We start from the raw sequence: 71,730 nt of genomic DNA, 5'->3' as shown, positions 1-71,730 counted from the left end.
GTCCCACCACATTGGATTATTGACCTCTGCCTACCCTGAGACTGCCTGCCGTTCTGTACCTTTGGACACTGATCTGGATTACTGACTTCTGCCTGCCCTTGATCTGTCATTTTGCCTTCCCCCTGTTCTAGTAATGAAATGTGTTACTTCGACACTGTCTGCATCTGGCTCTTCCCTAAAACATGACAGTATGAACTGGCCACAACCGACCCAACAGACTCAGACCAGCTCCACAATGCCGGCTCCCTGCAAGGAGCCACCATTGGACGACACGAGGAGTTACTGCAATGTCTTATGGAGGGACTCCATACCCTGGCAGAACACCATGACCAGGCGTTCAAGACTTTGCTGGAGCAATTCCGCCGATTCCACACTGGGCAGCAGGTCACACCCGTAATGTCCCAGCCTACCACAGTGTCCCAAGAACCTCGCTTACCTCCTACAGAGCGCTATGCTGGAGATTCCAAGACCTGCCAGGCTTTTCTCTCCCAGTGCTCCCTCATTTTTGAGCTGCAGCCTTCTTCGATCACCTCCGACCGCTCGAGGATAGTGTACATCATAACGCTGATGTCCGGGAGGACACTCGCCTGCGCTATGGCGGTGTGGGAGCAACAGTCCGCCGTCTGCCTCAGTCTAGAGGAGTTTGTGGCGGAAGTTCAAAAGGTGTTTGATTCTCCGTTGTCCGAGAGAGAAGCTGCTCCAGCTACGTCAAGACTCTTGTTGTGTGACAGACAACGCAGTGAATTTTCGCATGTTGGCGGATGAGAGTGCCTGGAACTCGGAAGCATTGTTCGACATGTTCCTTCACAGATTATCAGAGGTGGTCAAATATGAGTTTGCAGCCTGGAAGCTGCCCCATGGACATTGATTCCCTCAAGGCCTTGACCATCCAGATCGATGTACGGCTTCGAGAACGTAGGAGGGAGAGGGAATCTGTGCCCTGTCACCCTCGTTTGTGCTCGATTCCCACCTCTTCTCCGAAGAATCCCAGAGACCCCCAAATTCTACATATCTGAGTGAACCCGACGTCACCCGAATTCTCTCGGGAATCACCGAGGGCTGCTGGCTCGCCTCCTTTGGAGTCCGGGCACCTGGACAGGGCTAGATTGACTCCGGCTGAGTGCTTGTGCCGACTCCTCACCCAGAGCTGTCTATATTGTGGAGCTACGAGACATTTTGTAGCCACCTGACCATTGAAAAACCAGGCTAATCAAGAAGGGTCGAGTACTCTGGTGGGCCTTAGGGAGAACTTTTCCTCTCACCTTACTCGCACACCTTTCCTTGCCATCCTGCTGTGGGGGAACCAGGCGAAATCTCTCTGGGTACTCATCGACTCTGGGGCCAATGAGAGATTTTTGGACGCTACCCTGGCATCCGAGTTTGGCATCCCCACTCAGCCCCTCTCCATTGCTATAGACGTTAGAGCGCTGGACGGGCGGTCTATAGGCCGGGTCACTCACAATACCACTCCCATCAACCTACGAGTATCTGGTCATGCCACTTGGCCTTATCAATGCCCCAGCTGTGTTCCAGGCTCTGGTTAATGATGTCCTCCGCGACTAGTTGATCCGGTTCGTCTTCTTCTACCTTGACAACTTCCTCATCTTCTCCCGCTCCACCCAAGAACACGTGCGCCACATCCGACAGGTTCTCCAACGCCTCCTGGAAAACCAGCTTTTTGTGAAAGCGGAGAAGTGTGAATTCCATCGCTCCACTATCTCCTTCCTGGGTTACATCATCACTGCAGGGAGAGTGGTGGTGGATTGGCCCCAGCCTACGTCCAGGGTGCAGCTGTAACATTTACTGAGATTCGCAAAATGTCATAGCCACTTTATCCGGGGTTACAGCACCCTGGCTTCCCCCCTGTCTGCACTTGCCTCTCCCAAGGTTCCATTCACGTGGTCCCCAGCTGCTGACCGGGCGTTACGGGATCTCACCAAAGCTCCCATCTTGATTCATCCTGACCCGTCCCCCCAGTTCATGGTGGAGGCCGAGGCTTCGGATGTCAGAGTGGGGGCTGTCCTGTCCCAGCTTTCTGCCCTGGACCTCAAGTTACATCCCTGTGCCTTCTACCATCACCTCAATGCCATGGAGAGGACCTACAATGTGGGGAATAGTGAGTTTCTTGCAGTGAAGATGGCGTTGGAGGAGTGGAGGTACTGGCTGGAGGGGGCGGATAATCCATTCATTGTGTGGACCGACCACAAGAACCTAGAATATCTCCGCACCACCAAGCATCTCAATTCCAGGCAAGCTAGGTCGGCCCTGCTCTTCAACCGGTTTAACTTCTCCCTCTCCTACCGACCAGGATCCAAGAACATCAAGCCGGATTTGCTGTCATGCCCAGATAACCGGATGTTTGTGCCTGACGCTGTCCACTCCTCGGTCCTGGAGTGGGCCCACTCCTCCAGGCTTGCCTGCCACCCAGGCTCGCGTTGGACCCTGGCATTTGTGAGACAACGCTTTTGGTGGCATACCATGGTCCCTGACGTCTCCACGTTCATCGCCGCCTGCACGGTCTGTGCGCAGAACAAGATTCCTCTGCAAGCTCTGGCTGATCTTCTTCAACCACTGCCTGTCCCTCACCATCCCTGGTCTCACATATTCCTGGACTTCGTCATGGGTCTCCCCCGTCTGATGGCAACATCGCCATCCTGACAGTAGTGGACCAGTTTTCAAAAGCCGCCCACTTCATTCCTTTCCCCTAGCTACCCTCTGCCAAAGAGATGGCCCAGCTCATGGGGCAGCACGTCTTCCGGATCCATAGACTCCCGGTGAACGCAACAAAATGTGGAAAAGGTGAAGTGGTCTGAATACTTTCCGAATGCACTGTATGCGTGGTTGGTTGAAGGGCTCCATCTCTATCACAGGGCAGGGAGAAAGGTGTTATCGGGATGGAAACGTTCACAATGACACAAGGAGGTTGTTGTCAATGGATGGATGGATGTACATTTTACATTTTAGCAGAGCGATTTAATTAGTTACCCACTGTCCCTATAAGTGGCAATTACTGTAGCCATATTTAAATGCAGTCTAAACCCAACACACTATTCTAAAGCTATGTAACTAAAACAGTTTTGAAAATATCTCCCCTGGGAGGGGAAATAGGGAATGGTTTAATTTGTATGGCTACATAGAAGTCATTAAAGGACCATCTAGAGTAGAACATGCTGCCTCTGCCTTATGCTACTCACAAATTCAGAGTGAGGGAGAAAGAGAGAGGGAGAGGGAGAGAAACAGGGAGAGAGAGAGAGCTGCTGCTGATGCATTGCAGATAAACTGCAGATCCTGGATAACCCCTCCCATCTCATTTTCCTTGCACCCTTCCTCCCCAAATGCTCGATATGACATCACTGCCTCCTCACCCTCACCCCATGCAGCTCGGCTCCCCAGAGCCTCTGACTCGTCAACCCTCCCCGCACACACACCCCATCCCAGAACAGTTTGGTGCTGCTTCACTCACGCGATATCCCAGGTTACATCCCTCTCCCCACACTAGCGAGCACTATCCAGCCACGCCCATCTATGTTATTCACTATGACATTCAACTCACAGCTCTGCTCATAGATTTGATCAAAATACTTTCCTCGGGGATATACTACATATGTATATTGATATACCAGACAGTTACCACACTGATTAATAAAACAAAATACTCTACCTCACAATGATGCCAATATCGGCATCAGCATACTGTAGTCACAAAACTGGTTGATTGGGATATTAGAATTGGGATGATATTTGAGGTTTATTTCAGAACATGACCTTCCAGTCCTGAAGTGCAACAGGACATACCAACCTACTGGGGTAATATTGAGGGAGTTTATGTAGCAAATCCAATAAAGGACACCTCTGTGGCAACAACACTGCTTACTAAGGGTAAATATGGCCAGGCTAACAGGTGTCTGAGTAGACAGACAAACAACTACTGTATGTTATCATTGTGAACAACAGAGGACAAAAGATGGCGACTGAAAGTGGCAAGCGTGACATGGATAGAAGGAGATAAAGATGGGTCCGGGGAAGAAGGAGATGGGGAGATAAATTGGAGAGAGAGAGAAAGGGCAAAGGGGGCGACGCTCCAGCTGGTATTTCTGGCTGGTGGCGGCTGTGACTGTCTGGCCACGTATCAGACCATGTCTGTCCTCTAACTCAGCCCACCCATGCAGCGCACACAGACACACACACATATATACACCACAGGAGGTCGGTGACACCTTAATTGGGGAGGACAGACTCGTGGTAATGGTTGGAACAGAATTAGTGGAATGGTATCAAATACATCAAACCCATGGGTTCCATGTGTTTGATGCCATTCCATTAGTTCCTTTCCAGACATAATTATGAGCCGCCCTCCCCAGCAGCCTCCACTGACACACACACACACACACACACACACACACACACACACACACACACACACACACACACACACACACACACACACACACACACACACACACACACACACACATCCTCAATATCGTTTCCAATTACACATAGTCTCACTTCACTATTCACCCATAAACATTCCTTACACCATGCCAACACACAAACATTCATTTATCGCTAAATCCCTATCCATAAAACATCTGTGACTATATGGGAGCACTATAAAAAATAAGTATTTTTTTCTCTTTATGATAATGCTTTGTTTAATTTATCAAATTGACAAGCTTTTAGAAAAAGAAAAAGTCTGAAATGGATACTCCTATACAGTAGCATAGGTTAATTTGGATACAGACAGCTACGTTAGAAGCTAAGGCTAAATAAACTGACTTAACCTTTTCCACTTTTAAACCCATCGATTGTGTGTGCATTCCGTGTAGGACTGGAGATGGGTGTGATTAAAACCTGTACAGACTCAGTGAGCATAGCCTTGCTATTGAGAAAGGCCGCTGAAGGCAGACCCTGTCCACATAGAAATCAAAGATTTCCTTAACTTTGGGTCAGTCACAGTGGCCAGGTGTTCTGCCACTGTGTACTCTCTATTTAGGGCCAAATGGCATTCTAGTTTGCTCTGTTTATTTGTTAATTTTTTCCAATGTGTCAAGTAATTCGATTTTTGTTTTCTCATGAATTGTTTGGATCTAATTGTGTTTCTGTCCTGGGGCTCTGTGGGGTCTGTTTGTGTTTGTGAACAGAGCCCCAGGACCAGCTTGCTTAGGGGGCTCTTCTCCAGGTTCATTTCTCTGTAGGTGATGGCTTTGTTGTGGAAGGTTTGTGAACTGCTTAGAATTGAATGGCTCTTTTCTGTATTGAGATAAACTTTTGTTATTGACCAAATACTTATTTTCCACCATCATTTGCAAATAAATTAATAAAAAATCCTACAATGTGATTTTCTGGATTTTTTTTTCTCATTTTGTCTGTCATAGTTGAAGTGTACCTATGATGAAAATTACAGGCCTCTCTCATCTTTTTAACTGGGAGAACTTGCACAATTGGTGGATGACTAAATACTTTTTTGCCCCAGTGTATATGTTATCTGTTTGTTACAATGAGCTGAGTTCCTTCTTTTTCCATAGTGTATTTCTGTATTGTATTAGTGATTCACCATAGTGAAGGCGTAGGCTCAGGTTTTCTGGGTATTTATGTTTTTGTTTGGAAAGGTTTCTCAATTTCTTTCTTAGGTTTTTCCATTCTTCATCAAACTATTTGTCATTGTTGTTAATTTTCTTAGGTTGTCTGCTTGACATTTTTAGATTTGATAGGGATACTGAGAGGTCAAATATGTTTAGGTTTTCTACTGCCAAGTTTACACCTTCACTATTACAGTGAAAACTTTTTCCAGGAAATTGTCTAGAAGGGATTGAATTTGTTGTTGCGTAATAGTTTTTTTGGTAGATTTCCACACTATTTTCCTTCCATCTATAGCATTTCTTAATATTATTCAGTTCCTTAGCCTTTGAGGCCTCATGATTGAGCAAGCTCTGTTGAGTGTGATTTTGCTGTGATCTGATAGGGGTATCAGTGGAATGACTGTGAACACTCTAAGAGACTCTGGGCTGAGGTCAGTGATAAAGTCGTCTACAGTACTACTGCAAGAGATGAGCTATAATTGTACCTACCATAGGAGTCCCCTCGAAGCCTACCATTGACTATGTACATACACAGCATGGCGCCGACAGAGATGGTAGATTTGTGTGTATTAGGTAGTTGTTGGGGAATTGTTAAAATACTTGTTAGATATTACTGGACTGTCGGAACTAGAAGCAGAAGCATTTCACTACACTTGCATTAACATCTGCTAACCATGTGTATGTGACAAATAAAATGTGATTTGATTAGATTTACTCTGCGTCTGATAGAGCTGCAGGAGTTGTGACCCGTGTTTGTTGGTTATGTTGTCATAGTTGTGTCTAGGGAGGCATATGGGGAGGGAATGCTGTCACCTCAAGGTGTTTGTCCTCCTGTGTGCTGAGGGGGTCGGTTTCTTGTCCATTTCTGGCATTTAGGTCGCCACAGACTAGTATATGTCACTGAGCCTGGAATTTGTTGATCTCCCGCTCTAGGATGGAGAAACTGTCATCGTTAAAGTATGGGGATTCTATTGGGGGGATATAGGTAGCACACATGAGGGAATTTTTCTCTGTTGAGATAATTTCCTTATTAATTTCGAGCCATAAAATGTTCCTGTTATGACTAATTGAATAGAGTGGGTTAGGTCTGCTCTATACCAAATTAGCATACCCACTGAATCTCTTACCTGTTTCACACCTGGTAGTTTGGTGTATGGGACTACAAGCTCTCTGTAATCTAGAGGGGTCCGTCTTCTTTATACCATGTTTCTTGTAGGATGACAATGTCTGTATTTCTAATTTCTTTGATGAAGTCTGGGTTTCTGCTATTTAGACCAAAGGCAGATGACCTCAGATCTTGTATATCCAGGATGAGGTAGTAAAAGCTTTGTGTTCCATAGTATCTAGTGTTGTTTTTGTGTGCCTGGCTGTGCAGTCGTGAGTGAACAGGGAGTGCAGGAGGGGACTGAGCACGCACCCCTGAGGGGTCCCTGTGTTGAGGATCAGCGTGGCGGATGTGTTGCTACCTACCCTCACCACCTGGGGGCGGCCCGTCAGGAAGTCCAGGATCCAGTTGCAGAGGGAGGTGTTTAGACCCAGGGTCCTTAGCTTAGTGATGAGCTTTGAGGGAACTATGGTGTTGAACGCTGAGCTGTAGTCAATGTAGTCCAATTTATTTTCCAGCAATTGAAAGTTTGCTAACAGTACGGATGGCAAATTCAGATTAGCCACTTGTCGCCTGATCCTCACAATGCACCCCGATATCCTTCCACTGAATATGTTTCTTTCTCTTGCGAATGACGGGGACGAGGGCCTGTTCGGGTGCTTGGAGTATATCCTTCCCGTCCGACTCATTAAAGAAAAATGATTTGTCCAATTCAAGGTGAATAATCGCTGTTCTGATGCCCAGAAGCTATTTTCGGTCACAAGAGACGGTAGCAGCAACATTATGTACAAAATAAGTTACAAACAATGCGAAAAAACAAACAAAATAGCATGATTGGTTAAGAGTCGTCCTCTCTGGCGCTCAGAACTGTTTTTTTTCATTAACAATTAATTTGCTCTCGCTTTTAAGGGACCCCTTCAATGGAAGTTAACGTCACTATTTCAACTTAATTACTGTCCTAGTGTGGAAATGCTGGTTTCGTTCCAACCTCTGAACACTGGCGCATGGCTCCTTATCAGCGGAGGATGCTGAGAGGAGGACGGCTCATGGAGCAAATGGAATGGCATCGATGTATTTAATACCATTCCACTATTCCGCTCCAGCCTTTACCAGGAGCTTGTCCTCTCCAATTAAGGTGCCACCAACCTCCTGTGCTCCTTGTAAATATTGATTAATCGGGCGTGCACATCTCCACCATAGAGAATAATAGATGCCTCTAGTGGCCAAAAGGCCGTATTAGCATGGGCAGCGCCATTGAGGCCTTCCACCATTTTAATGTAGTCAACTGGGTGAGACTTCCAAGTTCATTGGCTGATCCCTCCTTGTGATCCTGTTGAAGTCATGTCCAACCGGGTCATCAGGAGGGATCAGCCAATCGAGAGAAAGAGAAAAATGGAGATAGCCTCAATGGCGCTGCCCATGCTGTCACAGATGCTATAATTGCAGATACAAAGATGAGTCCTCTATCTATCTCTATGAGCTCCACCTTTGTCCGTGTGCACAGCCCATATACGGTCTCTGGCACAGCCCACGCTCTGCGGATAGCGAAGGTGCATAAAGATGGTGACCTCCATGCACTTATCACAAATGCCTTGTTTACCAAGTTCGCCGTATTGTACATTGCTCACTCTTACCCTTTTCTTGTATTGTCGTTATTAGCACAGTATACATGATCCCAATTTAAGCTCCAAGACGCATGCAATTTGAAAAAAACTATTTATTGGCAAATATGAAATATGTTGTGCCGTAGATAAAAACATCCATGGATAGTGGTAAAACCATGACATCATATCTGAATTCCGACATCTTTATGTACCTTCATCATTGTAAACACACCAAATATTACCATTCTCCTAGCAGCAGGATATTATGCAGGCAGCACGATCACAGATTCCTTTTGTTTCTTTTTTATAAGAGTCCCCTTGTAAAGAAATGCTAAACATTGGGAGTATCAGTTTTTTTGCACTCTAGTGCTGAACCACTGTTTTCACAACCTTTGAAAAAATAAATGTATAATTTATATATTTTTTATATTGTATTATTTTTTACCAGCATTTCCTTAGAAAGTTTACATACATACTGGTATGTTGAAACCTATTATGTAGGCTATAGTTAAATAAATCAAATATAGCTCCATTCATGGCAATGCAATACAGTGTATCTGAATTACCCATTGGTTTATAGAGAAATGATATTCCATGTGCAGAGGTAAAAGTGGGTTTATGATTACTCAGTAGAGTCTGTAGAATCTATATATGGTGTTATTTTTTGGCGGACTGAGGTCTAAATACCCGGCAGAACTTTTTACTCCACCCACTCCATTGGTCCCAATGCAACACACTGTAGGCCATATATTACATATTGGCTTAGAGAGAAAACACTACTCTATATGCCCGAGGTAAAAGGGGTGATGGGTGTGGTCTAAATACCCAGCAGCACTTTCTACTCCATCCATGCCATTGGCCACACTCCCGTGCCGGATTTCCCTGTTCAAGCCCAAATGTATCATACTTTGACTAAAACGAAGACTTGTTTGATTTAAATCGTTGTACAACATCAAAAGTAAATACAACATCAAAGGGCATTGTCTTTCAGCTGAAAAAGGGGATTTTTGCTGGTATTGACACGCAATATTTTATTTTACTATCAATACTTTTGGGTTTATGTTTGGATTTCAATATCATTATGTTTGTTTGTTAAACCAACAACTTTGTTCTCAACTTCAAAAGTTTTGCTCGATATTAAACCCCCGGAGGTCGATGTTCGCGCCCCCAAGGAAATCTAATTAACATAATACAATCATCCCCATAATAATCAGTCAATTTAAGCTAGAGATACTGTATCTGTTTTTTTGCATTCGATGGTTCTCAATCCACCGCATCCACCTATGTAACGCTTCCGCTTTTGAGGTGAAAGGTGACAGAGCTAGAGAGGTGTTTGTCAGACCATGAGACATCCCGAAAATCAGTCTTCTCACAAAATTGTCTGAACGGTTTGGCCTACGACCCCCACAAGCGTCTTAGCGTCCGAACAGCGTCCGAACAATTTGGGCTGCACACTGTGTAAAGGTGAGACTCTCACAAACACGTACAGTGCATTCAAAAAGTATTCAGACCCCTTGATTTTTTTACACATTTTGTTACATTACAGCCTTATTATAAAATGTATGAAATTGTTTTTTCTTCTCATCAATCCCTACACACAATACCTCATGACAAAGCAAAAACAGGTTTTTAGAAATTGTTGAGGTCCTGTGTGCTCTGGAGCAGGTTTTCATCAAGGATCTCTCTGTACTTTGCTCCGTCCATCATTCCCTCAATCCTGACTAGTTTCTCAGTCCCTGTCGCTGAAAAACTGGATGGTTCCAGGTTTCCTCCAGGTGTGACGCTTGGCATTCAGGCCAAAGAATTCAATCTTGTTTTCATCAGACCAGAGAATCTTGTTTCTCATGGTCTGAGAGTCCTTTAAGTGCCTTTTGGCAAACTCCAAGTGCTTTGTCATGTGCCTTTTACTGAGGAGTGGCTTCCGTCTGGCCACTCTACCATAAAGGCCTGATTGGTGGAGTGCTGCAGAGATGGTTGTCCTTCTGGAAGGTTCTCCCATCTCCACAGAGGAACTGGATATCTGTCAGAGTGACCATCGGGTTCTTGGTCACCTCCTTGACCATGTCCGCTCTCCCACGATTGCTCAGAAGATGTCTTGGTGGTTCCAAACGTCACTGAAGCCACTGTGTTCTTGGGGATCCTCAATGCTGAATACATTTTTTGGTACACTTCCCCAGATCTGTGTCTCAACACAATCCTGTCTCGGAGCTCAATGGACAATTTCCTCGACCTCATGACTTGAATTTTTTTCTCTGACATGCACTGTCAACTGTGGGACCTTAAATAGACAGGTGTGTGCCTTTACAAATCATGTTCATACAATTGAATTTACCACAGGTGGACTCCAATCAAGTTATAGAAACATCTGAAGGATGATTCATGGAAACAGGATGCACCTGAGCTCAATTTCGAGTCTCATAGCAAAGGGTCTTAATACTTATGTAAATGTGATATTAATTTTTTAAATGTTTAATACATTTGAAAAATTGTCTAAAAACCTGTTATTGCTTCGTCATTATGGGCTATTTAGAATAAGGCTGTAACGTCACAAAATGTGGAAAAAGTCAAAGGTTTTGAATACTTTGCGAATGCACTGTACATGTCGATTGATTAGCTCTTAAAATTCTAAATCAAATAGCAAAATGATCCTTGTTATGACCCTCTTCATTTAAACAATTCAATATAGGTTACAGGAGCAATTAGGGTTTAATGCCTTACTCAAGAGCACATCGACAGATTTTTCACCTAGTCGGCTCAGGGATTCAAACCAGCAACCTTTCGGGTACAGTCTCAACATTCTTAAATGCTAGGATACCTGCTGCCCATGAACTGTTGCTTGCTGTAGTGGTTACCCTCAACAAATCAGGAAACCTGGGCACCTGGAACAGGCTAATACTAACGTCAACCCTTGCTACAGTGATCCCTAACAGTAAGCCAGGCTTGGAGTGACACCCCAGTATCCGTGCCCCCCTCCCTCAGCAGGCAGAGGCCAGCCTGCCTGTCTGAAGGGCTGGGTGGGTCTGCCTTGGGGTTTGAAGCCATAGTGAGGAGGACATGGAGGGCCATTATATCCTTTACCGCCCCCAAGACAGGTTAATGGCACAAAAGTAATTCACTCACTAGAGGATTGTACGATATAATAGCACTTTTACCGTATTGAAGGTGTTTAAAGCGGCAATTCTTAATTTAAACATTAACAAGGTGCTCATTCTGCCACAGTTTTAGTAAAAAGCTGAGGGATGGGGCTGGAGAAATGCAACCACTCTCAATGACCATCCATGATATAAAAATTATAGTTTTAACCATGTTTTTTAGGTTAAACAGTGTTTGTCTTAATTTAATGAGTTTTCTTACATTAACATGTGAAACTGCAAATTCGATTTTCACTTTCACATGTGGAATTGCAAGTTCACATGTGAAGAACAATCAGATGTGTAAGTTTTTCCAATATGAAACTGCAAATTCGATTTTTACATTTGATTGTTTTTCACATGTGAAAATGCAATTCCACATGTGAAAGTACATTTTTTACATGTGGACTCTTCTTACATGTGAACCTGCTAATTAGATTTTTCAAATATGAACCTTTTCAGACGTGATATTTTCACATGGAGTTGATTTTAACATGTGAATTCTAAATGTACATGTGAAATACATGTGAAAATATGGCTTCAAATCAGAAATTTTAACTCAACATGTGAATTGATTTAACATGTGAAAATGCAATTTTCAAATGTGAAACTGCAAATTTTATGTGCTTTTTTGTAAGAAGTAACTTCCATCGCGAGCATGGCCAGCAGTCTGGCAGTGGTGGAAATAATAATAATAATAATAATAATAATAAATATTACCCAATTGTCATACTTCAGTAAAAGTAAAGATACCTTAAAAGAAAATGTAAAACTGAAAGTCACCCAGTAAAATAATACTTGAGTAAAAGTATTTCGTTTTAAACATACGTAAGTATCAAAAGTAAAAGTAGAAGTGTAAATCATTTCAAATTCCTTATATTAAGCAAACCAGACAGCACCATTTTCTTGTTTTTTAAATTTACGGTCAGCCAGAGGCACACTTCAACACTCAGATATAATTTACAAACAAAGCATTTGTGTTTAGTGAATCCGCCAGATCAGATGGAGTGGGGATGACCAGAGATATTCTATTGATAAGTGAGTGAATTGGGCTGTTTTCCTGTCCTGCTAAGCATTCAAAATGTAACGAGTACTTTTGGGTGGCAGGGAAAATACGGAGTAGAAAGAACATTATTTTATTGACAAATGTAGTGGAGTAAAAGTAGAAGTTGTCAAAAATATAAATAGTAAAGTACAGATACTTCAAAACACAACTTAAGTAGTACTTTCAATTATTTTTACTTCAGTACTTCACACCACTGCAGTCTGGCACGGGCCAGGTTCATGAGTCCTCACATGAACTCGAAGGGAAGTTCAAATCAAATCAAGCTTTATTTTTCACATGTGCCGAATACAACATGTGTAGACCTTACTGTGAAATGCTTACTTACAAGCCCTTAACCAACAGTGCAGTTCAAGAAAGAGTTAAGAAAATATTTACCAAATAAACTAAAGTAAAAAATGATATAAAGTAACACAATAAAATAAGTTGTATGTTATGGTAGAACACAGGGCGGCAGGTAGCCTAGTGGTGAGAGCGTTGGGCCAGTAACCAAAAGTTGCTAGATCAAATCCCTGAGCTGACAAAATAAAAAGCTGTCATTCTGCCCCTGAACAAGGCAGTTAACCAACTGTTCCTATGCTGTCATTGAAAACAAAAATGTGTTCTTAACTGACTTTCCTAGTTAAATAAAGGTCAAACATAACAGCCTATAGATCATACATTGGATTCATTTGCATCTAGCTGATGATGCAGTGTGCTAGCCAGAGACTTGTATTTCAGTGCATGGTGGTGTGATTTGCCAAACTGTGTTTTCTGGATCTACTTATTTACATCTCTGTTCCTCTGCCACGCCCTATTAGCTCCAATAAGTATCAGATTAATCACCCCAGTACTTGTATTGATTACCTATATATATCCAATGACCTCTCTTCTGCCTACCTTTCCCTTCTTTGGCCAGAGGGATCTCTTGTGGCGCTCTCTACTGTCTTTGAATTAATGTAGTCGCTCATGCATTAAATAATGTGTAGAGACATACATAATAGAACATGAGGGGGGAACTGAGTTTGTAAGATCCTGTTGGGTGTCAAGAAGATGCTCCTGAACATAACTTTATTGATACACTTATTTTATTTAATAAGATTTAATAAGATAAGTTATAAGAACAGATGAGACTTTAATCTAAGTGAACCTCTATCAGGTCTGGGGCGGGTCTCCTTGTCACGCCCTGACCTTAGAGTTCCTTTTTATGTCTCTATTTTGGTTTGGTCAGGGTGTGAGTTGGGGTGGGCATTCTATGTTTTGTGTTTCTATGATTTTCTATTTCTATGTTTTGGCCGGGTATGGTTCTCAATCAGGGACAGCTGTCTATCGTTGTCTCTGATTGGGAACCATACTTAGGTAGCCTTTTTTCCCACCTGTCTTTGTGGGAAGTTGACTTTCTTTAGGGCACATAGTCTTTGAGCTTCACGGTTTGGTTTTGTAGTGTTTATTGTTTTGTTCTGCGTCATTTTAATTTAATAAAGAAAATGTACGCTCACCACTCTGCACCATGGTCCTCATCTTTCAACAGCCGTGACATTCCTCCCTGTTTGAAGCTGAGTCTGCATTGATGGTGGCCAGGGTGTTACAGGGGGATGCAGGACGTCATTGGGAGTAAGCAGGGAGAGCTCTACTCTGTAGCCTGGGCTGGGCTTGGCTGCTTGCTCTCTGTTCACAGCCTGCTTCTGCTGCAGTGCCAAAGCACTCCAAGCCTTCTGCAGTGCGTTGGAGCCCGAGCCCCAGACTGAATTTAAACAACACCCCTTTCTCTACCCCATCCATGCATCACACCACCCCTAGCTGTGCCAGCCAAAAGCACCTTGAAGGCTGAGTGGCTGGCCTATTGTACTTGTGTGGTGATTTACATGTTTAAAAGGCTGAGGCCAGCAGGAAAGCAGAGAGAGAGAGAGGCAATGAACAGAGGCCAGTGGTCTAGGACACTGAAGGATCAGCACGGAGAAAGTGAGTTAGTGCTTTATACAAGTATAATCACCCAAGTAACCTCTAGTACACACATTCTGCTCGGAGATTCACAGTAACTACCTCTGTTTTTTCTCTCCTTGTCCCTCTCTCTCTCTCTCTCTCTTTCTCTCTCTCTCTCTGTCCCCTTCTCTCTCTCTCTCTCTGGTACAAACACAATCTAAAATTGGCTGAGCTCTCAAACGCATTAGGGTTCGCTCTGCAGAGCTAGCTGTTGCGATGGAAAAACAATGAGTGAGATAACAGAATACAGACGGGTGATTAATGAGAAGAGTCTAATTCAATCTCAGAAATAGGAATAACTTTTTCTCCCCTCTTATTCCTTTGGTATAAAACAAATTATGTTAAAGGTGACTGGAGCATCTGAATCAATCCTGAATAACACAATTCAAATCTTATTGATTTTCATTTTGTGTGTAATAATGTTCTGGGGGGGCAAAAATAGCCTTGTCATTTGTCAAAAATAGCCTCGCCAGTTTTCATTTGATGAAATATGGCCATCTAAGGCAACCTATTGGCCAAACCCTGAGACAGCCATTTTGTTGCATTAGGTGCAGCAGTTGCAGCTACAGGGTTTGCAGTGACCTCTGTTACCTCTGAAAGGATTAGAGCAGGATTGATGGGGGATCAATAAGAATGACAGCAGACTGCAGCCAATCAGATCTGGCAACCAACACTGCGGCTTCACTCCTTAGAGAAAACATCTCAATGTAGGGAGGAGATAGCAGCCTCTCCGTCCCATGGCGTCTCAGCCACAACCCAAAGACTAACTTATGCATCATATTCTGTATCTCTTAGCGAAAGCATATTAATCAAAGTGAAATATTGTCCTGAAGAGAAACTGCTAGATGATATGGTATACTGATTGTACTCATATTCAGGACACTAAGAGCAGTCCAATTACTTCTGATTTTGCTCAGATTCAATGTAAAATCCAATGGAGGGGGTCTAACGTTAACATGCTGAAAATTCAAACGTGTAATGACTCTATTCACAAAAGTACTTTTCTTCCAATTAGTTAAGCTCTCAGAGAAAAATAATAATATCATATGCTAGGAAGAGATAAGCCCTCTTTAAATTGTGATTACTGAGCAGTTGGTGTTTCCCATCAGTGTTAGAGTTAGACAGATAGAGTTACAGTCCTTTTGAGGCTGCAGAAGTGATATAAAACCACAGCTCATGGGTGGGCTAAATTACAGAACTTTGGTGGATTAACAAAATGAGTGAGTTAAAATACACCAGCTATCTTGCATGACTATTCAAAGATCATAAAGAATCGTTTATGGATTGTACAGTATTATGCATCTGTGAAAATACAGTTAGCGGTCTGCTCCAGAATCCACCAGACATCTTATCTCCCAAAGGAAACTAGCTCTGTCTGAAACCTTGCAGATGATTGAAAATTATCTCAAAAACCACCAGATATAGGCAGTAGTCATCAATCTGTCAGGCTGAGCCATCCATACTCATGAGTGTTACTGTGCAGGGAGCACCCATTCAGATGGCCAGATAAGATTCTGAACCACGAGGGAGACATTATATTATAGAAACAATGTTACACTGTTAAAATGAAGTGTTTTGTAACAACACTCAAACTAGTGGCAAATGAGCTGCCAACAACTTGAAGGAGTCGAAACCTTAACTTTGCTGGAGTAGTGAAACACATCATCCTGAAATGTTTTGAACATTACATGGTGTGTTTTAACACCACTTTATCAAGTGTTGTGTAACACCTTGCTAGGGATCGGGAGCACTAACTGAAAAGGTTTGGTATTTGGTATTTTATTAGGATCCCCATTAGCTGTTGCAAAAGCAGCAGCTACTCTTCCTTGGGTCCACACAAAAGATGAAACATAATACAGAATGACATAATACAGAACATCACTAGACAAGAACAGCTCAAGGACATACATTTTTTTTAAAGGCACACGTAGCCTACATATCAATGCATACACACGTAGCCTGCATACACACGTAGCCTACATATCAATGCATACACACGTAGCCTACATATCAATGCATACACACGTAGCCTACATATCAATGCATACACAAATACACTCTCTAGGTCAAATAGGGGAGAGGTGTCGCTTTATCTGTTTGTTTTTTTGAACCAGGTTTGCTGTTTATTTGAGAAATATGAAATGGAGGTTCCATGGAATAAGGGCTCTATATAATAGTCTATGCTTTCTTGAATTTGTTCTGTATTTTGGGACTGCTAAAAGTCCCCACTATTTCTGTGTTTCGAGTCCTGTTTAGCCTAGTTAAATAAAGGTTAAATAAATAAATAAATAGTGCAGAATGAGATCCCTTCTCTTTTGGTACCGTTTCATCTCTCTAAAGCTTCTAAACTGTTATGCTGGTGAATGAGGACCCAAAAGCGACTTAACAAAAACAGAGTCTTTATTCCAGTCTTAAACAAAAACGGTACTCCAGGATATATCTTAGATGACACCTGCTCACACGCAGCATCTGATGAAGGCAAAAACACGACAGGGTGGAACCAGGACACAGAACAGCAAACATCAAACAAGAATCCGACAAAGACAGAAGCAGAAAACAGAGGGAGAAATAGGGACTCAAATCAGAGGGCAAAATAGGGGACAGGTGTGAAAGAGTAAATGAGGTCGTTAGGAGAAAGAGAAACAGCTGGAAGCAGGAACGGAACGATAGAGAGAGAGAGCGGGGGAGGGAGAGAGGGAGGAGGAGAGAGAGGAATAGAAAGAGGGAAAGAACCTAATAAGACCAGCAGAGGGAAGCACAGGGACAAGACATGAAGATCAAAGACAAAACATGACAGTACCCCCCCACTCACCAAGCGCCTCCTGGCGCACTCGAGGAGGAACCCTGGCGGCGACAAAGGAAATCATCAATCAACGAACGGTCCAGCACGTCCCGAGATGGAACCCAACTCCTCTCCTCAGGACCGAAACCCTCCCCATCCACTAAGTACTGTTGACCACGTCCCTGAGAACGCATGTCCATGATCCTCCGTTCCTTGTAAATAGGTGCGCCCTCGACAAGGACGGGAGGGGGGGAGGGAAAACGAACGGGGGCGCGAAGAAAAGGCTTGATACAAGAGACATGGAAGACAGGGTGGACGCGACGAAGATGTCGCGGAAGAAGCAGTCGCACAGCGACAGGATTAACGACCTGAGAGACACGAAACGGACCAATGAACCGCGGAATCAACTTGCGAGAAGCTGTCGTAAGGGAAAGGTTACGAGTGGAAAGCCACACTCTCTGACCGCGACAATACCTAGGACTCTTAATCCTACGTTTATTGGCAGCTCTCACAGTCCTCCCCGCAGACGAAGGCAGACCGGTACTAAAGTCTAAGGCGATCTGAGACCATGGTCGAGAAGGAATGGGAAGCGGTCTAAGACGACCGGCATGAGGAGAGTTACCTGACTTAGTCTGCGCGCAATCCGAACAAGCAGCCACGAAACGGCGCGTGTCCCGCTCCTGAGTAGGCCACCAAAACCGCTGGCGAATAGAAGCAAGCGTACCCCGAACACCGGGGTGACCAGCTAACTTGGCAGAATGAGCCCACTGAAGAACAGCCAGACGAGTAGAGACAGGAACGAACAGAAGGTTACTAGGACAAGCGCGCGGCGACGCAGTGTGAGTGAGTGCTTGCTCTACCTGTCTCTCAATTCCCCAGACAGTCAACCCGACAACACGCCCTTCAGGGAGAATCCCCTCGGGTTCGGTAGAAACCACAGGAGAACTAAAGAGACGGGATAAAGCATCAGGCTTGGTGTTCTTATTTCCCGGACGATAGGAAATCTCGAACTCGAAACGAGCGAAAAACAATGCCCAACGAGCTTGACGTGCATTAAGTCGTTTGGCAGAACGAATGTACTCAAGGTTCTTATGGTCAGTCCAAACGACAAAAGGAACGGTCGCCCCCTCCAACCACTGTCGCCATTCGCCTAAGGCTAAGCGGATGGCGAGCAGTTCACGGTTACCCACATCATAGTTGCGTTCCGATGGCGACAAGCGATGAGAAAAGTAAGCGCAAGGATGGACCTTATCGTCAGACTGGAAGCGCTGGGACAGAATGGCTCCCACGCCCACCTCTGAAGCGTCAACCTCGACAATGAATTGTCTTGTGACGTCAGGAGTAACAAGGATAGGGGCGGATGTAAAACGCTTCTTGAGGAGATCAAAAGCTCCCTGGGCGGAACCGGACCACTTAAAGCAAGACTTGACAGAAGTCAAAGCTGTGAGAGGGGCAGCCACTTGACCGAAATTACGAATGAAACGCCGATAGAAATTAGCGAAACCGAGAAAGCGCAGTAACTCGACACGTGACTTAGGAACGGGCCAATCGCTGACATCCTGGACCTTAGCGGGATCCATCTGAATGCCTTCAGCAGACAGATAATCATCGAGAGCCTTACGTTCGGGAGCCGACAGAGAGAATAATCTACCCCGAGGAGAAGTGGTCCCCGGAAGGAGATCAATACAACAATCATACGACCGGTGAGGAGGAAGAGAGTTGGCTCTGGACCGACTGAAGACCGTGCGTAGATCATGATGTTCCTCCGGCACTCCTGTCACATCACCAGGCTCCTCCTGAGTAGAGGGGACAGAAGAAACAGGAGGAATAGCAGACATTAAACACTTCACATGACAAGAAACGTTCCAGGATAGGATAGAATTACTAGACCAATTAATAGAAGGATTATGACATACTAGCCAGGGATGACCCAAAACAACAGGTGTAACAGGTGAACAAAAAATCAAAAAAGAAATGGTCTCACTGTGGTTACCAGATACTGTGAGGGTTAAAGGTAGTGTCTCATATCTGATACTGGGGAGAGGACTACCATCTAAGGCGAACATGGGTGTGATCCTCCCTAACTCTCTGAGAGGAATGTCATGTTTCTGAGCCCATGCTTCGTCCATAAAACAACCCTCAGCCCCAGAGTCTATCAAGGCACTGCAGGAAGCAGCCGACCCGGTCCAGCGTAGATGGACCGACAAGGTAGTACAGGATCTTGATGGAAAGACCTGAGTAGTAGCGCTCACCAGTAGCCCTCCGCTTACTAATGATCTCTGACCTTTAACTGGACATGACATGACAAAATGTCCAGCAGAACCGCAATAGAAGCAAAGGCGGTTGGTGATTCTCCGTTCCCTCTCCTTAGTCGAGATGTGAACACCTCCCAGCTGCATGGGCTCAGTCTCTGAGCCGATGGAAGGAGATGGTCGAGATGCGGAGAATGGAAGCCCCGCTAACGCGAGCTCTCTTCCACGAGCTCGGTGACGAAGATCTACCCGTCGTTCTATGCGGATGGCGAGTGCAATCAACGAGTCCACGCTGGAAGGAACCTCCCGGGAGAGAATCTCATCCTTAACCTCAGCGTGGAGTCCCTCCAGAAAACGAGCGAGCAACGCCGGCTCGTTCCAGTCACTGGATGCAGCAAGAGTACGAAACTCTATAGAGTAATCCGTTATGGATCGATCACCTTGACATAGGGAAGCCAGACCCCTGGAAGCCTCCTTCCCAAAAACTGAACGATCAAAGACCCGTATCATCTCCTCCTTAAAGTTCTGATAAACGTCAGAACACTCAGCCCTTGCCTCCCAGATAGCTGTGCCCCACTCCCGAGCCCGCCCAGTAAGGAGTGATATGACGTAAGCGATCCGAGCTCTCTCTCCAGAGTATGTGTTGGGCTGGAGAGAGAACACAATATCACACTGGGTGAGAAAGGAGCGACACTCAGTGGGCTGTCCAGAGTAACATGGTGGATTATTAATCCTGGGTTCCGGAGACTCGGAAGACCAGGAAGTAGCTTGTGGTACGAGACGAAGACTCTGAAACTGTCCTGAGAGATCGGAAACCTGAGCGGCCAGGGTCTCAACGGCATGACGAGCAGCAGACAATTCCTGCTCGTGTCTGCCGAGCATTGCTCCCTGGAACTTGACGGTAGTGTAGAGAGAATCCGTAGTCGCTGGGTCCATTCTTGGTCGGATTCTTCTGTTATGCTGGTGAATGAGGACCCAAAAGCGACTTAACAAAAACAGAGTCTTTATTCCAGTCTTAAACAAAAACGGTACTCCAGGATATATCTTAGATGACACCTGCTCACACGCAGCATCTGATGAAGGCAAAAACACGACAGGGTGGAACCAGGACACAGAACAGCAAACATCAAACAAGAATCCGACAAAGACAGAAGCAGAAAACAGAGGGAGAAATAGGGACTCAAATCAGAGGGCAAAATAGGGGACAGGTGTGAAAGAGTAAATGAGGTCGTTAGGAGAAAGAGAAACAGCTGGAAGCAGGAACGGAACGATAGAGAGAGAGAGCGGGGGAGGGAGAGAGGGAGGAGGAGAGAGAGGAATAGAAAGAGGGAAAGAACCTAATAAGACCAGCAGAGGGAAGCACAGGGACAAGACATGAAGATCAAAGACAAAACATGACATAAACACCATTATGAGGCTTTGATTTACTGTCTAGTGCAGAATTAGATCAGTTTTTCTGGTGTCTTAATGTTTAACCTTGTGTCACGTATTTGGTCATTTGGTCATCGTTTCGGCAGGCATTGTCAAGCAGTGTTCAAACCACCATGAGTAACTTGAGGTTTAACTGCAAGTATTGAGGATTCTGCAATTGCCTCTTCCATTGACAATCATGAATGTGGGAATGGGTGCTGTCCTCATTGAACTTAATTTTGCCTGACAGTTTTGATATCCATTCATCATGATCCATTGCACCTCATGGCTCAACAAGCCATATAATTGTCTTTCTTTGAACATGCATACAACATTTTTTGAATTATCCACAATCCTCTAAAAACAGAGTCATTGTGGCAAGATGATTAAACCAAAGACTTCCAGTGAGTTCAATCACTAAATTGTATTTTTCTTTGGTTATCTTCATGAAATATATTCACATTTTAATCAACATATTAGGTTGGATTTTTTCGAAAATTATTTACATAAAATGAAATTAACAAATCAATGAAAGGACTTGCATACATTTTTTAAAATATATTTAGGGTTTATTTTGACACTTTATTGAGACAGTTCTGAAATGACAGAATACAGATAGGTGGGAGAAACAGATGGAAGGGTTGGAGCAGGGAATTTAACCCCGGTCTTCGGTGGGGAGAGGGGTGACATGTCTAAGCCGGATGTGTTACCACTAGCCACGGACTCCACAAGACTTGAATTCCTTTTTATTAAGTGTATGTGGTTTTTTTGGTCAATTTACATTCACCCCAGAATCATTTCTAACAGTGTGGCTACTTGGTTGAGCTGGTAAAATGCCAACGAAATGTACCATTTTACTGCCCCCCCCCCCCCCCCTGTTTCTAATCTGTCTAAATAAAGCATTGAACAAATAAAAATGTAATTCCACAAAACAATATTATCTATAGGCCCTTATCATCAATCAAATATTTAGGCTAGAAACCATTTGCATTTCTAAACCATTGATTGTATGAGAAACAGTTTTGTGTTTTGATGCACTGATACCCCAAAAAGTGTTTTCACAACACTCTCTTAAAAACACCAATATTCAGGTTGAAGAACCACTGTGAGTGTTTCAGAGTACTTGATTTCTGTTTGAAAATACATGCCGTCTATTTAAACACTTACATTAGGTTTACAGTCAAACACTCTCCAAACACCAGATCTCAGTTAAGGCGCATTACTTTCATGGTTTCATTACACAATCACGGTGTTTTGAGACTTTCCATTTTTACAGTCTACAGTCTGGATGCATTTTCATCACTACAGAAATGATTTGATTAGAAATGTCTCAAAAAGAGCACAAGAGAGCAAATTTGTCCAAGATGAACTTCACGCTTCATCATTTCCTGAAACTAGCAAGTGCTCACAGATGATTCATGCATGCATAGCCTGCATAGCCTTGTTGATTGAACCCTTATGCCCTTATGGTGGTCTCAGTTTATACGTCATCGGTATGTCACTGATGGTATAATCCCTCTAGCATCGGGAGATTTGATGTCAAGAAGTAATCGATCACCTATATTGAAGATTTAGCACAAACACATAACATCAATACTAACAAATTAGGTCGGCTTTATACATGTTCGTTGGCAAAGATGAAATACTCATTAAATACATTTAAGGATCGACTTTCGATTTGAAAGAAAATGTTTGAACACTTTCAAACGTCTTATAAAGACGGGAATTGTGTGTGGCTGCTTTAAGTCGCTGCCCATGGTGCTGCTAGCGCTAAACGAATGGCTAGCGTCTGGCGGACTGGCTCTTTCCAAGGTGCTGATATTGGTCTCGTTCTGAATTGCATTGGTGTAACAGTTTTTGCTGAGTAACAATAGGGAACATAAGAATTAACATGGGACATTGAACTCCTCCATAAGTCACATCTCCATGCATAGAAATGCTGCACATTGGTTGTTTGAATGAGAAAATGCAGAGATGTATCGGTCATTTCCTTTCTCACTAATGTTCAATATTGCGAGAAAGTTATATATTCACTCGGTGACAAGCGACAACTGATAAATACCTGAACACATAGGCTATCCTAATGAATGACTCAGCATCTGCATGGTTTCGAATGAATGATTCCAGTTCTGGAAACATCCTAATGATAATCGCCCCTTTCCTTTTTTCCCCTGTGTGATTATTCCTCTGCCTTTCAACCCGCCACCCACGAACCCTCACACTCCCACGTGGTGTTTCTTGAAAAGTCTGAGGGGTTGGTTGAGACATGGCCCTCCCCCATTAGATCAATGAGCCAGTAAAAACAGTTCATACTTGCCTTTTTAACGATTGCGCCTTTCGTATATAAAGGACAGCCGGTGAGGCTAAGAATGCTGTGAGCGCCATCCACCCCGCATCTGCACACACACACACACCCACCCCACTACTCCACCTCGCACACCTTCCCAGCCATTTGCACACGCACTTCCTTGTCTGGCCGGATGAGTTACCACCCGGTGGACACGGTAGGGAGTCCATTCAGGAGAAGCATGGATAATAGGACAAGCTACGGCCGCTCCTCCGGCACCCCCTCCAGCGGGTTCCGCTCTCAGTCCTGGTCCCGGTCAAGCCCTAACAAGCCCTACAAGAGGAGCGTCAATATGCCGGTAGCCAGAGCGTACAGCTCCACACTCCTCAGCTCCGCCGACAGCGTTGATTTCAGTCAAACTAACGGAGACTACAAGCGTTCCAATGAGAAAGAGCAGCTCCAGGGGTTAAACGACCGTTTCGCCGGTTACATCGACAAGGTGCACTATCTGGAACAGCAGAACAGCCAGATTGAGGAGGAGATCCAGGCGCTGCGGCAGAAGCAGGTGTCGCAGTCCCAGCTAGGCGATTTATACGACCAGGAGCTCCAGGAGCTGCGCTCCATGCTGGAGCAGATCCACCACGATAAGGCGCAGATCCAGCTCGACACAGACCACATCGAGGAGGACATCCAGAGAATTAGGGACCGCTTCGATGAGGAAGCTCGCATCAGGGATGAGACGGAGGGCATCATCCGGGCGCTCAAAAAAGATATGAACGACACTGAGTTAGTGAAGTCGGAGTTGGAGAAGAAAGTCCAGTCACTGCAGGATGAGATTGCCTTTATCCGTAACAACCACGAGGAAGAGGTGAGCGAGCTGTTTGCCCAGGTGCAGGCGTCGCAGGTGACCATGGAGAGGAAAGACTTCCAGAAGACGGACATCACCGAGGCGCTCCGGGAGATCCGCACCCAGCTCGAGGGCCACTCCAACCAGAACCTGCAGCAGGTGGAGGAGTGGTTCATGTGCCGCTATTCCAAGCTCACTGATGCTGCGGAACAAAACAAAGATGCAATCAAGTCCGCCCGTGATGAGATTGCGGACTACCGCCGCCAGCTCCAGTCCAAGACCGTGGAATTAGAATCCGTCCGGGGAACCAGGGAGTCACTGGAAAGGCAGCTGAATGACATCGAGGACCGACACAACAACGACCTGTCCAGCCTGCAGGTATGATGAGACCCACTGTTGGCGTTGTTTTCTTACAGAAACCCCCAGCCACAGGCTTAATGGTGAACTGTTCTATAAAGTTGTATTCTTTGTGTAATTAGAGAAGCAACGTAGTGAAAAGAGTTGGCTAAATAATATTATCAGATGTGTTTCGTTTATCATATAGGCTATCAAATTGTGCCAGAGTCGTGCGAGGATATTATCACGATTCCTATGAGGTTTTTATTCTTAATTTAGGTCTACCTATAAGGAGAGTTCCCTACTTTGAGAAAGAAACATATACATATTATATTTGTTTTATTGTGTTAATATAGATAGATGTGTTTTATCTAGGTATACAAGCTCTGCGCAATGGTGGTGTCTGCGCATTTGCTTTAAGATAAATGGCACAATGCTGACATCTTATGGGCACGGCTTTTACATCGCCCATCCTTGTTGAAGCATTAGGCTACTTATACGCTGCGACAATTGGTGAAAGTCAGGAGACATTGTAGGGTTCTTAATTAAGGGGAGACATAATGCAGCAAACGTTTTTTTTTTTTGCCGAGTCAGAGACGCGGGTCGATGCGTTCATTGGCTGTGTCCTTGCCTCACCCCACACAGATTTCGAGGAGGACTATTGAACAAGTGTGAAGAGGCTGCCCTTGAAACAGTGTACACTGCGTCAGAATAAATTATTTCACAGAACAATAATAGCCTAACCTTTTGCGCAGAACGGTCTCCAACATATCAATTGATTTGCCCTTTTACAAGGAGACAGGGTGACTTCACACTTTCAATTGTTATTGCAACGATATTGTAATGAAATCTCAAAGCGCTTTAATGTGTTGTACATTTACACACGTTTCAATGTGCTTGTGATATAGCCTAATTAATTACTAGGAACAAAATACGAAATTGTTTTTTTTTTTTTTTACAGTTTACATATTACTTCCAAAGGGTTCTATCCTGCTCCAAAAAATAGATAACCAAATATTTTTTCAGAGTTCCACACAGGCCCAGGTAATAACAGCTCCTAACCAGCTCATGTCTCTTGGTCTTGTTTTCTGCAGGAGACCATCCACCAGCTGGATAATGAGCTCAAGGGCACGAAGTGGGAGATGGCGCGTCATCTGCGCGAGTACCAGGACCTGCTCAATGTCAAGATGGCTCTTGACATCGAGATTGCTGCATACAGGTACAGTGCGACGGATATATTTTTTAAACACGAAGAAACAAAAATTGTACTCATTATTAAGGAACAAAAAGATTGTATTTCATCATGTGTAAAATATATATATATATAAATAAATATAAAGGCAACATTTAAAGTGTTGGTCCCATGTTTCATGAGCTGAAACAAAAAATCCCAGAAATGTTCCACATGAACAAAAAGCTTTTTTTCTCAAAAATGTTGTAGATACATTTGTTTACATCCGTTAGTGAGCATTTCTCCTTTGCCAACATAATCCATCCACCTGACAGGTGTGGCATATCAAGAAGCTGATTAAACAGCACAATCATTAAATAGGTGCACCTTGTGCTAGTGACAATAAAAGGCCACTTTAAAAGGTGCAGTTTTATCACAAAACACAATGCCACAGATGTCTCAAGGTTTGAGGGAGCATGCAAATGGCATGATGACTACAGGAATGCCCACCAGAGCTGATGCCAGATAATTTAATGTTTAGTTCTCTATCATAAGCTGCCTACAACGTCGCTTTAGAGAATTTGGCAGTACGTCAAAACGGCATTACAACCGCAGACCACGTGTTACCACGCCAGCCCAGGACATCCAATTTCTTCACCTACGTGATCGTCTGAGGGGTGGTGGGGTGGTTCGGTGGTGCTGAGGAGTATTTCTGTCTGTAATAAAGCCCTTTTGTGGGTGGGCCCAGCTGCCAAGTGGGTGGGCCTTTGCCCTCCCAGACCCAACAATGGCTGCACCACTGCCCATTCAAGTGAAATCCATAGATTAGAGCATAATTTATTTATTTCAATTGACTGATTTCCTTATATGAACTGTAAAATCTTTGAAATTGTTGCATGTTGCATTTATATATTTTTTCAGTATATATCAACCCTAACTTTTATATTAGGCCTACACTATACTATATATAATTTTCTATTGTTCTTGCAGGAAACTCCTAGAAGGTGAGGAGACCCACTTTAGCACTTTCCCTTACCGCCAAGCTGTCACCTCCTCTAAGAAGTCCAAGTCTGGGCCTCCCAAACTGAAGGTCCAGCACAAGTTTGTAGAGGAGATCATTGAGGAGACCAGGGTGGAGGATGAGAAGTCTGAAATGGACGTGGACCTGGAAGAGATTGCCCAGGAGCTGTCTGCCGCATTGGAGGCAGAGGCCACAGATGACAGAGAAGAGGAAGGAGAGGATAAGGGAGAAGAGGAAGGAGAAGAAGCAGTGGGTCATGGAGAAGAGGGAGAGGGTGACTCAGAAGAGGTTGTAGCCTCCACTGAAGCCCAAGTGAGCTCCAGCGCCCCTGCTGAGGAGGAAGAGGAGGACAAAAACGGTGGTGATGAAGAAGAAGATGGAGAGGGTGCCGAGGAGGGAGAAAAAGAAGAAGAGGGTGAGAAAGAAGGAAAGGATGAGGGTGAGGGTGAGAAGGGAGATGATGCAGAAGGTGGTGATGAGGGAGAAGGAAGGGAAGAGGGAGAGGAGATAGCCCCAGAATCAAAGGTCTCTCCTGACAAAGAGAAGGCTGGAGAGAAGGAAGGAAGCGGAGGAGAAGAAGAGACAGCAGAGGGAGAGGGAGAAGAGGAGGGTGGTGATAAAGAAGAAGTTGCAGGTAGTGACAAAGGATCCAAAGATGGAGATGATAAGGATGAGAAAGATAAGAAAGGAAAGGATGAGAAAGATGACAAAACAGATGAGGCAGATGTAGCCAAGACAGAGTCTCCAAAAACAGATGCCCCCAAGAGTGAGGCCCCAAAAGCTGAGGTCCAGAAATCTGAGGCCCCAAAAGTCTCCAAGCCAGACTCCCTGAAAGCTGAATCCCCTAAGGCTGGGTCCCCTAAGTCTGAGTCACCAAAAGCTGGATCCCCCAAACATGAATCCCCCAAAGCTGGTTCCCCTAAATCTGAATCCCCAAAGCCCGGCTCCCCCAAATCTGAAACCCCCAAACTTGCTGGATCCCCCAAATCTGAATCCCCCAAACCTGCTGGATCCCCCAAATCTGAATCCCCCAAACCTGCTGGTTCCCCCAAATCTGAATCTCCCAAACCTGTAGGGTCCCCCAAATCTGAATCCCCCAAATTAGGATCCCCTAAAGCAGAGTCCCCTAAGGATGAGGCTCCCAAACCAGAAGCTCCCAAGTCAGAGGCCCCCAAGGCTGCAGAAGAGAAAGTAGACAAAAAGGGTGACACAGAGGAAGAGAAGGTAGAAAAGAAAGATGCAGCTTTGAGCGGAGAAGTGGAGAAGGGTGCCCCAGAGGACAAAAAAGACGATGGGAAGAAAGAGGAGACGGATGTGATCTCAAATGGAGTGGACGAGAGCCCCACCAAAGATGACCCCAACCAGAAAGATGACCCCAACCAGAAAGATGACCCCAGCCAGAAGGTGGTCATCACCAAAACGGTGGAGACCATCACCACTGGAGAGGACGGAGCCAAGCATGTCATTAAATCAGTCACTGTCACCGAGACTGTGAAAGAGTCTGAGGATATGATTCAGGAGAAGATGGTGTCCAGCAAGACGATGGAGAAACACTCTTCCAAGTCCGTCAAGGTGGTGACCGAAACCGAGTGACTGCGCCCCAACCAATCCACCCAGGAGGGTCAGGGAGGAGGACACGACGACAAGCAATCATACAGCTAGAGCGATGTAATAAAGATAACCACTCTCAAACATACAGAAAAGCAAAGAGAGAAGCCATATGATGTGACAAAGCTAAAATTTCTAAAATGCATGTTGAGTGAAGCTATAAATGAGCTTTTCTGCAGATATGGTCAGGAAAATTTGGGAATGGGACAGATTATTAATTCTCTTTCTATCTGCAGTTCACAGGAGGGCTCACGGGTGGGGGCGTCTGCATGCTAGCTCAGGGAGGGAGTCCCCTCTCTAACATGTATGTATGGATGGATGGATGGGAGAGTGATAGAAATGCATCTTCATTCAAATGAAGTTTTTTGGGGGGCCCAGGTGGGAGGGTCCACTTCAGAAGTAAGCTTACTTATTATGTGACGATACCAATTGAGCCAAAAAAATACAATCAACTACAATACAATACAGTGAAGAAAGAGAATGACGATGGTGCAATGAACTCATGATCATGAACATACAGTACCCAAAGCAATTAACGCATAAATAACCTTGAAGAAACTCCTAGCCTTAAACATGCTTTGTATCAGTGTCTATTATGTTTACGAGTGCAATTGAAAATAAATCTGTAAATGCGCCCACATACATTATTGTATGCATAGGACGGACTTGAATTTAAATACCGAACATACATGAGGTGCTACAGTTTGCAATCCCATGTCTTTACTCATCATGAATGATTTCCCAGCAGCATTTGCTCAATAAATGTCGTACTGAAATACAAAATATGGTCTCTTGTTCCTTTATGACACGCCAAACTCATTCCACGGACGGCTGAGTTCCTGCGGGTTTTCGCTCCACCCTTGTACTTGATTGATGAATTAAGGCCACTAAGGAACTCCCCTCACCTGCTTGTCTACGTCACTCGGCCCTCCGTGGAATGAGATTGACACCCCTGCTTTTTGCAATTTTCCTGTTCTGTACGTTCCCTTTTGAATTTACAGTAGGTTTCTCACCACAATATGCACACAATATTCAACTTCCTCATCTGCTTTAATGGGGATGAGATTGCATCCTTCATTATCTTTTGCAGCCTAGAATTTATACAAAACCGCATAAACATCCACAGGCTGTCCTCTACAGATATTCACAGTCACAATCGGTAGGTAATATGTGCATGCCATCTAAGAATAGGCCACCAACAATAATGTGAACAATGCAATCCTATGCCATCACATGCAAATAGCACTTGATTAGAGTTGATTTATCAAATCAAATCAAACTTTATTTGCAAAGCACATTTCTTAACAGAGAAAATTGCACTTCAAAGTGCTTTACATACTGTACATAAATAAAATAATAAAACATGAGAAAGATTAAAAAATATATATATATATATACACATACATTTCTAGACAAATATAAAATTAAGATAGATTAATTAAGAAAATAAAAGAACAGTGGACATGAGAGACTAATATGAAAGATTTAGACTGAGAAATGTATGGTATATGACATAGTAGTCTTTCAGCCATTAGTTATATTATTCGAGAACAACATTACCTACAATGTTAAACAGGATTTGAAACTAAACCTATTTTAAAGTATTTTACACTACAACTTAAACAATGGAGTGATAGGTAATTTGGAGATTCAGCAACATTGAAACAGACAGTGACTCGTTTGGAAGTTCAGCACCACAGGAAAGTGGACAGCAACGGTCTCAGGCACAAGCCACACTGGAAAAATCCCTGAAGAAGTTTCTTTGAAATCCTATCCACATACACTGAGTGTAGAAAACATTAAGAACTTCCAATTCGTCGGGCAAGGTGTCGAAAGCGTTCCACAGGGATGCTGGCCCATGTTGACTCTAATGCTTCCCACTGTTGTGTCAGGTTGGCTGGATGTCCTTTGGGTGGTGGACCATTCGTGATACACACAGTAAACTGTTGAGTGTGAAAAACCCAGCAACATTGCAGTTCTTGATACAAACCGGTGTGCCTGGCACCTACTACCATACCCTGTTCAACGGCACTTAAAGTGGAACTGACAGTGTTTTAGTAACATGACATCGTATTAAAATATGTTCATATACACCTCCAGTAAGAATATGACACCTTGTTTTTATTTTCTGACAAGCGAGCACTTAGTTATGGTAATTTCAAATGTTCATAAATTTGTAGAATGTTTGGGAATGACGTATAGTAAGGCATTTGTGAAAATTCTGTTTGGACAATTAATAGACACTGCAGCAAATAAAACCTAATAAAAACATCTGTCTTGTCCAGGACTGGTGTCTATGCAGACCGGTATGCCATAGCCAATCAGAGCTAATAGCCAATCAAATAAGCCATTTGCCACACAGGCCTGCCATCATTCACTTTGGAATGGACTGTGTGTTTACAGGCAGAAGCAACAGTGCGACTTTAGAGCATTACAACGCATTGGCCAAAAGCCACAAAATACACCTGAATGGATTTCTGCAAATATGTACATACCACAGGAGTCCTCTTACATTTGGGAACTTCACAGTCCTATTGATCAAACAACCATGAAAAGGTATCTCTCCCTCAGTTATGCACATCAACAACAACAAGATCAACAACTAATGCTAGCCAGAGCAAGATGAGCTAAACTCTAACAAGGGTACATTGGATAAACCCTCTCAAGCTTTTGAAGCTAGTTGTTCATCAGCATTGCAGTGAAACAATGGGGAATAGCAGCTTGCTTGTCCTTCTGCATCTTGCCTGCCAATGCATGCTTGTCCCAACCCACGTTTTGACAACTGAATGGGAACTTGTCTGCCTGCCCACCCATTTGATCAATGCCAAATACATTTGACTGACAACTAAGAGATATGCTAAATGTGGATAACAATCGTTCAAATTCAGCATAGATAGCTAGCTAGCAAAGCGAATCACATTTCTTGCCAGCTAGCCAAATAACACCTGCATCTCTAGCTGTAGACACAGAAAAACGATATGGGGGGGGGGGGGGGTTGTTGGTCACTCACCCACTCCTCCAATGACATGACATCCTCCCAGCAGCTAGCTATCTAGCGTTAGGCACTGTGTTTTTAGCTTGCTATGTAGATAAGCTAGCCCAGGGGTGTCAAACTCAATCAGTGCAAGGGACCTATTTAAAAAACAACGAATTTGCGGGCCAGACATGACCTATTTGTTTTCACAAAAAAACGTGCAACTGCAACCCAAACTGGCCATTGTTTATTAGAAAAAATATGGCTCTTTATAATGTCCACTTATATACAGAGAATGCTGTATATAGCATTCTAACATATTAAAACATGCTATTTTGTATGCTATTTTATCTCTTATAAATAATATTTGTCCAGCCTTAGCTGCTTTGCTTGCAGATGTGCATAATATGCTGCGACCCTAATCAGAAAGTATTTAATAACAAATAACAAAAACGTAGCTATAGGTTTGTTTTAACATTTAAACTTAAAACATGTTTTACATTTTTTTGCGCTGCATGGATCACCGGTGCGGTAGAATGCAACATTATATTGTAGTTGAGTAGCCAGCCTGGGTTACTGATCAAAATGTTGCTGAAATATGCCTACATGTTTCTCTTTTGCATGGTGTTTTCTTGCAGGTTTTGTTTTTTGGTTATTCGTTGTCAAGCTTTAAAAACCAAAGCCAGACTGCAACATTTTAGTAGCCTAGCTAGGACTGTGGCATGTGTCTGCACACTTTCCCTTTGCTGCGGGCTGTAAAGGGGACACACGAAAGCAGCTCAATTTAAGTTAAATTGTCCGATGTGAGCGCATCCAGCTGTAATCTCATGAAGTGAAATAAAAAAAATAAGATTACAACATAAATCAAAAGAAGAAAAACCTTAGAGAGGTCTGCCTGTAGGCTACGACTGTAAATTGACTATATGAGCTTTTTTCTCCGTTGCTTGTCCTCACGTTGCTTGTCCTCACCTGATCCGGGCTGAACGCTACTGCACCTGCCGACACTGCTGGTCGGGGACGATACTGCGGGGACGATGCTCTATGCTCACTCAGTGCGATTTCAACCCATTTCATCAGTGGACTTTGCCAAATAGCATGAATAAAAACAAACTAAAGCAGGCAAAAAAGCAGTGGGTTATAAAACATGTCACGTTTTAATTCCAATACAAGTAAAGCCTCTGCCCTAGTACGTCAAACTGGACCCAGGGGCAGACGTAACATAGTAAAAGTAAATATGTTTCCCTCATTTAAATGCCCACCCACCCCGACCAAGCGGTTGCTAGACAATCGTGTTATATGCGCAGCCACCCCGACCAACCTGCCTCCTTTTATTTATTCCTTAATAACTTCTTTGGGGTGGCCCCCCTCCTTCTTCTCAATTTCCGCCTAAAGACATACCCTAATCTAACTGCCTGTAGCTCAGGCCCAGAATCAAGTATATGCATATTCTTGGTATCATTTGAAAGGAAACACTCTGAATTTTGTGGAAATGTGAATTGAATGTAGGAGAATATAACACAATAGATCTGGTAGAAGAAAATACAAGGAAATAAACATACGTTTTTAGTTTTTTATTGTTGTACCCGTTTATTGTAACTTCAAAAATGAGCGAGCTACATGATATTGAGCATGAAGTCACCCAGGTGTCCCACACAAATGTACCCAAATGTACCCAAGTGGCCAAATTGGTACAGTGATACATTTTGAAGGAAAAAACTATATACAAAATACATAAATGCTATTCTAACACCCCCCCCCAAAAAATATATACATAAATGATTTTTTTTAAATAAAAAAATAATAATAAACAAACAAATAACAAGGGTAACTATTTACACATTTTCTATTTACAATATTGTAAAGACCATCAGTCCTCTACACAATATTGTGCTGCTCATGCCATGCCCCATAGCAGTCTCTTTCTGCTGTAAAGCAGAGGGTTACTGAACAGGCGGTGCAGGTGATGGGGCATTTCCTGTGACAAAGCGCACAACGATGTCTCACTACTGTCACGCCCTGGCCTTAGTTATCTTTGTTTTCTTTATTATTTTAGTTAGGTCAGGGTGTGACATGGGGGAGGTATGTGTTTTATATTGTCTAGGGTTTTTTGTATGTTTATGGGGCAATGTTTAGTCTAGGTGTATGTATGTCTATGGTTGCCTAGATTGGTTCTCAATTAGAGACAGCTGTCTATCGTTGTCTCTGATTGGGAGCCATATTTAGGCAACCATAGTCATTAGGTAGTTTGTGGGTGATTGTCTATGTCTATGTGTAAGTTGCCTGTGTCTGCACTTGTCATTATTATAGCTTCACGTTCGTCGATTTGTTGTTTTGTTTAGTTTGTAAGTGTTCTTCGTCTTTGTTGATTAAATATGTGTTCATTTCACGCTGCGCCTTGGTCCTCCTCTCTTTCACGTAACGACGATCGTGACACCTACTGTGCCCTTTTTGCCCTGAGGCACATTCATGCCTGCAGAGATGAATCTGGGCAGGTGAACAGCACTGGTTGGAGCAGAAGGTGCTGCAGCGCCGTCTACGCTGTCCGCCTGCCCAGCGCCATCTGAGCTACCCGTCTGCCCAGCGCCGCCTGCGCTGCCCGTCTGCCAAGCGCCATCTGAGCTGTCCGTCTGCCCAGCACTGCCTGCGCTGCCCGTCTGCCCAGCGCCGTCTGAGCCGCCCGTCTGTCCTGAGCCGTCAAAGCCGCCCGTCTGTCCTGAGCCACTAGAGCCGTACGTCAGTCAGGAGCCACTAGAGCCATCCGTCAGTCAGGAGCCACTACAGCCGCCCGCCAGTCAGGAGCCACTAGAGCCGCCCGCCAGTCAGGACCTGCCAGAGCCGCCAGTCAGCCAGGACCTGCCAGAGTCGTCAATCAGCCAGGACCTGCCAGAGTCGTCAGTCAGCCAGGACCTGCCAGAGTCGTCAGTCAGCCAGGACCTGCCAGAGTCGTCAGTCAGCCAGGACCTGCCAGAGTCGTCAGTCAGCCAGGACCTGCCAGAGTCGTCAGTCAGCCAGGACCTGCCAGAGTCGTCATTCAGCCAGGACCTGCCAGAGTCGTCGGTCAGCCAGGACCTGCTAGAGTTGTCGGTCAGCCAGGAACTGCCAGAGTCGTCAGTCAGCCAGGAGCTGCCAGAGCTGCCCGCCAGTCATGAGCTGCCTTCCAGTCATGAGCTGCCCTCCAGTCATGAACTGCCCTCCAGTCATGAGCTGCCCTCCAGTCCGGAGCTGCCATTCAGTCCGGAGCTGCCCCTCAGTCCCCTCAGTCCCCTCAGTCCGGAGCTGCCCCTCAGTCCGGAGCTGCCCCTCAGTCCGGAGCTGCCCCTCAGTCCGGAGCTGCCCCTCAGTCCGGAGCTGCCCCTCCGTCCAGTGGCGCCCTCTAGGATGGCCTTCAGTCCGGGACTCGCTGTAAGGGTCCTCACTCCAGAGGCGCCACCAAAGCGGGTATTGACTATGGTGGAGTGGGGGCCACGTCCCGCACCCGAGCCGCCGCCGTAAGAAGGCCCACCCGGACCCTCCCCTTCTATGTCAGGTTGGGGGGGGGTACTGTCACGCCCTGGCCTAAGTTATCTTTGTTTTCTTTATTATTTTAGTTAGGTCAGGGTGTGACATGGGGGATGTATGTGTTTCGTATTATCTAGGTGTTTTTGTATGTTTATGGGGCAATGTTTAGTCTAGGTGTATGTATGTCTATGGTTGCCTAGATTGGTTCTCAATTAGAGACAGCTGTCTATCGTTGTCTCTGATTGGGAGCCATATTTAGGCAACCATAGTCATTAGGTAGTTTGTGGGTGATTGTCTATGTCTATGTGTAAGTTGCCTGTGTCTGCACTTGTCATTATTATAGCTTCACGTTTGTCGGTTTGTTGTTTTGTTTAGTTTGTAAGGATTCTTCGTCTTCGTTGATTAAATATGTGTTCATTTGACGCTGTTCCTTGGTCCTCCTCTCTTTCACGTAACGACGATCGTGACACCTACTGTGCCCTTTTTGCCCTGAGGCACATTCATGCCTGCAGAGATGAATCTGGGCAGGTGAACAGCACTGGTTGGAGCAGAAGGTGCTGCAGTGGACTTGCTGTAGCTAGCAAGCTCCTGGATGAGCAGCTCCCTGAAGGCTAGCTGTGAGATGGGGGGCTGTCCACAGCTCTTGGCCATTTCCTTCTGGAGGATGAAGGAATTCACCACAGCAATGTCAATGAAATGATAGAAAAATGTTTTGTACCATTTCATGGTCTTCATGGTCTTGTGTACTACAATGTATCCTATCAGCGCATCTGACAGGTCCACACCTCCCATGCTCTTGTTGTAGTCCCTGATGGCTGCAGGAATGGGGACATTTTTTGTCGTCCATGACCCGGGAACCATCCTTTACACGTCTGATGACATGATCTCCACTGAAGGACTTGTGGATACTGGAGCACATGACCACCTCTCTGGTATCCATCCACTTCACAAACAGCAGGCCATCTTCACGGATCCATCGCATGGTACCCCGCTCAGCCCGCTTAGGCATGTCGTTCACCTTGGTCTTTGGAAATCCCACCCTGTTGGTCCGAATGGTGCCACAAGCCCACACATCCAGCTTCCTCAGGTCTGCAAACAGGGTAGGGCTAGTGTAGAAGTTGTCCACAAAAAGTTTGTAGCCCTTCCCCAGCAGTTGAAAATCCAATAACTCCATAACGGAATCATAACTCAGTCCATTACCGGTAGCAAAACTGTTTTTTCCCTCATAAACAAAAAAATTGCAAGTGTAGGCACACACAGAATCAGCCAAAACAAACAGCTTGTAACCCCATTTGGTTGGTTTGTTACGCATGTATTGTTTGAGTCTGATTCTAGCCTTTGAGGCTACCATTCTCTCATCGATGGACAGGTTCTGGGCGGGCTGAAAATAAGTCTTGCAGGCATCAACGATGCTGGGGTAGAGAGGTTTTATTTTACAGAGCCTATCAAACCTTGGTGTGCCTCTCTTCTTGTCATTCTCCCCATCAACTTCTGGGTCACTGATGTGAAGCGCCCGTGAGATAGTCTGAAACCTTTTAGAAGACATGACAGTCATGGGGAAAGGCAGTTGATAGAGAGCTGATGTTTTCCAGTAGTCCCTTAGACTTTTCAACTTCACCAGCCCCATGTAAATGACCATTGAAAAGTAGCAGAAAAGGTCTGACATGGAAATGGTCTTCCATGCCTCTTTCTTTCCTGCCTGCTTCTTTGCCCCATAGTTATTGGTGTTCGCCACCAGGGAATCAACAACTGGCGAGGTGAAAAACAGTTGAAAAAGTTGAAGGGGGCTGTACTTTGCAGTCATGTCTAGTTGAGGTCCTGGCTGCCTTTTGGGTCTAAAAACTGGTGGATTTGGTTCCACATCGTCTTCTAACACAGAGTGCCAACGACCCTCTGGCCCTCTGTCTGCAGGTTTCTCTCTTCCCCACCTCCTCTTCGTTGTCACTGACTTCACAACTCTAGATGGCCGGGTAGGTGTGGAGCCGGAGACAGCGGGGGTCTGGCTGGATGAACCAGCTTCAGAGGGAGATGGACACCTAGACATTGGCGGCTCATAATCAGAATCACTGGCACTGTGAAGGATAAAAAAAATCAGTAACAATACTTTCACGTATGAGCCCTGTATCAACACAAAAAATAAACAGATATACACTGCTCAAAAAAATAAAGGGAACACTTAAACAACACAATGTAACTCCAAGTCAATCACACTTCTGTGAAATCAAACTGTCCACTTAGGAAGCAACACTGTTTGACAATACATTTCACATGCTGTTGTGCAAATGGAATAGACAACAGGTTGAAATTATAGGCAATTAGCAAGACACCCCCAATAAAGGAGTGGTATTGCAGGTGGTGACCACAGACCACTTCTCATGCTTCCTGGCTGATGTTTTGGTCACTTTTGAATGCTGGCGGTGCTTTCACTCTAGTGGTAGCATGAGACGGAGTCTACAACCCACACAAGTGGCTCAGGCAGTGCAGCTCTTCCAGGATGGCACATCAATGCGAGCTGTGGCAAGAAGGTTTGCTGTGTCTGTCAGCATAGTGTCCAGAGCATGGAGGCGCTACCAGGAGACAGGCCAGTACATCAGGAGACGTGGAGGAGGCCGTAGGAGGGCAACAACCCAGCGGCAGGACCGCTACCTCCGCCTTTGTGCAAGGAGGAGCAGGAGGAGCACTGCCAGAGCCCTGCAGAATGACCTCCAGCAGGCCACAAATGTGAATGTGTCTGCTCAAACGGTCAGAAACAGACTCCATGAGGGTGGTATGAGGGCCCGACGTCCACAGGTGGGGGGTTGTGCTTACAGCCCAACACCGTGCAGGACGTTTGGCATTTGCCAGAGAACACCAAGATTGGCAAATTTGCCACTGGCGCCCTGTGCTCTTCACAGATGAAAGCAGGTTCACACTGAGCACATGTGACAGACGTGACAGAGTCTGGAGACGCCGTGGAGAACGTTCTGCTGCCTGCAACATCCTCCAGCATGACCGGTTTGGCGGTGGGTCAGTCATGGTGTGGGGTGGCATTTCTTTGGGGGTCCGCACAGCCCTCTGTGTGCTCGCCAGAGGTAGCCTGACTGCCACTGGGTTCCTCCTAATGCAAGACAATGCTAGACCTCATGTGGCTGGAGTGTGTCAGCAGTTCCTGCAAGAGGAAGGCATTGATACTATGAACTGGCCCGCCGTTCCCCAGACCTAAATCCAATTGATCACAACTGGGACATCATGTCTCGCTCCATCCACCAACGCCACGTTGCACCACAGACTATCCAGGAGTTGGCGGATGCTTTAGTCCAGGTCTGGGAGGAGATCCCTCAGGAGACCATCCGCCACCTCATCAGGAGCATGCCCAGGCATTGTAGGGAGGTCATACAGGCACGTGGAGGCCACACACACTACTCATTTTGACTTGTTTTAAGGACATTACATCAAAGTTGGATCAGCCTGTGGTGTGGTTTTCCACTTTAATTTTGAGTGTGACTCCAAATCCATACCTCCATGGGTTGATAAATTTGATTTCCATTGATAATTTTTGTGTGATTTTGTTGTCAGCACATTCAACTATGTACACTGATTAGCATCGCTAGCATAGCGTCACAATTAAATAGTAGCATCTAAATATCATTAAATCACAAGTCCAAGACACCTAATGAAAGATACAGATCTTGTGAATAAAGCCACCATTTCAGATTTTTAAAATGTTTTACAGGGAAGACACAATATGTAAATCTATTAGCTAAACACGTTAGCAAAGGACACCATTTTTCTTTGTCCACCATTTTTTCTCTCCACCAGTAGCTATCACCAATTCGGCTAAACTAAGATATTGATAGCCACTAACCAAGAACAAACCTCATCAGATGACAGTCTGATAACATATTTATGGTATAGGATAGGTTTTGTTAGAAAAATGTGCATATTTCAGGTATAAATCATAGTTTGCCATTGCAGCCACCATCAGAAATCTCACCAAAGCGACTAGAATTACTACAGAGAGCAACTTGTATTACCAATTTACTCATCATAAAACATTTCTTAAAAATACACAGCACATAGCAATGGAAAGACAGAGATCTTGTGAATTCAGACAACATTTTAGATTTTCTAAGTGTTTTACGGCGAAAACACAATAAATCGTTATATTAGCATACCACATATGCAAACGTTACCCGAGCACTGATTCAAGCCAAAGAGAGCGATATCGTTATCATCGCCAAAATATATTAATTTTTTCACTAACCTTCTCAGAATTTTTCAGATGACACTCCTGTGACATCATATTACAACATACATATAGAGTTTGTTCGATAATGTGCATATTTAGCCACCAAAATCATGGTTAGACAATGACAAAAGTAGCCCAGCTGGTCAGAAAATGTCGTGCACCATATTAGACAGTGATCTAGTCTTATACATAAATACTCATAAACTTGACTAAAAAACATAGGGTGGACAGCGATTGATAGACAATTTAATTCTTAATACAATCGCGGAATTACATTTTTTTAATTATCCTTACTTTTCAATACAGGTTGGGCCAAGCAAAGCTACACCTAACAAAATGGCGGAACGTGCGTTTAACATTTTTCTACAGAACAACGATTTATCATCTTAAATATTTCTTACTATGAGGTGATCTTCCATCAGAATCTTGGGCAATGTATCCTTTCTTGGGTCTAATCTTCTTTTGGTCGAAAGATGTCCTCTTGTCTGTCGAAATGCCCACTAACGTTCGACCGGGACCCCGAAACGTGCCCGGCGCTTCAAAGTGCACAAAGCAATACCTCAAAATCGCACTAAACGGATATAAATTGCTATAAAACGGTTCAAATTAACTACCTTATGATGCTGTTAACACCTATAACGAGTAAAAATATGACCGGAGAAATATTACTGGCTAAACTAAAGCTTGGAAGGAGGCAGTCGGATGTCCTTTGCGCGCCACGCGCAGGCAGTCAAAGGAAGTTACTTCTGGTATTTGGTGTTTTATAGAGGCACTGATTGCGCAATCGACTCCATTCAAAGCGTCATCACGTACTGACACCCAGGGGAAGACGTAAGCAGTGTTAATAAGAATATTTCATTCATTCAGATCTAGGATGTGTTATTTTAGTGTTCCCTTTATTTTTTTGAGCAGTGTATATAGACTACAGTGAACATAATCACTATGGTGAAGTGCTGTTCCATTCCATGTTTATGTAAAATAAATGTAAAAAATATATAACACACACACAGTATTACCAATGTGTACTTTACACATTTCATTACAGATTACATTTTTATACATTGCAAATAAAATAAGAAAATCCCCCCAAAAATTCTCAAATGAATAATATTTCATATTAATTTCAAACAATGACATTAGCATTAGAACTTACCAATCCAGCATGGCATCCTTGCCATCCAGAAACATGTATTCCGCCTGGGAGTCAAAACTAGCTTCATTAAAAGATTAATCTTCCTGAAGAAACTCTGTCTCGCTGTCACTATCAATTTCCTCTATAATTTGGGTTAAATCTGTATACCTAGACTTTTTTTTGTTTTTTTCCTGATTTATTAGCCATAATTTAAATATATAAACTTGTTGAAAATGCTATCGAATATGTACTGATATGCGTAACACTCGTGGCTCCGTCAAGTAGGATTTGCAATGGTGAATGAACCTCTTTTATGCCAGAGTTTACGACAAAGGCTGGTCTTTGAAAGTATAAACATTACATATTGCAGTTTACCTCAGCTCATTGGCTATCTTCCAAGCTAGATTTCAAGATGATCAGTGGTCATTGGGCCAAAATACAGTCAATCAACGATAGACCGGGCCTACCATTGGTGCGTAATGAGGTAATTGATTGGTGTCTTCAATCGGTTTGCTTCGGTCAATACGTCCCGGGAAAAGAACCATCATGTATGGTTGTGTTAGTAACAACCAGAGGATTGCAATAAAACCAACCATGACTGGATAAACGTTTGTTTAGTGCGTGTAATTACCACGAACGCTTCTTTCCAAAGTTGAATGAGACAGAAATCACGACGCAGCCGGTTTACAAATGTTTCGTGTTAGGCTATAAAAATGGATTTTATCAAACAAAACGAACATTCACTGTGTAGTTAGGACACTTGGAATTGCCACCAGAGGAAGATCTTCAATGGTAAGCGATTTATTTTATTGTTATTTCTGACTTTCGTGACGCTAATGCTTGGTTGGAAAATGCTAGTAATACTTGTGTGTGTGGGGCGCCGTCCTCAGAAAATCACATATTTGCTTTTGCAGTAAACCTTTTTGAAATCTGACACAGCGGCTGGATTAACAAGACGTTCATCTTTTAAATGATGTAAGATACATGTATTTACAAGAATGTTTAATACAGCGAATGGTGTATTTAAAATGTTAGCTCTCTGCAGTTTCACCGGATTTTGGCCTCGTGGAACGTTAGCGTCTCACCTACCCTAGAGAAGTTAAGTAACCTTATTTCATATGTAACCTTACCAAAAGTAGTATATCCTTTCTGGCGCAGGCGTTCCGCTAGCGACCCACCTTGACAACATCCGGTGAAATTGCAGAGCACCAAATTCAAAACACAGAAATAGTCATAATAAACATTCATAAAAAATACAAGTGTTACACATCGGCTTAAAGATGAACTTCTTGTTAATCCAGCCGCTTTGTCAGATTTCAAAAAGGCTTTACGGCGAAAGCATACCATGCGATTATCTGAGGACAGCGTCCCGCTTACAAAAGCATACAAACATTTTACAACCAAGTAAAGGAATTACAAAAGTCAGAAATAGCGATAAAATTAATCACTTACCTTTGAAGATCTTCATATGGTTGCAGTCACAAGAGGCCCAGCTACACAATAAATGTTAGTTTTGTTCGATAAAGTCCCTCTTTATATCCCAAAAACTCTGTTTTGTTGGTGCGTGTTGTTCAGTAATCCACTGGCTCAAAGGCTGTCAAAACATGCAGACAAATACATCCTAATAGTACTGATAAAGTTCTTCGAAACATGTCAAACGATGTTAATAACTAATCATCAGGTTGTCAATTGTCTAAATAATCGATAATATCTCAACCGGACAATAGCTTATTCAATAGAAAGGAAAACAACGAAGGGCACGCACTCGGTCACGCGCACAAACCAGCACTGCATGATTCTACAGTCCACTGACAGAAGGGTCTCATTCTTCTTCATTTTTCAGAAAACACGCCTGAAACAATGTCTAAAGACTGTTGACATCTAGTGGAAGCCATAGGAACTGCAATCTGGGTCCTAACCCATTAGATACTCTATAGGCATTCAATTGAAAATACCAACATCAAAGAAATCCCACTTCCTGGATTTTCCTCAGGTTTTCGCCTGCCATATCATTTCTGTTATACTCAGAGACATTACTTTAACAGTTTTGGAAACGTTAGAGTGTTTACTATCCAAATCTACCAATTATATGCATATCCTCGCTTCTGGGCCTGAGTAATAGGCAGTTTACTTTGGGCATGCTTCTCATCCTGTAAAGGCAGTCAATGTTGTTCTCCCCCTTAGACGAGAAGGAGCATGGATAGGACCAAGATGCGGATTGAGGGAAATAAGCCATCTTTTAATGAAAAAACAGCAAACAAGACACTACAAACTACAAAACAACAAACGTGACTAACCTTCAACTGTCCTGTGAGGACACAGGAACAAACACCCACAAAACACCAGTGAAACCCTGGCTGCCTTTGTATGACTCTCAATTAGAGACAAACAATACACACCTGTCTCTAATTGAGAATCATACCAGGCCGAACACAAAACCCCACATAGAAATACAAACATAGACAAACCCACCCAACTCACGCCCTGACCAACTAAAATGAATACAAAACAAAGGAAAACAGGTCAGGAACGTGACACATCCAGATGTCGAAATACTGCCCCCAAGCCATAAGAAGATATCATGCTAATTTCAGTATCCAGGATTTTTACTTTTATTATGTTATGTGTAGTCTATGAGACCATGCTGAGTAGTTTAGAAAAGGTTTTATGACTGATACACAGTGCCTTCAGAAAGTATTCATATCCCTTGACTTATACCACATTTTGTTGTGTTACAGCCTGAATTCAAAATTGATTAAATTAAATACAAATCTCACCCATCTACACACAATACCACCTAATAAAAAAGTGAAATCAAGTTAAATTTTTTTTTGCAAATGTATTGAAAATTGTCACGCCCTGACCTTAGAGAGCCTTTTTATGTCTCTATTTTGGTTTGGTCAGGGTGTGATTTAGGGTGGGCATTCTATGCTTTGTTTTCTATGTTTCTTTATTTCTATGTTTTGGCCAGGTATGGTTCTCAATCAGGGACAGCTGTCTATCGTTGTCTCTGATTGGGAATCATATTTAAGTAGCCCTTTTTCCCTCCTTTCAGTGTGGGTAGTTAACTTTGTTTGTGGCACTAATGTCCTTGTAAGCTTCACGGTTGATTCTTTCTTTCGTTTGTTTTTTTGTTGGCGACATTTTAATAAAAACGAAAATGTGCACTTACCATGCTGCACCTTGGTCTTCTTCCAGCGACGGCCGTGACAAAAATGATATACAGAAGTATCTCATTTACATAATACTTTTACCCCTCAGTCAACACAGAATCACCTTTGGCAGTGATTACAGCTGTGAATCTTTCAGGGTAAGTCTCTAAGAGCTTTGCACACCTGGATGGTACAACATTTGCACATTATTCATTTTTAAATGAATAATGCATTAATATGCATTTTCTGCATTAATATGGAGTTGGTCCCCCCTTTGCTGCTATAACAGCCTCAACTCTTCTGGGAAGGCTTTTCACTAGATGTTGGAACATTGCTGCGTGGACTTGCTTCCATTCAGCCACAAGAGCATTAGTGAGGTCGGCACTGATGTTGAGCGATTAGGCCTGGCTTGCAGCCACCGTTCCAATTCATCCCAAAGCTGTTCGATGGGGTTGAGGTCAGGGTTCTGTGCAGGCCAGTCAAATTCTTCCATACCCTCAGGCTGAACCAGGAAAGGGCCTTGTATGCTGTAGAGTTAAGATTTCCCTTTACTGGGATTAAGGAGCGTAGCACAAACCATGAATAACAGCCCCAGACCATTGTTCCTCCTTCACCAAACGTCATAATTGGTAGTATGCATTGGGCCAGGTAGCATTCTCCTGGCATCCGCCAAACCCAGATATGTCCGTTGGAGTGCAGAGTTTGAACTCGATAGTGAGTGTTGCAACCAAGAACATACCATTTTTACGCGCTTCAGGTTAGTATTATGGAGCAACTATAATCTTGTTGATCCATCCCCAGTTTTCTCCTATCACAGCCATTAAACTTTTAAAGTCACCATTGGTCTCATGGTGAAATCCCTGAGCGGTTTCCTTCCCCCCGGCAACTGAGTTAGGAAGAATGCCTGTATCTTTGTAGTGACTGGTTGTATTGATACACCATCCAAGGTGTAATTACCATGCTCAAAGGGATATTCAATGTCTGCGTTTTTTATTTTTTACCCATCTACCAATAGGTGCCCTTCTTTGCGAGGCATTGGAAAACCTCACTGGTCCTCACTGGTCAACTGAGGGACCTTACAGATCATTGTCTGTGTGGGGTACAGAGATGAGGTTGTCATTCAAAAATCATATTAAACATTTATGCACACATCCAACTTATTATGTGACTTGTTTGGCACATTTTTACACCTAAACTTATGTAGGCTTGCCATAACAAAGGGGATGAATACTTACTGACTCAAGACATTTCAGCTTTTAGTTTTTAATAAATGTGTAAGAATGTCTAAAAACATAGTTCTATGTTGACATTATGGGGTATTGTGTGTAGGCCAGTGACACCCAATCTGAATTGAATTCATTTTAAATTCAGGTTGTAACTAAACAAAATGTGGAAAAAGTCAAGGGGTGTGAATGTTTTCTGAAGGCACTGTATCCAGTCCTCTGCAATGCAGTTTTTCTTGGTGCATCATTACGCGAAAATTAATTGTTTTAAGCGATTTAGGTTGTTTGGAATTTATTATGTGATTATTATATTAAATTGAAGACATGTTGGGTGCTGTCCATGGGTGACTCTGCTGATTGCTAACATTCTTCCTCTCAGGATTTTAGCTCAGCACTCACGTAGAGTGCTGAAGGAAGCAACTAAATTGTGATGAGTCATAAAATCAGCTCCACAGTATTTCAATGTCTTAAAAGCAATAAAAACACACGACTGATCCCAGATTTGATCGTTCTCAGCCCTGAAATTAGGTAATAAAAATGCCATCCCTCTCTGAAGTTTCTCCCGTTCCTCAGCATCTGTTCTCAGACACACTGGACCTGAGCTGCATAGCTGATGGAGCCTCTGATGTGGACCTTGCCAGGTTAGTGCTCCCTCAAGACGGAATAAAGTACAAAAAACGATCAGATCCCTGCTAGTGCATCATGATTGTGCCTGCGTGCTCTGAATGTCGATGTAGGCAACTCCAAACCCAGAGAACTAGCTGTGTTCGCCATTCATGATCGGCACTATGGACAGGTTACCTGAAGTGCAACACACAGAGATATCTAATTCTGTGCTACACACTTACACCAGCGTGTGTGTGTGTGTGTGTGTGTGTGTGTGTGTGTGTGTGTGTGTGTGTGCCAGCCTTAGTGTCAACACTGGGACACTGTGGTAGACTGCTGCAAGGATGTTTTTCTGTATTTTGAAAGATTTTGGGACTATATCAACAAATGACTAATAGTTGTTGGGTGGAGTTTTCCTTTAAGCCATAAAGTCTCACTCTGGAGGGTACTTAAAGCGAGATGAGAGATGAGTTAAAGAGAGATGAGAGAGAAGGAAGGAGATTTAAGAAAGTGAGAGGGAGCACACTGCAGACTCTCTTGAAGGGAGGGGAGGGTAGAGGGCGTGTGAGTGGTGCATTGAGATGATTAGTAACTGATGAGGGAGGAAGATAAACAAGGGGGATAATACAGTAGAAGGAGGCGCTGTAGGTTCCAGAGAGACTAATGGATGTGCTCATAAGATGGCTCTTCTAGGCCTAAAAGATATCTGATAGGCTAATTGTAACGGCTCTCGTTGGTGGTATGAAGAGTGGACCAAGACGCAACGTGGAAAGTGTTCATGATTTTAATATTCAAAAACACTCAAACAAAATAACAAACGTGAAAATGAAAGCGCACAGTTCTGTCAGGCAGAAAAACTAAACAGAAAACAAGATCCCACAAAACCCAAAAGGAAAATTACAACTATTATATGATCCCAATCAGAGACAACGATAGACAGCTACCTCCGATTGGGAAACACACACGGCAAAAAACAAAGAAATAGAAAACAGACTTTCCCACCCGAGTCACACCCTGACCTAACCCAACATAGAAAATAATAAGGAACTTTAAGGTCAGGGCGTGACACTAAAAAGCATAGTTAAACAGTATTCTAATGTCTTTTTACAAGCAGCTAATAAACCATTCAATCGATAGTTTTTTCAACATTTACAAAGTACACTGCTCAAAAAAATAAAGGGAACACTTAAACAACACAATGTAACTTCAAGTCAATCACACTTCTGTGAAATCAAACTGTCCACTTAGGAAGCAACACTGATTGACAATACATTTCACATGCTGTTGAGCAAATGAAATAGACAAAAGGTGGAAATTATAGGCAATTAGTAAGACACCCCCAAAAAAGGAATGGTTCTGCAGGTGGTGACCACACACCACTTCTCAGTTCCTATGCTTCCTGGCTGATGTTTTGGTCACTTTTGAATGCTGGCGGTGCTTTCACTCTAGTGGTAGCATGAGACGGAGTCTACAACCCACACAAGTGGCTCAGGTAGTGCAGTTCATCCAGGATGGCACATCAATGCGAGCTGTGGCAAAAAGGTTTGTTGTGTCTGTCAGCGTAGTGTCCAGAGCATGGAGGCGCTACCAGGAGACAGGCTAGTACATCAGGAGACGTGGAGGAGGCCGTAGGAGGTCAACAACCCAGCAGCAGGACCGCTACCTCCGCCTTTGTGCAAGGAGGTGCACTGCCAGAGCCCTGTAAAATGACCTCCAGCAGGCCACAAATGTGCATGTGTCAGCATATGGTCTCACAAGGGGTCTGAGGATCTCATCTCGGTACCTAATGGCAGTCAGGCTACCTCTGGCGAGCACATGGAGGGCTGTGCGGCCCCACAAAGAAATGCCACCCCACACCATGACTGACCCACCGCCAAACCGGTCATGCTGGAGGATGTTGCAGGCAGCAGAACGTTCTCCACGGCGTCTCCAGACTCTGTCACGTCTGTCACATGTGCTCATGTGCTCAGTGTGAACCTGCTTTCATCTGTGAAGAGCACAGGGCGCCAGTGGCAAATTTGCCAATCTTGGTGTTCTCTGGCAAATGCCAAACGTCCTGCACGGTGTTGGGCTGTAAGCACAACCCCCACCTGTGGACGTCGGGCCCTCAGACCACCTTCATGGAGTCTGTTTCTGACTGTTTGAGCAGACACATGCACATTTGTGGCCTGCTGGAGGTCATTTTGCAGGGCTCTGGCAGTGCACCTCCTTGCACAAAGGCGGAGGTAGCGGTCCTGCTGCTGGGTTGTTGCCCCTCTACGGCCTCCTCCACGTCTCCTGATGTACTGGCCTGTCTCCTGGTAGCGCCTCCATGCTCTGGACATTACGCTGACAGACACAGCAAACCTTTTTGCCACAGCTCGCATTGATGTGCCATCCTGGATGAACTGCACTACCTGAGCCACTTGTGTGGGTTGTAGACTCCGTCTCATGCTACCACTAGAGTGAAAGCACCGCCAGCATTCAAAAGTGACCAAAACATCAGCCAGGAAGCATAGGAACTGAGAAGTGGTGTGTGGTCACCACCTGCAGAACCATTCCTTTTTTGGGGGTGTCTTACTAATTGCCTATAATTTCCACCTTTTGTCTATTCCATTTGCACAACAGCATGTGAAATTTATTGTCAATCAGTGTTGCTTCCTAAGTGGACAGTTTGATTTCACAGAAGTGTGATTGACTTGGAGTTACATTGTGTTGTTTAAGTGTTCCCTTTATTGTTTTGAGCAGTGTATTTCTAAATCATGACACATAACCTGTTAATGTTTGAATGAATGAATTGAGTAAGGACCTGCTGTCATGTATGATGAACAACAGCCCTTATATGTTTTCACATTGTGGTGAACTATGTGGTCATGGTTTTAAGCACCTTCAAGATGTATCAATGATATATTCAACATTTCATCCTTGTTGTTGCGTTTTAACAGGTCTAACTTGAATATGATAAAACCCAAACTATTATAAATACTGTTTACTGAGTTGTTATTCAGCATGATTCAGTGTAAGGACAAAAACAATCAATTACACACTCGGCATGGCTTTCAAAAGTATTTATTCAACCATCCAAAACCACACTCTCACAGACTTGCACAGGCATAGCACACACACCCTTACACACACACTACAGGAATCGTGTGACCTTTATTGACTTTATTGATTTACAACTGCTAGCAGATAACCTTGATTCTGATGCATTAGTGCACTAAAAGACATTGTATTGAGCACCTTGTTACAAGCACACTGGAGTCGATAATGTTGGGTATTTCTGCTGTTTGCCGAGCTGAGGTTTTATTAGACTGTCTTTTGGCTTGTGTGGTCTTGGGCCACAAACTTACTTTTTAGCCTTTGGTTTTTCAGATTGGTCTTTCTCTTCGACAGGTTTTTCTCTCTTCTCCTCACACTTGGATATCTCTGGTTCGCCCTTCTCTTCTTTGGTTTCTGCTTCGTCATCTTTTTTCTCCTCACTTTTACCTTCATCTTTCACCTCTTCATCTTCGTCATCTCCTCCCTCCTTTTCTACCCCCTCCTCTTCCACACCTTCCTTTCCATCCTGCTCCCCACCCTCGTCCTTATCTTCCTCTTCCTCTCCATCCTCTTTTGCAGTTTCTGCCTTCTCATCTCCACCTATATCAAAAAAGGAAATAATTGAGAAGAGGAATAATTTAGTTAGTATACAGGTTTGTAAAAATGTCAGCATGTAAGCAATACACAACAACAATAGAGAATATTCTTTGAGGGAAAATATCCCAACGCTAACCTTGATCTCCATCCTTAGCATCCTCTCCATCTTCCTTCTCCTCCTCGCTTCCCTTATCCCCATCTTCCTCTTTCTCTTCTCCCTTTTCCTCCTTCTCCTCTCCACCCTCTTCTTCCTCCTCCGGTCCCTCCTCTTTCTTCTCTTCTGCTTCTTCCTCCTCCTTCTCCTCCTCTTCCTCCTTCTCCTCCTCTTCCTCCTCATGTGGTGGGCTGGCAGAGTCCCGTTGGGCCAGGCTGGTAGAGATGATGTCTTCTCCAGAGACGAATGAGGAACTGAGGAAGCGTGAGGTCATCAGGTAGGGGGTGCCAGAGCTCAGGCTAGACTGCATTGAGAACATGGAGCGGCCGAAGGAGGGCATGACAGACAAGGTGTGGCCATAGACACTGGACATACCCCCTGACCCGCCCACACTGAAGTGAGACTCCTCCCCCTCCAGCAGCTTCCTGGAAAAGTAAAGGATCATGGGAAAGAAACAATTTTAGAGTAAACGCGCAATAGGCTTTCCTTGACCTGGACTGGCATTAGTATCATTACATTATATTTGTTTAAGTTGAAGCTCTGGCCAGTGCTCCTCATAGCATCCTACCTGTAGGCAGCGATCTCAATGTCCAAGGCCATCTTAACATTCAGCAGGTCCTGGTAGTCCTTCAGGTAGTGAGCCATCTCCTGCTTGGTGGCTGTCAGCTCATTCTCCAGCTGGCCAATAGTGTCCTACGGGAGACATTTAAAGGTTATGAAGTGGATAAAGTTTTTTTTTTTACAGTGGGTAATACAGATAATATGCCTAAAATGGCTGAATGGATGAAATTTCAAATGTATTCAAAATAATCCTATTTGTTCCTATTCTGTATTACTAAATCAGTTCCACTTGGCACAAAATATAAAACATTATTGGTGTCTTGTATTCTGATATAGTTATTTACTTATTAGTAAGCAGTTTCTAAACATAAATAAATTCAGATTGCATTCATTCTGAGGTATTTGCATCAATCCAGATTTGCTGTTTAATTCATCCTGCAGTACCACCACTGACCTGCATGTTGCTGATCTCAGCGCTCTGCTTGTCCTCCATGATGTGTAACTGGTTTTCCAGAGACTTGTTGAGGCCCCTGCAGGTATCGATCTCCAGCAGGTGGGCCTTGAGCTGCCGGCGGTACTCCCCTGCCTCATCCCTGGAGCTCCTCACTGCGTCGCTGTGCTGGGCAACACTCTCCGTCAGGGAGCCCACCTTCCCGTGGAACCACTCCTCAGCAGACTGCATGTTCTTGGCCGCCAGCCTCTCGTACTGGGCCCGGATGTCCCTCAGAGCACCGGACAGGTCTGGTGTGGCTGCCTCCATCTCCACAGCCACCTGGGCCCCCAGCTGGGCCTGGGCCTGGAGCTCCACCACCTCACCCTCGTGGAGCTTCTTGAGGAAGGCCACCTCATCCAGGAGGGTCTCCACTCTCTTCTCCAGCTCAGCCCTGGCCAGGGCAGTCTGGTCAGCCCCACGCCGTGCATCCAGCAGCCTGCCCTCCGCGTCCTCGCGGGCCACCACCTCCTCCTCATAGCGGGCCTGTAGGGCGCTCAGGGCCTGCTCTAGACGCTCCCTCTGGCCCAGGGCGGCCTGCTGCTCCCCACGCGCCTCATCCACGGCGGCCCTCAGGGCCCGCGCCTCCTGCTCATACAGGGCCGCCAGGCGGGAGGGTTCACCGTGCCTTTGCCTCAGCATCACCAGCTCAGCCTCCAGTGCACGGTTCTGCTGCTCCAGCTCCCGCACACGCTCGATGAAGCCAGCGAAGCGGTCGTTGAGGTCCTGCAGCTGGACCCTTTCCTGGGTCCTCACTGTGCGGAACTCAGAGCTCACCTGGGTCGCCTGGCTCAGCTCCAGTTCCACAGAGGAGGAAGAGGCCATGGATGAATGCAGAGCCTGGCCAGGAGAGGAGTACTGCAGACGGGAGCTCAGGGGGGAGGCGTGGGAGGAGAAGGCCGATCGTGACCTCCCCTTGGTCACCACTCCGCGAGGGGCACCCTCCACGTGCCAGCGGCGATAGGAGGAGGATGAGTAGTAAGGGTCAAAGCCGAGGGCACTCATGGCTGGGCTGGGAGGGCAGGCAGCTCTGTCTGGCTCTGTGTCAATGTGTCTGTAGGGCTCAGGTGAAGAACCCAGACTGATGCTGCTGCAGTGGCTCCAGCTTTTATAGCAGGGAGGGAGAGCTCTGACGCAGGCGCATTCCCAAACTCTGACTATGCGGGATCGATAGGCTTACACTGCAATGAACAGAGAGGGAGAAAGGAAAGGAAAGAAGGAAATATAGGGGGAGGGAGAGGTTGCAGATGGAGATATATTTGTGTTTTTGATGGTACAAAGGAGGTTAACATGTTTCTAGTTTCTTTATACTGTTTCTGTCATACACAGTAACCTTGACTACAAAAATGAATAGTCGCATGAGATGACTTGAGTTTGGAGTCATTCATTTGAATGTAGGTCTCGCAGTCCTCCCTGTAGGGGAATAAAATGAATGGGCTGTCCTGACTCTACAGCAGCCTATGCATTGATATTATACACAGCTTCTCCTCATACAGTGACACAGCAACTGCCCTGCTGGCCAATTAGAGAGCGACACCCATGACCACAGAAAACCTCCATTGATAAACACAGAACACACGGCTGGATGGTATGTGTCTATTTCTTTCTATTTATTTATACATTATGGCTGGGAAGCTACTGTTTGGTGCCTGTAGATAGTTGTGAGGTTCTGAATCAGATGCTGTAATGATAATGTGTATAAATATGTTGATGTCTGTGAAGATGTATTTGTGTTTTTGGGATGATAATGCATTGATAATAATAATAATAGATAATCATAATAATAATAATAGATCGTTAATCTATTATACAAAATAGGTCAAATTAATTCAGATACATTTTCATGATTGCCTTAGCTGTAAGGGACACTGAGGAATTAGAAGAGAAGTTGAATGGTCTTTTTATATTGTTATGTTAATTCCCTAACAAGAGAAACAGGCTTCTTATCTTTCAGCTGCAGAGTGAAGAGGGAACCATAACTGGTCAATAACAGTCTGCTTCCTCCCTGCTGACACCCACTTCATCCTTTTCCTCCTCCACTTCCTCCTGAGAGGGGTGGGGGAGATACACATGTTATACTGTCCCAGACTGTTGATTGAGAGAATGGATAGCACAGTGACAGGCCATACATTTAAGCATAGCATGAGGATCTTGTGAGAGAACAGGCTGGTATGAGTCCATGTTTAGGTGCAGTATATTATGCATTTCGCCTGTACACATTTGAGGAGAGTGTATGAATTTAAGTGTGTTTGTGTGTCTCTCTTGTATGTGTGTATTTTGCTGACAGTTCTCAAAGCAGAAGCCTTGAAGGTGAGATGGATGTGGGTTGCTAGGCTACAGTAGGTGCGGGGTGCTGCCGCAAGCTGAGTCACAAGTAAAGTCAGGGCCGGTTCCAGGCATTATCAAAATAAGCCCCAGTCATTTTAATAAATCAGTCGGGGGCTCAACTTATTGTTGAGAGTTAGAATAGTAGAGTATACAAGGTGCAATTTAGACATTTGGTTGTGCATCAGCATTTTGACAGTCACTCAATTAGCCCATGTCAGTCATTAACAGTCACTCAACTAGCCCATGTCAGCTAAAATGTTTTAGATTGGTAAATGAGTCTAGCCAGGTATCTATACTTGTAGTTATCATGGTCAAATTACCCTGACCTCCAGGGGGCCCCCATTGATTTTGTTAGTCACTCTCACTCAGAAGTCATATTAACATGGCAAATGTGTAAAATTGCAACAAACTTGCTTTGAAACTGCAACATTTTCTTTACACCCCATGTTGTACAAATAAATTAGCTTAGGGCCCCAAAAAGTGAAAGCCAGCCCTGAATACAGTAGTGTTTTCACCCATCCCCTCCACACCCAGCCCCACAGTATCCTCTCCACTTCTCTCTCATACTCCCTTCTCTTTCAGCTTTACCTGCTTTCTCTCTATCTCTCGCTCTCTCTCACAGCAGCATCCTCAGTCTTTCTCTCTCTTTGTGATTCCTCTATCTCTCTGTCCTTTTTTTGTGATATAAGATATGCAGATTGGCTACATGCCCAGAGTTCCATTATTATTGTATTTGCTGATATTGTATTTCTCTCTTTTCTCAATGTGTCTCATACTTTGATTGGTAGAAGGGAGCATTGATTGACTTGGCCCTATTGTTTGGGCTCCGCCCTGACTTTCTTTCAGTTTAAAGCCAAATCAATATTCGTGGTAGGATCGGTTTGAAAACTTGGTGCATTTCTACATAGAATTTCAAACATCCCAAATAAATATTTGCTGACTGTATTTATTTGCTGACTGTTGTCCTGTGGAGACCCAATAGTGGTTGTACTGGGAATAAGTACCATTTATATTGTGTGTTCTTTGGAGTATGTGTGATATTATACAGTAGGACTACTAGAGTATGTGTGTTATTATACTGTAGGACTACTAGAGTATGTGTGATATTATACAGTAGGACTACTGGAGTATGTGTGTTATTATACAGTAGGACTACTAGAGTATGTGTGTTATTATACAGTAGGACTACTAGAGTATATGTGTTATTATACAGTAGGACTACTAGAGTATGTGTGTTATTATACTGTAGGACTACTAGAGTATGTGTGATATTATACAGTAGGACTACTGGAGTATGTGTGTTATTATACAGTAGGACTACTCGAGTATGTGTGTTATTATACAGTAGGACTACTAGAGTATGTGTGATATTATACAGTAGTACTACTGGAGTATGTGTGTTATTATACAGTAGGACTACTGGAGTATGTGTGTTATTATACAGTAGGACTACTAGAGTATGTGTGTTATTATACAGTAGGACTACTAGAGTATGTTTGTTGTTATACAGTAGGACTACTAGAGTATGTGTGTTATTATACTGTAGGACTACTAGAGTATGTTTGTTATTATACTGTAGGACTACTAGAGTATGTGTGTTATTATACTGTAGGACTACTAGAGTATGTTTGTTGTTATACAGTAGGACTACTAGAGTATGTGTGTTATTATACAGTAGGACTACTAGAGTATGTTTGTTGTTATACAGTAGGACTACTAGAGTATGTGTGATATTAAACAACTTCCCTTAACGTAACCCCATGTTGAGGCAGAATGTTTTAGTCTGTTTTTCCCTAGTCACTACTACCTCATTGCATGGTACAGTTGCCTGTATCAGTTCTAGTTTTGGAGTTAGATTACTAATTCCATTGCCTTTTATTGATGTCAGAAACTCTCAAAAACTCTACCACAGTAGGTTGTTGGCACCCTAATTGGGGAGGATGGGCTCATGGTAATGGCTGTAGCGGAATAGGTGGAACGGTATCAAATATATAAAACACATGTGTTTGATGCCATTATTATGAGCCGTCCTCCCCTCAGCAGCCTCCTGTGCACTCTACAGCGCCTCAGCAGCAGCAGCTTACTCTGATCTTTACACTTTTATTTCACAGCTCTCGGTTTAAAAGTCATGTTGCTATTTTAGCTCAATCCCTGACCTCTGGCCTTCCCAGCTGGGACATGTCCCTCCAGTCCATGTGAGGCCCTGCCCTATTGGCTGAGCCTAGCTGTCCATCAGGGGGTGAAGTGCTCTCATTGGTGGAGAGCAGTTTACGCCCGGCTGCTACGCAGGGCCTCATTCCAGAATGCTATAAAAAGAGTGTGAGAGGAGTCGCTCGGGGCTGTTGGTCTCAGAGTGTATGTGTACCATAAGGGAGGGCCGTGTCTCGTGTGTTTGGTAAAGGAATTTAAAGCAACACTGCAAGCATGACTACTGCCCATAAGTTGGTGATCGTCCGTCATGGCGAGAGTGAGTGGAACCAGTACAACAAATTCTGCGGCTGGTTTGATGCCGACCTCAGCGAGAAGGGCCTGGAAGAGGCCAAACGTGGTGCCAAGGCCATCAAGGACGCCGGAATGAAGTTTGACATCTGCCACACCTCCGTGCTGAAGCGAGCAGTCAAGACCCTGTGGACCATCCTGGAGGGCACAGACCAGATGTGGCTGCCCGTGTACCGCACATGGCGTCTGAACGAGCGCCACTATGGCGGTCTGACAGGTCTCAACAAGGCAGAGACAGCCGAGAAGCACGGAGAGGAGCAGGTCAAGATCTGGCGTCGTTCCTTCGACATCCCCCCTCCCCCCATGGAACACGACCACGCTTTCCACAAGATCATCAGTGAAGTAAGAGGCCGGTGTTGATGGTGGTGAATAATAGTACATCACAAAACAGACTTGTGAACCACATTGTAGGTCTGTGACTGCTAACATAGAATAATAACACCTGACACATTATTTTAAAGCGTTGCGTGCAACTACCACTGGACTATGTTCCCATTTTACAAGGAAACCAGTTGGAGTATATTCAGGAGATTTATGACTTGCTTAGGAGATCCTGCAAGACTAAGACTAAGTAACACAATTAAATAACAATAACGAGGCTATATACAGGGGGTACCGGTACCGAGTCAGTGTGCGGGGGTACAGGTTAGTCGAGGTCATTTGTACATGTAGGTAGGCGTAAAGTGACTATGCATAGGTAATAAACAGCGAGTAGCAGCAGTGTAAAAACAAAGGAGAGGGGGCAGTCTTATTGTTCACCAGTCTTATTGCTTGGGGGTAGAAGCTAAGGAGAATTTTGGACCTAGACTTGGCGCTCCGTACCGCTTGCTGTGAGGTAGCAGAGACAACAGTCTATGACTTGGGTGACTTCCTCTGACATGCACTGCTTGAGGTACTACGTAGGCTTTGCCAGGTTTCATTTGCAACCCTCTAGAATGTTACATCACACCTGCTTTTGTGATGATACATTTGAGTAGTGTAACCCAACATGCTGTTCTGTCCTCCCACCAGTCAAGGCGCTACAAGGGCCTGAAGCCCGGTGAGCTGCCCACATGTGAGTCCCTGAAAGACACTATTGCCCGTGCCCTGCCCTACTGGAACGATGTCATCGTACCTGAGATCAAGGCTGGCAAGAACATCATCATCGCTGCCCACGGCAACAGCCTCCGCGGAATTGTCAAGCACTTAGAGGGTTGGTATTATGAGCTGCTGCAGTGGCGGGGGGGGGGGTACAGGGAAAAGGTTAGAGTTCATGTTTCACAAGGAATGTCCAGTATGGCATGTTGTCAAACATCACATGACTCACAGATCTAACAGATGCATAGCCCCTGCATCATTAGCATTATTAATTAGGATTAGCTATCACAACGTGCCATTGGATCACAGGAGTGATGGTTGCTGATAATGGGCCTCTGTACGCCTGTGTAGATTTTCCATGAAAAATCAGCCGCTTCCAGCTACAATAATCATTTACAACATTAACAATGTCTACACTTTATTTCTGATCAACTAGATGTTATTTTAATGGACAATTTGTTTTATTTTCTTTTAAAATTGAGAACATTTCTAAGTGACCCCAAACTTTTGAACGGTAGTGTATATACATTATATATAAATATATACACAGTACCAGTCAAAAGTTTGGACACACCTACTCATTGAAGGGTTTTTCTTTATTTTTACATTTTCTACGTTGTAGAATAACAGTGAAGACATAAAAACTATGAAATAATACATATGGAATCATGTAGTAGCCAAATTGATTATTCTAAAATGGATTAAAAAAAAAAAATAGCTTAGCAATCTATACACAATACCCCATAATGACAAAGCAAAAGCATGTTATTTGAATTTGTTTCAAATGTATACGTTTTTAAAACTGAAATATCTTATTTACATAACTATTCAGTCCCTTTGCTATGAGACTCGAAATTGAGCTCAGGTGCATCCTGTTTCCACTGATCATCTTGACATGTTTCTACAACTTGATTGGAGTCCACCTGTGGTAAATTCAATTGATTGGATATGATTTAGAAAGGCACACACCTGTCTACATAAGATCACATAGTTGGCAGTGCATGTCAGAGAAAAAAACAAGCCATGAGGTCAAAGGAATTGTCCGTAGAGCTCCAAGACAGGATTGTGTTGAGGCACAGATCTGGGGAAGTGTACCAAACAATGTCTGCAGCATTGAAGGTCCCCAAGACCACAGTGGCCTCCATCATTCTTAAATGGAAGAAGTTTGGAACCACCAAGACTCTTCCTACAGCTGGCCGCCTGGCCAAACTGAGCAATCGGGGAGAGAAGGGCCTTGGTCAGGGAGATGATCACTCTGACAGAGCTCCAGAGTTCCTCTGTGGAGATGGGAGAACCTTCCATCTCTGCAGCACTCCACCAATCAGGACTTTATGGTTGAGTAGCCAGACGGAAGACACTCCTCAGTAAAAGACACATGACAGCCCGCATGGAGTTTGTCAAAAGGCACCTAAAGACTCTCAGACCATGATAAACAAAATTCTCTGGTTTGATTGAACTCTTTGGCCTGAATGCCAAGCGTTACGTCTGGAGGAAACCTGGCACCATCCCTACAGTGAAGCATGGTGGTGGCAGCAACATGCTGTTTTTCTGCGGCAGGGACTGGGAGACTAGTCAGGATTAAGGCAAAGATGAACGGAGCATAGTACAGAGAGATCTTTTATGAAAACCTGCTCCAGAGTGCTCAGAACCTCAGACTGGGGCGAAGGTTCACCTTCCAACAGAACAAAGACCCTAAGCACACAGCCAAGACAATGCAGGAGTGGCTTCAGGACAAGTCTATGAATGTGCGAGGCATTGGATAGCCTCCCTGGTCTTTGTGGTTGAATATGTGTTTGAAATTTACTGCTCGACTGAGGGACAATACAGATAATTGTATGTGTGGGGTACAGAGATGAGGTTGTCATTCAAAAATCATGTTAAAATCTATTATTGCACATGGAGTCCATGCAACTTATTATGTGACTTGTTAAACACATTTTTACTCCTGAACGTATTTAGGCTTGCCATAGCAAAGGGGTTGAATGCTTATTGACTCAAGACATTTCAGCTTTTTTTATTTATTAATATAAATATTTTTCTCAAAACATAATTCCACTTTGACATAATGGGGTACTGTGTAAAAAAAAATCAGGCTGTAACAACCAAATGTGGAAAAACTAAGGTGTGTAAATATGCCTTCTGAAGGCACATTTCCAGATAACCAGGAGTCTATAAATAGCTTGGGCTCTCTCCCTGGAGCTCAGACAGACACAGTGGAAAAGGCCATGGGCACGGTTCCCGTTACTGACACGACCTTTCTGCAGAAAGGTTCTGCATTCTCCAGGAGTGGTGGGACCGGGGTGATGCAGACAGGGTTGCTGGGTGACAGGGTTGCAGAGGGAGAGGGGGTGACAAGAGGGCAGAGGGAAAGGGCAGAGAAAGGTAAGGTCTGCTGAAACAAGCTACTTAGTAGCCCCCCTGAAAGAGGAGTATGGACGACCTCCCCTGTCAAAGGTGGTACTAGCTAAGAAATATACCAGCCTTTGAGGATCTGTACTTCCACTCCACTTGGAATACACATGTCAAATACATTGCCTTATGTGAATTTCCTCTATGTGAATGATCAGTCTTGATTTCACACACTATCCTCTGCTCACTCCTAACACGTCTTTCTGTCTGTCTCGTCAGGCATGTCAGACGCTGCCATCATGGAGTTGAACCTGCCAACAGGTATCCCGATCGTGTACGAGCTGGACGCAAACCTGAAGCCCGTCAAGCCCATGGCTTTCCTGGGAGACGCTGAGACTGTGAAGAAGGCCATGGAGGCCGTGGCTGCCCAGGGCAAAGCTAAGAAGTAAGCCAGCCTGGAGACATCAAGAGGAGAAAGAGAAAAAGTGACTGTCCCTTCCCCCGCACAAGCCTTGTCCACTCACCCAAACACACACACACACACACACACACACACACACACACTACTGTGGAGTGTCACAGTCCCACTGTAGGTGTTGGTGAAGCCCTGTGTTAAGGGCACAACAGTCTGACACAACAAATAAAGAAAACAACTTTTTGTGTCTTTGCCTGTTTCTGCTTTTATCTCTTTCCTCTTCCTCCATCTGTTTTGATGTTTTTCCTCCTTTTCCTCTCTTGCTCCACCTTTTCTCTTTTTCCATTTACTCCTCCATGACTTGATCTCCCTTCTCTCCCTGATGGGTAATTCACTGGTATCAGCATGGCGATGGTGGTGCTGTGTAATCTTATCCAGATAGCAGAGCAGAGCGGGGAGGAGAGAGAAGAGGGTCACTGAGTTCCTATTGGCAGCGTTCCTGTGGTGCAGCAGCACCTTGTCTGACTCCGTCCCTCCCCATCCCGCTCATCTCCTCAGTACAGACGCAGTACACTGGCTGGGGCTGGCTCAGGGCTAGGCACACGTTTAACACTGGACTAGTCACTCTCTCTGGTGACAAAAGTACAGGTGCAGGGGATTGTGTGTGTGTGTGTGTGTGTGTGTGTGTGTGTGTGTGTGTGTGTGTGTGTGTGTGTGTGTGTGTGTGTGTGTGTGTGTGTTTAGGGGGTGAGGTAGAAGGGCAAAGTCAGTGTGTGTGGCAATATAGCTCAGTATTTGTATGATTTATTTTAGTGTTTTATTTTGCTCAACTTTATCAAGGGTGCCAATCATTTCGGTCATGACTGTATATCAGATGACTGGGTCAGAGAAGGGGGCACTAAAAGGAATTGCCTTCACATTAGATTGAACGCAAATGACATCAAACCTAGAGCTGGGACAGCAGTAAAATAACATTTTACACTAACTAGTCTGGATCCTAAACACAGCACTGTTCTAAAGTGGATAAATAAAATCATACTTCCATCACTTCAGTTAGAAAATCTTTAATTAAATTCTCAACTACAATCAACCTTATAAAGCAGTGTGTTGTAAGGCATTCAGATGTTCTTATTCAAGTTCTATACTGTAAGGTATCTATGTCTTCACTGACACAAACAATTTAGCTTTTCCAATCAATCTTGCTTCAAAAATAGTTTTTTCTCTCTACTTGCATTGAATAAAATCCTTAATTTAAAGTGAAAAGTATTCATCCACATAATAAATGATCAAGCCCCAGAACTGACTTCTCTCAACTTTTCAAATGTAAAACACAATTATAATGTTGAATGTGCTATTGAGCAGGCAAAGGCTAAATGCTACCTACTAACAGTGGTGTTGATATGGAAATAAATACCAGAGTTGTTAAATGTATAATCTATATGAGAAATTAGAGTATCAATGTATATAGGAGAAATTAGAGTACCCTCTAGTGGTTCAACGTGTTCTTATCTGTTGAGTGACTCAAATTATTTCCCACATTATTAGAATTGCATGTGTGGGGAGACAGAAGCAGCTGAGCCCAATAGGTTGCCATGCAACCAGAATCCACCAGGGTGAGCTAGTCCCACAGAGATGCTCACTGCAGCAGAGAAACTTCATCTGAAGAGACCAGAGAACGCCAGAGAAGCCGGTGTTTGAAGGATGTATTGGCACAGGTGTTGTTAGGCCTGAGATTAAGTCGAGCGTTGCGTCATGCCTAACAACAGCCCTTAGCCGTGGTATATTGACCTATTGCTTTATTAAGCCAATGTCTAACTTCTTTGACATTAAACGGTCCCAACACAAAAGATATGTAAGTGTAACCATTTTTGCCATGCATACTATATCATAGTTGCAAAGGTCACCTGGAAAACCTACACTTCAGGCACATAGGCCTACAGAATTCCACCTTCCAGGCTGAGGTTGATCTAGGCGGTAGGGATGTGTCTCTACATGTCAATCTGGAAGGTAGATGGGCCTAACTGAACACTCCGATGTGCTTCAACTTCTCCGAGGCTACTGTACAACAGATATGCACCCCCACGCACACAAACACACCTTGATTTTACCTGAGTATTTAGGCCTGCCTGAGTCATCCTGGTTTTCCCATCTGGAACATTCTTAAAGCTGAAGGTGTAAAGTCGAACAGAGACACTAAGTCTTCTGCAACAATGAGTTTCACACTGACATACAAAGTTTGAGTCATGCATTTGTTATACATCCTCTGTTGTATCCCTATGAGAGATTCCATTTAGCACTGTGTGAATTGAATTATATCCCTATACTAACTCTTGAGACAATAGTCACTAAAGCTACCACATACAAAGGCCTCACCCTCTACCCTTGTGCTATGAAAAGTGTTGCATACAATGTCCACACACAGACACAGTAACCTATTCAGAATCGAAACAATGTTTATTCAAAGCACTTTTTCACCAATCTGATCCATGTCATGTGCTCCAAAACAGTGCAGCAATAGTTTATCACAGAGTAATTAACACAAATACAGTATGCACAAGACAGACTCAAACCCAACTTCTGGATTCCTCTCAAACCTCAATGATGATTGCGTCTGAAATTCAGATAGGATGTGCCTGGGCTGTGTGACCGTCACTCCTTCACTGCTCTCTGGGTGTGTTTAGCATGTGTGTGGATCTCAGCCGGGGATCAGGCGGGTGCTCCAGACCCAGACAGGGGCCGCACGAGATCAGAGCAGCCAGAATGGAGGGCCCTGCGGTGGGGTTATCACACATCAGAAACCCTGAAGCCTCCATCCATCCCCCCATCCCCTCCCTCTGTCCTTTCAGGCTAACAGGCCACTTGTGCCAGCCCCATTAGGCCCCATACGACACCTCTCCAGGCCTGGGGGGCCATTGGCCACGATTAGCCAGAACTGCCTCCCATTGTCAAGGACGGAGATAACTTAACCCCCCCCCCCGCTCCCCCATTTAAAACCCTTAACCAACAGGGCAGTTCAAGAAAGAGTTAAGTAAAATATTTACCAAATAAACGAAGTAAAAAATTATAATAAAAAGTAACACAATAAAATAACAATAACTTGGCTATATACAGTGGGTACCGGTATCGAGTCAATGTGTGGGGGTAGCAGCAGTGTAAAAGCAGTGTAAAAAAACAAATGGGGGGTGTGAATGTAAATGAGGCTCCTGGATGGCGCAGCGGTCTAAGGCACCACATCTCAGTGCTTGAGGCGTCACTACAGACACCCTGGTTTGGTTCCAGGCTGTATCACAAAAAAATCAAATCAAATCAAATGTATTTGTCACATACACATGGTTAGCAGGTGTTAATGCGAGTGTTTATTAGTTTATTTGGAAAATATACATATCTTTTTTTAAACAGTGATTTCCAGAAACAAAAGGTCACGTTCAGGCAGCTATTTCTTCACAGCACCACAGTATGCCCACCCCCTCCATTTCCCACCCCCTTGTCTGACACTTCAAAGGTTCGAAACCAGGCACACCACTCTGTTGTAACCACACCCACTTTGTCCTCACAGGCCATTCCCTTTCTGGGCTGACCAATGAACTACAGAGGTCAGCCCCTCTAACTCCACAAGTTAAGGATATGGAAAGGAAAGTTTTGAGATTGATAGGGAAACTTTTCATGATCCAAGGACCACCACTAAGTCCACAGCTCCTCTCACAGTGATGTGGGTCTGACAGCAGCGACATCAGCACACACATTTGGATAAGGAATTTGATCTTGATATTCTCTTTGACCATTGTGGTGAACCGTGCAGGCAATGCAGCATATCTCTGGTAAGTATCACTTTTTCAACCTTTGCTACGTCAGTCAGTGGTCTAGCAAGAGAGTAACAGCAAGTCTATTGCATAGTTGAAATGTTGCATTGTCTGTGGAAATCTCTGTGTACAAAGGGTTTCTCCAGCACTGTTCCACTCTGTAAGGCTCCATGTCCCCCTCTCTCTCTCCAGAGCCGAGGCCCAACATGATGACCCCGTCCCCCCCTACAGCTGACCCCTACCACCAAGGCAACGTCAGGATGACCCTGGAAAAGGCTGACCTCTGGAAGTCCTTCCACAACCTGGGGACTGAGATGATCATCACCAAACATGGCCGGTACAATTGTTGTTATATCCTTCATCATCATTTTTGATCTGTGTAAATCAGTGCAAAGTACCTTCCACCCGCATTTCATGCCATATCGTAGCTTTACCAATATTTTAGCTCTACCAACGTTGTGAAACTGTATCTGCTGCTAGTATGCTTTTTTTGAGAGAGCGCATAGAGTTGTGATCAGGAATTGAGAGGATAATACAATTAGTGTGGATTTGTATGTATCAGGAGGATGTTTCCCCACTGCAACGTCAGTCTATCTGGACTCCAACCCTATACCAACTATGTCCTCATGGTGGATATGGTTCCGGTGGACAACTCCAGATACAGGGTAAAAACAACATGCCCACCATCCTTATATAATACCTCAGTTGCAGGGAGTTTTTCATAGGCACCGTGCTTCTACATCTGCATTACTTGCTCTTTGGGGGTTTTAGGCTTGGTCTCTGTGTAAGCACTTTGTGACATATGCAGATGTAAAAAGGGCTTTATAAATACATTTGATTGAGAATATATTAATTGATAATACATTTGATTGATATATCACATGTTGATATATAACACACATTACAATACTACATTTCTATTGGGAAAGTTCCAATTAGATAAGCTAAATGTGTCACAGTTTGGAATATAGTCAGTCATTGTTTTAAAAGGAAACATAAGGAGATGAAGTAGAAGACAAGCTTGCAGTCAGTCTGCATCCAGCATACAATCCAGACGGTGCCCCGCCCACACCCAGCCAATCACCACACACACTGCATATCAAAGACCATTACTACATCCTGTTTTTCTACCCCCGGCTGGAGGTTCAGCCACAGCCATTTAGCAACCCCCCCCCCCCCCCCCCCCCCCCCCGCTCCAATCAAAGTGAATGGGGAGCAATACCCCCTCCATGCATCCACTGGCCCTCCCCTCAGTACACATTGCTTTTGAACATATGCTCCAGAGAGAGAGGAGTGTTTTTCCTTTGCTATAGCAGTACCTGTATATGTTGGTAGATTATATGCAATTATATACATACCTACAGGATACTGTTCAAGCTTGCAATAATATGCACCACAGATTCCTTATATATATCAGTGTAAATACTGGGGGTATGTGAGTTTTTGTGGAGTGTCTACGTGTTGAGGCTTGTCTTGTGGTTCGTTTCACACCTGAGTAACGCCCATCCCCTCCCCCCTTCTCTTTCTCTTTGTAGTGGAATAAAGGCCAGTGGGACATGGCTGGGAAAGCCGAGCCCCAGCTCCCCTGTCGGACGTATGTGCATCCAGACTCCCCCACCCCGGGCTCCTACTGGATGAAACAATCGGTGTCCTTTCTCAAGCTCAAACTCACCAACCACACACTGGACCAGCACGGCCATGTAAGAACACGTATCCCCTTCTCTACTGAATCCCCAGCCCGCAACCTCTCACAGTCTGAGAGTAGACAGCTGTCATTTCTGTAAACAACATTATTAGTTGACTCATTAGTGGTGTCTGTTCTCTCCTCAGATCATCCTGCACTCTATGCATCGCTACATCCCACGCTTCTCTGTGGTCCAGGCTGACAGTCTGCACAGTGTGCGCTGGGGACACTTCCATTACTTCTCCTTCCCTGAGACCTCCTTCACTGCAGTCACGGCCTACCAGAACACTAAGGTCCGTCTATCAACTCACGTATTAAGAACATACAAACGGCGCACCCACGTAATTAACTTGCTCTTTGGGAATGGATGTCTTCATCTCCACTCCTGCTTTCAGATCGCTAAACTGAAGATTGACCACAACCCCTTTGCTAAAGGATTCAAAGGGGAGAACACCCGTACTCATAGCAAGAGGTAGGGATCAATAGAACTATAACACTATGTGTGTGTGAGTCGAGGAGATGTGCTTTACAAGTTGTTATTGTCTATTTTTTATAGGTGTCGATCCAACAAGAGTCCTGGAAATGCTTCAAAGAAAGCCAAACAAGACAGAGATACAGAATTCAAAAGTCCTTCAGGTATGAATCTTAACTCTATACAGTAAGATTAGATTGATCAGATCTGTATAATGTCAAAGGTTGTCCAGCCCATAGGCCTATAGGCAGTCTCATTGATCCACAATCTTTTCCCATTTAGACCTCCAAAGAGCAACATTAGACTGTGAGCCAGCAGAACGGGGGATAACCTTGGGAACAACAGAGAACATAGTGTCGGCTAAGGAGGATCTCTTCTCCCCCTGGGCCATGGAAAAGGACCCATCCCAGAGCCACAGCCTGCACACTGAACTACTGGAGCTCCACGACCACAGACAGGACTACAGCACTGAGGAGCAGATGGTGCCTGGCCCTGCATCTATGTCCTACCAACCATGCAGGTACTGTACAACCACCAGGCACACACGCACGCATGTATAAGCGCAACATTGTAGCATTATAAACTAGATTGTAAAACAATATTGTAAAGCATACCTTTTTTGGAGGTGAAACCCAACATACAGGCGAATCCCCACTCTAACAGCCTGCACACCCACAAAGGTGCATATGCAGAATCCTGACCCATTATGCCAATAGAAAACTCAGTGACTCAGTGCTATACTTAACAGGCACTCTATGGTGTAGAATACACCTCCATACTGTGCAATTAAAAGTGACACTTTGAGTCAGCGAGTGTTTGAGTTCACATACTGTATGTGGGTTGGTGACAATAACTAAAAGTCATATTAGTAACCCGCTCCATATTTTTTATTCTCTCCAGATCTGTTGAGCATGGCAGACTTCCCTCTCCATCTTCTGCAGTGGAGGATTGCAAAGGCAGGCGCAGCTATGAGTCTCACCTCCGTGATGTAGCCACTGTCCCTGGGCACAAGACTAACAGTCCTGGCCCTGTCAGAGACATGGGACACACCCCCTTGGCTCCAGCCATGCCCCAGGACTATAGAATGTCCCCTGTCCATCTGCCCACGTCCTCCAAAACCTACCCTGGGTACCTGGGCTACAGTTACCCCCTCTATGGCCACTACACTACTAACCAGGGCATGGGTCAGTGGAGTGAGGGTGGTACAGGACAGTACCCTGGACAGTCCTTGACTCACCACCTGCCCTTCTTCACCAGTCAAACACTGACTGCAGACCACGGCACCCACCAACGCAGCGTCCATCACCATGGCAACACAGAGGCAGAGTGGAGCTGGAGCCAGTACTTGAGTTTGGATAATGATCAGAATAGCTGACTCTGACTCACAAAGTGAAGGAGCTGAGTTTCATTCTGTGAACAATGCTACTTGTGACATTTCAGAAAAGTGAGTCTATGGTCCTTGTGCACAAGGTCCAAACCAAGATATCGTCAAGTATGTTTAAAAAAAAACTTGTTCTCTGCTATGGACATGTGTGTCAAGAGGAGTGTGTGCAATTTTCTGTTCCAAGTCTATGCAGAGCTTATAGCAGAAGGCTATTTGAGCTATATACTGGACTTAATGGACTGAGCCTCCTCATACTGTGCCTGGTGCTCCATATGAACTGCATTCAAATGTTTGTGTGCATTCATGCTTGTATTACGCATGTGATGTGTGTATGCTTGTTTGTTTACTTATCAAAGTGATGATAATTGAGATCAGATTATGACCAAAAGGATGTCATGATATCCAAAAATAAATAATAATAAGATTCCCATATCGGTATAGTTCTCTACATCATACCTGCTGTAAATATGACAACTCTTAAGAGGTTTCACACAAGCCATAAGTGATTCCAACATGAAGGGTCATCAATGTTACCCAGCAGAAACTGCATGACAGAGAGATACAAAGGGACACAGAGGTGAATCCTTCACTCCCACAGGAGGACAGGCCAGGAACACATGTAAATAAGTCAATCAATCAAATTGATTTATGAAGCCCTTTTTACATCAGCCGATGTCACAAAGTGCTGTACAGAAACCCAACCTAAAACCTCAAACAGCAAGCAATGCAGGTGTAGAAGCACGGTGGCTAGGAAAAACTCCCTAGAAAGGCCAGAACCTAGGAAGAAACCTAGTGAGGAACCAGGCTCTGAGGGGTGGCCAGTCCTCTTCTGACTGTGCCAGGTGGAGATTATAACAGTACATGGCCAAGATGTTCAAATGTTCATAGATGACGATGGCGATAGAGAGAGAGAGTTGAAAACAGCAGGCCCGGGACAAGGTAGCACGTCCGGTGAACAGGTCAGGGTTCCAAAGCCGCAGGCAGAACAGTTGAAACTGGAACAGCAGTACGACCAGGTGGACTGGGGACAGCAAGGACTCATCAGGCCAGGTAGTCCTGAGGCATGGTCCAAGGGCTCAGGTCCTCTGAGAGAAGAGAGAAAGAGAGAGAGAATTAGAGGGAGCATAGTTAAATTCAGACAGGACACCGGATAAGACAGGAGAAATACTCCAGATATAACAGACTGACCCTAGCCCCCCGACACATAAACAATTGCAGCATAAATACTGGAGGCTGAGACAGGAGGGGTCGGGAGACACTGGCCCCGTCCGACGATACCCCTGGACAGGGCCAACCAGGCAGGATATAACCCCACCCACTTTGCCAAAGCACAGCCCCCACACCACTAGAGGGATATCTTCAACCACCAACTTACTACCCTGAGACAAGGCCCAGTTTAGCCCACAAAGATCTCCCCACGGGACGAACCCGAGGGGGGCGCCAACCCGGACAGGAAGATCACGTCAGTGACTCAACCCACTCAAGTGACGCACCCCTCTTAGGGACGGCATGGAAGAGCACCAGTAAGCCAGTGACTCAGGCCCCGTAATAGGGTTACGGCAGAGAATCTCAGTGGAGAGAGGGGAACTGGCCAGGCAGAGACAGCAAGGGCGGTTCGTCACTCCAGTGCCTTTCTGGTCACCTTCACACTCCTGGGCAAAAGACTACACTCAATCATATTACCTACCGAAGAGATCAAATAAAATACAATTTTATTTGTCACATACACATGGTTAGCAGATGTTAATGCGAGTGTAGCGAAATGCTTGAGTCTTCAATAAAGACTTAAAGGTCGAGACCGAGTCTGCGTCTCTCACATGGATAGGCAGACCATTCCATAAAAATGGAGCTCTATAGGAGAAAGCCCTGCCTCCAGCTGTTTGCTTTGAAATTCTAGACACAATAAGGAGGCCTGTGCCTTGTGACCATAGCGTAGGTGTTGGTATGTACGGCAAGACCAAATTGGAAAGATAGGTAGGAGCAAGCTCATGTAATGCTTTGTAGGTTAGCAGTAAAACCTTGAAATCAGCCCTGCCTTAACAGGAAGCAAGTGTAGGAAGGCTAGCACTGAAGTAATATGATCAAATTTTTGGGTTCTAGTCAAGATTGTAGCAGCTGTGTTTAGCACTAACTGAAGTTTACTTAGTGCATTATCCGGGTAGCCGGAAAGTAATCTAGAAGTGACAAAAGCATGAATTAATTCTTCTGCATAAATTTTGAACAGAAAGTTTCTGATTTTGTAATGTTACATAGATGGAAAAACGCTGTCCTTGAAATAGTCTTGAAATGTTTGTCAAAAGAGAGATCAGGTCCAGAGTAACGCAGAGGTCCTTCACAGTTTTATTTGAGACGACTGTACAACCATCAATATTAATTGTCATATTCAACAGAAGATTTCTTTGTATCTTGGGACCTAGAACAAGCAGTTTTGTCAGAGTTTAAAAGTAAAAGGTTGCAGCCATCACTTCCGTATGTCTGAAACACAGGCTTCCAGGGAAGGTAATTTTGTGGCTTCACCATGTTTCTTTGAAATGTACAGCTGTGTATCGTCCGCATAGCAGTGAAAGCTAACATTATGTTTCCAGGTGGCATCACCAAGAGGTAAAATATGTAGTGAAAACAATAGTGGTCCTAAAACGGAATCTTGAGGAACACTGAAATGTAGTTGATTTGTCAAATGTGATCGATGATATCAAAAGCAGCACTAAGGTCTCGGAGCACGAGGACAGATGCAGAGCCTTGGTCTGACGCCATTAATAGGTAATTTACCACCTTCATGAGTGCCTTCTCAGTGCTATGATGGGGTCTAAAATCAGACAGAAGCATTTAGTATACATTGTCTGTCTTCAGGAAGGCAGTGAGTTGCTGTGCAACAGCTTTTTCTACAAGTTTTGAGAGGAAACTTAGATTCGATATAGGCTGATAGTTTTTTATATTTTCTGGGTCAAGGTTTGGCTTTTTCAAGAGAGGCTTTATTACCGCCACCTTTAGTGAGTTTGGTACACATCCGGTTGTTAGGGAGCCATTTATTATGTTCAACATAAGAGGGCCAAGCACAGGAAGCAGCTCTTTCAGTAGTTTAGTTGGAATAGGGCATGCAGCGTGCAGCTTGAAGGTTTAGAGGCCATGACTATTTTCATCAATGTGTCAAGAGATATAGTATAAAAAACTTGAGTGTCTCCCTTCCTGGCAGTGTTGTGCAGACTCAGGACAACTGAGCTTTAGAGAAATACGCAGATTTATAGAGGAGTCCGTAATTTGCTTTCTAATGATCATGATATTTTCGTCAAAAAAGGTCATGAATTTATCACTGCTGAAGTTAAAGCCATCCTCGCTTGGGGAATGCTGTTTTTTAGTTAGTTTTGCGATAGTATCAAAAATACATTTTGGATTGTTCTTATTCTCCTCAATTAAGTTTGAAAAATAGGATGATCGAGCAGCAGTGAGGGCTCTTTAATACTGCACGGTACTGTCTTTCCAAGCTAGTCGGAAGACTTCCAGATTGGTGGAGCGCCATTTCCGTTCCAATTTTCTGGAAGCTTGCTTCAGGGCTCAGGTATTTTCTATATACCAGGGAGCTAGTTTCTTATGACAAATGTTTTTTTGTTTTTAGGGGTGCGACTGCATCTAGGATGGGGTCCGTTACTCCTCAGCAGGCCAGGCTTGTTCCTGTTTGTGGGTGAGTCCCAGAAAGAAGGCCAATTATCTACAAATTCCACCTTTTGGGAGGGGCAGAAGACAGTTTTCAACCAGCGATTGAGTTGTGAGACTCTGCTGTAGAGCTCATCACTCCCCCTAACTGGGAGAAGCCAGATACAATTACTCGATGTCAACATCTTTCTAGCTGATTTACACGCTGAAGCTATGTTGCGCTTGGTGACCTCTGACTGTTTCATCCTGACGTCGTTGGTGCCTTCATGAATAACAATATCCCTATACTCTACAGTCGCCAGTTTTAGCCTTAGCCAGCACCATCTTCAGATTAGGGATTTCAATTTGTCAGAGCTAATGGTGGGAAGCTTCGGCGTCTCAGACCCCGTAACGGGAGGAGAGACCAGAGAAGGCTTGGCCTCTGACTCCGACTCGTTGCTTAATGGGGAGAACCGGTTGAAAGTTTCTGTCGGCTGAATTAGCGACATCGGTTGAGCATTCCTACAGCATTTCCTTCCAGAAGCCATGAGAAAATTGCCCGGCTGCGGCAATTTTGCGAGGGGATTTATACTACTATCTGCACTTATTGGTGGCGCAGACACTGTTTCATCCTTTCCTACACTTAAATTACCCTTGCCTAACGATTGCGTCTGAAGCTGGGCTTGCAGCAGGGTTAACCTCATAATACCATGACTACACCGCTCGCGTCGCGTGCGCAAGCGTTGCAAAATACATTTTGAAATCTATGGTATTCAATTATTGCACCCACACTGCTCGTGCACGTCAACGAGCGTCTGCGTTGCCAAGGGCTAAAATAGAAGTCCTTTCTATTTCTGACACCGATAGCTGCAAGTCCTGCCTCTCCCATCTCCTCATTGGTTTATAGAAGCAGGTACCCACGTGCCATCTCCTCATTGGTTATACCCACGTGGGTGATTGAAAGACGAACTGTGTTGCCGGTTGTCATGGTAATACTATGAAAGTTTAGATGCCAATCACAATATAAGTTCAAAGATGAAAAAGCCTGGAAGGAGGAGAGATGACTAGAAACTATTCGGTTGACCGTTTTATGTGTGGATTAAATGTTGGAGTAGAGGACCTTGTGCATTTCAGGTAAAATAACAACCTAATGTGTCACGATCGTCTTGAGGATAGTGAGTGGACCAAGGCGCAGCGTGTGAAAAATACATCCTCTTTTATTTAGAGACGAGTGAAACACGAAACGAACACTTATAACAAAACGAAACAAAACAACCGTGAAGCTACAAACGTAAGTGCAATACAAAAGCTACAAACGTTCTACATAGACAATTACCCACAAAACCCAATGCCTATGGCTGCCTTAAATATGGCTCTCAATCAGAGACAATGAACCACAGCTGCCTCTAATTGAGAACCAATCTAGGCAACCATAGACATACAAACACCTAGACAAGACTCTGACCCATTTAACATACAAAACCCCTAGACAATCCAAAAACACATACATTCCCCATGTCACACCCTGACCTAACTAAAATAATGAAGAAAACAAAGATAACTAGGGCGTGACATAATGTTTATATCCCAGGACAAATTAGCTAGCAACAGAAAGCTAGCTAAATAGGACAAATTAGCTAGCAAGTGCAAACTTTCGACCAGTCCCCAAATCAATTTGTTTTGATATTTTAACCTGCGTGTCGTGATCGCGTTTGGTGTGGGGGACAAAATAAATGTATGCTGGGCAGTCGCGGAGCCGGTTTGGGTTCCGTAAGGCGATTGTTCTCCTGTATATTATGAGTACAGCGACTTCAATTAGAAGGCTTAATGTTACTACTTAGCTTTGGCTGGTGGAGGTCCTGTAGAACCATGTCCAGATAAAGCGTCTAGGGTGAAAAAGTGTAATTAATTAAAAAATATATAAAACGGTAATTAAAAAGTAAAAACCGTAAAGTTGGCAGGTAGCAAAGTAGCATTAGCAACAAACCGCACAGCAGCACGTAAACAAGTCCACAATTACATAAGTCTGTCATTCTCATAGGATGGTTGGTAACGCAGGGTACAGACGGACATAGAAGGGCACTACGAACAGTTGGTAAAAGTTTACTTGACACCCAGGGTCATAACACATTATGACACGGTCATAACAATGTCACAACAGCTGACATAACTTGCATAACCTGTCATAATACAGTCATAACACTGCCATGATATGTCGTGGCATATATTGCATTATTTTATGGCTGGTTATGACACCTACGTAAGAATGTCAAAACCTACATTTACGGATAGCCA

General features: G+C 44.3%; 4 protein-coding genes across 4 annotated transcripts; 3 read left to right on the top strand and 1 right to left on the bottom strand.

Moving 5' to 3' along the window:
- Positions 1-23,268: 23,268 nt before the first annotated feature.
- LOC129863886 (neurofilament medium polypeptide-like) lies at positions 23,269-28,944 on the top strand. The gene is made up of 3 exons (XM_055936264.1): positions 23,269-24,403; positions 25,456-25,580; positions 26,523-28,944. The coding sequence occupies exons 1-3, from the start codon at positions 23,372-23,374 to the stop codon at positions 28,144-28,146; spliced, it is 2,781 nt and encodes a 926-aa protein (XP_055792239.1). The 5' UTR covers positions 23,269-23,371; the 3' UTR covers positions 28,147-28,944.
- A 19,062-nt stretch (positions 28,945-48,006) lies between these two features.
- LOC129863884 (neurofilament light polypeptide-like) lies at positions 48,007-50,889 on the bottom strand. Its single transcript, XM_055936262.1, has 4 exons — positions 49,762-50,889; positions 49,315-49,439; positions 48,729-49,171; positions 48,007-48,595 (listed from the first exon to the last, which is right to left on the bottom strand). Exons 1-4 carry the CDS (start codon positions 50,800-50,802, stop codon positions 48,303-48,305), a joined length of 1,902 nt encoding a protein of 633 aa, XP_055792237.1. The 5' UTR covers positions 50,803-50,889; the 3' UTR covers positions 48,007-48,302.
- A 3,563-nt stretch (positions 50,890-54,452) lies between these two features.
- On the top strand, positions 54,453-58,714 carry LOC129863885 (phosphoglycerate mutase 2-like). The gene is made up of 3 exons (XM_055936263.1): positions 54,453-54,966; positions 55,636-55,816; positions 58,330-58,714. The coding sequence occupies exons 1-3, from the start codon at positions 54,550-54,552 to the stop codon at positions 58,497-58,499; spliced, it is 768 nt and encodes a 255-aa protein (XP_055792238.1). The 5' UTR covers positions 54,453-54,549; the 3' UTR covers positions 58,500-58,714.
- Positions 58,715-62,466: 3,752 nt separating this feature from the next.
- On the top strand, positions 62,467-66,182 carry LOC129863258 (T-box-containing protein TBX6L-like). Its single transcript, XM_055935160.1, has 7 exons — positions 62,467-62,602; positions 62,828-62,930; positions 63,801-63,965; positions 64,096-64,421; positions 64,506-64,585; positions 64,704-64,941; positions 65,322-66,182. Exons 1-7 carry the CDS (start codon positions 62,472-62,474, stop codon positions 65,794-65,796), a joined length of 1,518 nt encoding a protein of 505 aa, XP_055791135.1. The 5' UTR covers positions 62,467-62,471; the 3' UTR covers positions 65,797-66,182.
- Positions 66,183-71,730: the final 5,548 nt, after the last annotated feature.

This window comes from Salvelinus fontinalis, chromosome 10 (assembly GCF_029448725.1).
Source record: "Salvelinus fontinalis isolate EN_2023a chromosome 10, ASM2944872v1, whole genome shotgun sequence".
NCBI classification, from domain to species: Eukaryota; Metazoa; Chordata; class Actinopteri; order Salmoniformes; family Salmonidae; genus Salvelinus; species Salvelinus fontinalis.
This window is presented reverse-complemented; position numbering and strand designations above follow the sequence as displayed.

Coding starts and splice junctions, on each gene's coding strand:
- LOC129863886 (XM_055936264.1), top strand. CDS start 23,372: ATGAGTTACCACCCGGTGGACACGGTAGGGAGTCCATTCAGGAGAAGC. Junction 24,404..25,455: donor ACGACCTGTCCAGCCTGCAG/GTATGATGAGAC, acceptor TGTTTTCTGCAG/GAGACCATCCACCAGCTGGA. Junction 25,581..26,522: donor ATCGAGATTGCTGCATACAG/GTACAGTGCGAC, acceptor TTGTTCTTGCAG/GAAACTCCTAGAAGGTGAGG.
- LOC129863884 (XM_055936262.1), bottom strand. CDS start 50,802: ATGAGTGCCCTCGGCTTTGACCCTTACTACTCATCCTCCTCCTATCGC. Junction 49,440..49,761: donor CTGAGATCAGCAACATGCAG/GTCAGTGGTGGT, acceptor TGTCTCCCGTAG/GACACTATTGGCCAGCTGGA. Junction 49,172..49,314: donor ATTGAGATCGCTGCCTACAG/GTAGGATGCTAT, acceptor TTACTTTTCCAG/GAAGCTGCTGGAGGGGGAGG.
- LOC129863885 (XM_055936263.1), top strand. CDS start 54,550: ATGACTACTGCCCATAAGTTGGTGATCGTCCGTCATGGCGAGAGTGAG. Junction 54,967..55,635: donor TCCACAAGATCATCAGTGAA/GTAAGAGGCCGG, acceptor TCCTCCCACCAG/TCAAGGCGCTACAAGGGCCT. Junction 55,817..58,329: donor AATTGTCAAGCACTTAGAGG/GTTGGTATTATG, acceptor CTGTCTCGTCAG/GCATGTCAGACGCTGCCATC.
- LOC129863258 (XM_055935160.1), top strand. CDS start 62,472: ATGATGACCCCGTCCCCCCCTACAGCTGACCCCTACCACCAAGGCAAC. Junction 62,603..62,827: donor ATCATCACCAAACATGGCCG/GTACAATTGTTG, acceptor TGTATGTATCAG/GAGGATGTTTCCCCACTGCA. Junction 62,931..63,800: donor TGGACAACTCCAGATACAGG/GTAAAAACAACA, acceptor TTCTCTTTGTAG/TGGAATAAAGGCCAGTGGGA.